At 36.4% G+C, this 72,089-nt stretch overlaps 3 protein-coding genes across 4 annotated transcripts; 1 reads left to right on the top strand and 2 right to left on the bottom strand.

Annotated features, from left to right (window-relative positions):
* The first annotated feature begins 8,657 nt into the window (after positions 1 to 8,657).
* LOC107763661 (transcription factor MYBS1-like) lies at positions 8,658 to 10,550 on the top strand. Its single transcript, XM_016582152.2, has 2 exons — positions 8,658 to 9,176; positions 9,585 to 10,550. The coding sequence occupies exons 1-2, from the start codon at positions 8,761 to 8,763 to the stop codon at positions 10,048 to 10,050; spliced, it is 882 nt and encodes a 293-aa protein (XP_016437638.2). The 5' UTR covers positions 8,658 to 8,760; the 3' UTR covers positions 10,051 to 10,550.
* A 25,273-nt stretch (positions 10,551 to 35,823) lies between these two features.
* On the bottom strand, positions 35,824 to 42,547 carry LOC107811969 (uncharacterized). The gene is made up of 9 exons (XM_016636967.2): positions 42,359 to 42,547; positions 40,316 to 40,489; positions 39,733 to 40,129; positions 39,118 to 39,401; positions 38,635 to 38,703; positions 38,475 to 38,531; positions 37,524 to 37,576; positions 37,345 to 37,420; positions 35,824 to 37,226 (listed from the first exon to the last, which is right to left on the bottom strand). Exons 1-9 carry the CDS (start codon positions 42,397 to 42,399, stop codon positions 36,284 to 36,286), a joined length of 2,094 nt encoding a protein of 697 aa, XP_016492453.1. The 5' UTR covers positions 42,400 to 42,547; the 3' UTR covers positions 35,824 to 36,283.
* A 1,872-nt stretch (positions 42,548 to 44,419) lies between these two features.
* Positions 44,420 to 59,854, bottom strand: LOC107811968 (actin-related protein 4). Of its 2 annotated transcripts, XM_075231236.1 has the most exons (21): positions 59,713 to 59,779; positions 59,491 to 59,582; positions 59,028 to 59,130; positions 56,503 to 56,649; positions 56,345 to 56,418; positions 54,368 to 54,448; positions 52,840 to 52,900; positions 52,589 to 52,638; positions 50,344 to 50,398; positions 49,329 to 49,406; positions 49,167 to 49,220; positions 48,937 to 48,990; positions 48,802 to 48,862; positions 47,795 to 47,846; positions 47,199 to 47,265; positions 46,345 to 46,407; positions 46,160 to 46,222; positions 45,647 to 45,709; positions 45,448 to 45,512; positions 44,849 to 44,917; positions 44,420 to 44,701 (listed from the first exon to the last, which is right to left on the bottom strand). In XM_075231236.1, exons 4-21 carry the CDS (start codon positions 56,626 to 56,628, stop codon positions 44,656 to 44,658), a joined length of 1,182 nt encoding a protein of 393 aa, XP_075087337.1. In that variant the 5' UTR covers positions 56,629 to 56,649; positions 59,028 to 59,130; positions 59,491 to 59,582; positions 59,713 to 59,779; the 3' UTR covers positions 44,420 to 44,655. The 2 variants fall into 2 exon arrangements, with proteins under 2 accessions (XP_075087337.1, XP_016492449.1); XM_016636963.2 differs by lacking the exon at positions 59,028 to 59,130 and having other exon boundaries at positions 59,713 to 59,854.
* Between the last annotated feature and the right edge of the window lie 12,235 nt (positions 59,855 to 72,089).

The raw sequence follows: 72,089 nt of genomic DNA, 5'->3' as shown, positions 1-72,089 counted from the left end.
TTTGGGTTCCAGATGTATAGCGTTACTTTCCTTAACACCAAGTCCCCAACTTGAAAATGTCGAAGGTTAGTTCTTCCGTTGTAGTACCATCCTACTCGCTGCTTTTGGGCGGCCAACCGGACCACGACGGCTTCCCACCTTCCATCCAATAAGTCCAGACTCATGGTCATGGCCTTGCCGTTTGACATTTCGGTAGCATATTGGAGCCTGGGGTTCAGTTCCCCCACCTCAACCGGGATCAAGGCTTCCGCGCTGTAGAATAGAGAGAATGGGGTCGCTCCGGTACTCGACTTCGAAGTCGTTCGGTATGCCCACAAGACTTCGGGCAAGATTTCCTTCCACTTTCCTTTCGAATCAGTCAGTGTCTTTTTCAAGTTTTGAAGTATAGTTTTGTTCGTCGATTCCGCTGGTCCGTTCCCACTAGGGTGGTAAGGTGTTGATAATATCTTTTTGATTTTGTGGTCTATGAAAAACTTACTTACCTTGCTGCCGACAAATATTTTTCTATTGTCGCAAACAATCTCGGCCTGGTATCCCAAATCGACATATTATGTGATCCCAGATGAAGTGGATGACCTCTTTCTCCCAGACCTCCTCGAACGCCTGAGCTTCGACCCACTTGGAAAAATAATCGGTCATGTGTAGTATGTATTGGGCTTTACCGGGCACCCATGGTAGGGGACCGACGATATCCATCCCCCATTTCATAAATGGTCATTGCGATAGGATCAGGTGAAGCTCCTCTCCCGGTTGATGAATCATTGGGGCGTGTGTTTGACACTCGTTGCATTTCCATACGAAGTCTTTCGCATTTTTCTCCATTTCATTCTAGTAATTAACCGGCTCTGATTAACTTTTGAACCAGGGATTCTGCCCCCGAGTGGTTCCCGCAAGTGCCCTCGTTGACCTCTCTCATAGCGTATTCAATCTCTCTCGTACCCAAGCGCTTAGGTAGTGGGCTGAAGAAAGATCTTCTGAATAATTTCCCCTAGACTAAGCTGAACCTGGCAGCTTTGGTGCGCAAGGCTTTTGATTCCTTGGGATCTGATGGCACTTTTCCTGTCTTCAAGTAGTCTATGTATTTGTTTCTCTAATCCCAAGTCAAACTTGTCGAGTTTACCTCTGTGTGACTTCTTCTACCATTAAGTTCATCAGTTGTACCACTGCCCCCAAGTTGAATTCATTAGAGTCGACAGACGATCCCAAGTTCCCCAATGCATCGGCCTTGCTATTCTGATACTGAGGTATGTGCTATAGAGTCCATTCCTTAAATTGGTGTAAGGTCACCTACAAGTTGTCCATGTATCTCCGCATCCGTTCCTCTTTTACTTCGAACATTCCGTTGACTTGAATTACGACAAGGAGGGAGTCAGATTTGGCTTCGATCACTTCGGCCCCCAAGCTCTTAGCCAGTTCTAGACCTGCAATCATAGCCTCATACTCGGCTTCATTGTTAGTTAATTTCATAGTTTTAATAGACTGCCTAATTACGTCACCCGTAGGCGGTTTCAATACGATACCGAGACCGGACCCTTTTGCGTTGGAGGCACCGCCCGTGAATAGGGTCCATATCCCCGAGATAATACTCAAAGTGAGTAGTAATTCCTTTTCAACCTCGGGTATCAAAGTCGGTGTGAAGTCAGCCACAAAGTCCACCAAAATCTGAGATTTTATGTCGGTCCCGGGTTTATACTCGATATCATACTCGCTAATTTCGACGGCCCATTTGGCCAATCATCCCGAGAGCTCAGGTATATGCATGACATTTCTTAGCGGATAGGAGGTCACGACACATATAGGGTGGCATTGGAAGTATAATTTTAATTTCCTAGAAGCGCTTAGCAAGGCGATCGCTAATTTTTCTAGGTGAGGATACCTTGTTTCAGCGTCGCCTACGGTTCTACTAACATAATAAATAGGAAATTGTGTACCTTCCTCTTCCCAGACTAGGACACCGCTTACCTCCACCTCGGAAACTGCCGAGTAGAGGTACAATTGTTCGTCCGCTTTCTGAATGTGCATCAAGGGAGGGCTCGATAGGTATCACTTGAGTTCTTCCTAAGCTTGTTGCCATTCCGGAGTCCAAGAGAAGTTGTACTTCTTTTTCAACAGTGAGAAGAACCAATGACTTTTATCCGACGATCTCGAGATGAACCGACCCAATGCGGCTATCCGCCGGTCAGTCTTTGTACTGCCTTGACGTTGTCGACTACGGTGATGTCCTTTATGGCCTTTATTTTGTCTGGTTTGATCTCTATTCCTTGATTAGATACCATGAATCCGAGAAACGTACCTGAGCTGACCCTAAATGCGCACTTCTCCGGGTTTAGCTTCAGGTTGTACTTTCTCAATATGTCAAAGGCTTCCTGCAAATGTTTCAAATAATACTCTGCTCACAGGGACTTAACTAATATATCATCAATATAAACTTTCATTGATTTTCCTATTTGTTCTTCGAACATCCGGCTGACTAGGCATTGGTATGTGGCACCAACATTCTTTAATCTGAACGACATTACGTTATAGTAGTAGGTACCAAATTTAGTTATGAAAGAAGTTTTTTCTTGATCGCCCGGGTCCATCCGAATTTGGTTGTACCCGGAATAGGCATCGAGAAAACTAAGTATCTCGTGTTCGGTAGTTGCATCGATTATTCGATCAATGTTAGGCAAAGGAAAAGAATCCTTTGGACAAGCCTTGTTTAGATCCTTATAATCTACACACATCCTCAGTTTATTTCCTTTTTTAGGCAATACCACTACATTAGCTAACCAATCCGGGTATTTAACTTCCCGTATGGAACCTATTTTCAGGAGTTTGGATACCTCGTCCTTGATGAATGCATGTTTAACCTCGCATTGTGGCCTTCTCTTCTACTTAACCGGATGGAACTTCGAATCCAAGCTCAACTTGTGAGTGGTTACGTACAGTGGAGACCCTGTCATGTCTAGATGGGACCAGGCAAAACAATCGGCATTAGCTTTAAGAAAATCAATAAGTTTTTCCTGATCTCGGGGGTTAAACTTGTGCCCATGTATACCTTTCGATCTGGTAGGTGCTCGATCAATATAACTTGCTCCAACTCCTCGATCGTCGATTTGGTGGCGTCAGTATTATCAGGTGCTATGAATGATCTCGGGACACTGTAATCATCCTCATCATTTGCTCCGTGCTCCTTCTATTTTTTTCGGCTCGGCTCGGCTGAGGCCGGTATCATTGATTGCCATTTAGTTTCTTCTCTTTTGGTCAGTTCCAAGCTTTTTGATGTCGCAATCGCGGGCACGGGGATTACTTCATCGATAGCGAACATTCACATGCGGCCGGCTATTCTCCGTAGACTGTTTTGACTCCTCTCGGAGTTGGAAATTTCAGCGCCTTGTGTAAGGTCAAAGGCACCGCTCTCATATTGTGAACCCGCGGCCTTCCGAATAAGGCGTTGTACCTTATAAACCCTTCGATCACATAGAACTTCGTTTCTTGGGTGGTCCCAACAATGTTTACTGGTAACGTTATCTCACCTTTCATGGTCCCGCATGCCATATTAAATCCGTTCAACACCCGAACTGCTGGCACTATTTGGTCCTGTAACCCCAATTGCTCTACGACTCTCGATCTGATGATGTTGGCCGAGCTACCTGGATCAATCAACACACATTTAGCTCAAGATTTATTTATAAGTACGGATATTACCAGCGCATCATTATGAGGTTACACGATGCCCTCGACATCTTTGTCACTCTACGAGATAGCTCCTTCCGGGATGTAGTCCCGGGTGCATTTCTCTTTGATGATAAAAACTTTGGTGTGTTTTATCATTGGCCCTTGGGGGACATCAACTCCCCCAATGATCATGTTGATTACGTGTTGAGGCTCCTCTTATTTGACCTGTTTGTTGACATCCCTGTTGCTGAAGTGGTTTTTGGCTCGCTCGCTTACGAATTCTCGAAGGTGCCCATTGTTGAACAGTCAAAAAACTTCTTCTCTTAACTGTCGGCAATCCTATGACCGTGAGTACCGTGGTACTTACACATCAAATTAGGATCTCTCTGGGCAGGGTTAGATTGCAATGGTCACTTAGTCCCTTTGATGTGCCCTATGGCTAACACTATGCTTGCAGCGTCCATATTGAAATTATACTCTGATAGTCTTGGTACCTCCCTACTCCCGAGCGACCTGTCAAACCCGTTCTTGCTCATCAACCCCCGGCCTCTTGGTCCTCGATAATTTCTCTTCTCGTTCCTTATCGGGTGGCGCCCAAATCCGTTTCCCCTTTGATCCGCGTTGTACGGCTGATATCGATCTCGGACCGACCTCGTCTCTTGATCAATAGTTCTCTTAGACTTGTCATCGGTTCTGATGGGGTAAACATATCCAGAAGGAGCCCCAAGTTGGTCGTCTTCGACCCTAATCTTCGATTGGTATATGTTGTAAACGTCAGCTCGGGTAACTGCTGGGTACTCCACCAAGTTTTGCTTTAGCTGTTGAGAGGCCACGGAACTTTGGGGGTTAAGCCTTTGAGTAAATGCCTGAACGGCCCAATCATCCGCAATCGGTGGCAGATCCATCCATTTCATCTAGAACCTCGACACACAGTCCCTAAGCATCTTGTTATCCTTCTTCTTGACCTTAAAAGGGTTTGACTTCCTGGTATCGACCTAGATGGCACCGGCATGGGCCTTTACGAAAGCATCTGCAAGTATAGCAAACGAGTTGATAGAATTCGGAGGCAAGTTGTGATACCATATCATTGCTCCCTTGGACAGGGTTTCCCCAAATCTTTTCAGCAATACCGATTCGATTTCATCGTCTTCCAAATCATTCCCTTTGATTTCGCATGTATAAGAGGTTACATGCTCATTTGGATCTGTGGTCCCATTATACTTGGGGATGTCGAGCATTCAAAACCTCTTTAGGATCGGCTTCAGTGTCGCGCTCGGGGGGAAAGGCTTCTGACTAAACTTTTTGGAGTCCGGTCCCTTCAATATCGGAGGTGCTCCCGGGATCTGATCGACCCTGGAGTTATACGTTTCCACCTTCTTATCGTTGACCTAAATCTTTTTCTCGCCAGACTCCACCTGTTTTGTCAATGTTTCGAGCATCTTCATTATCTCGGAAGGTTCCCCGGGCTTGAATTCGCTCGGTTCCATGGAAACTTATTCATCCCTCCGAGTATTTTCCCATTACTGCTCGGGTTCGACCCTGTTAGGGCGTGGCTCTGGTTCTGTAACTGTGCTATCGCCGCTTACTGAGCCTGCAACATTTCGAAAATCAACTGCAGGCTTACCTCATCACCTTCACCTTTGGGTGCCTCTCGAGCCGCTGGCCGGGGTCCCCCGCGAATGCTGTTTTCTGGATCAGTCGGTAGATTGATGTTGATGGCCACTTATGAGTTAGCATCGACCGAGTCGGCGGCTGGGACACCATTGGGATCGACAAGGGGAACATCATTACTAGGCATCACATTATTATTTTCACCATAATGGCCTGACTCGGCATCAATGTTCAAGTGAATAGACTGAAAATTTGACATCCTTGGGCTAACCTGGAATCAAAACTTCAAAGAACAAGTGTAAAATAGGGTATGTTATGGAGATTCGTATCATATCACCACTATTATCCTTTGTCCCACGATGGGCGCCAAACTGTTTACCCTCTAAAATGAGTAATAATTAATTGTTTACGCGGTTCAAAGGATATGTGATTTAATTCAATACGAATGGTTAATAACAACAAGTAATTAAGTTAAAGATAAAATAAATGATCAAACCAATCGCAATGTGATGATCAAGCTTGATCTTAGGTTGAACAGTGGGATTCGTCCTCGATCGGACCCTCGATACAAGCTCAATCGCGAATAAAGAAGAGATCAAATGAAGAACACTTTCAACAGTAGCTAGAAGACAAAAATAAATTTTTATTCCTTTGATTTGCGTGTCACAGTTTGTCAAAATAAAAGAAATCCTCTTTTTTATATAGTAGGAGAATTTCAGTCCTAGTGCAAGTCTAAATAAAGTAAAAATCTTCTTTTTCCGGTAAATGCCGATTCGTAGTTGATATTCCGGTAAAAATCTACTCGTCATGCATAACCGTTCTACGCATTTCTCGTGGTCCAGAAACCTTACTTGACCTGGGTTCGTTATGTCACCGTGTCCGATCCCAGATGCATCGTTCGCTCTTCCCGGGTTCCGATACAAGGGGTCCTTCGGCCTCGCTTGTAGTCGTGTCGAATCGTGCTTCCCTTTTGTTTCCTCATCTGAAAATCGAGGAAAACTCTGCTCCCGATTTTACCAGTACATAAATAGATTTTTAATGATTATTAATAAGGATAATTTAATCAAATAAACTCTTAATAAATAATGTTAACATGAGTGTCAAGGAAACACTGAACAAATGGGAAAAAGGTGAAGGACTACAATTTAAGATAGCCCTTAGCCCCCGTGACTAATGTTTTTGCACATTGTCACATTCAGGGGCGGCTCAACGAAGTTGGTGACCTAAAGCCAAATTGTATTAAGAGGCCTATTTCACAAAATTCATGTAACAGTGAGACACAAAAGATCTTATGTTCTAATCAATTGGTCAATTAAACATGAGAAAGTAGATAAATCAAAGAAACAGAGTTTGAAATTGAAATGAGAAATCTCAAAGTCATGTGAAAGAAAGGAGGAAAAATTAGAACGGAAAAGGAAAATAAATATACTACTAACAAGATAAAAATTTATCGCTCTTTACTCACTCATATGTGCATTCTTAACCAAATAAATAAATATTAAAAATTAGACTCTTAAAAGTATAATACATAATAATATAGTATAATATTTTTGGAGCCTCTAAAATTTAGGACTAAGGCAATGACTTGAGCAGCCTTACCCTCCGGTCGGGCCGGGTCACATTGGTGCTCCCCGCCTCACTACTTTGGCCCCGCCATTATGTGTGAAAGCATAGAAGAATAATCATTTCAAAGCAAGAAAGTAACTCACATGTACCCGATTAATTATTACTCCATCATACAAAAATGTGCACTAACAAGACAACGTCAGTCGATTAGTCAATCAACCAATTTTGTGTTAATTCCAAATTTGTTGAAATCGATTATGTGAATATTTAATGTTCATTTCATTCCTCTTAGATGACACATCACAGGACTTTTTAAATTATTTTTGTACCAAACTGTTGGCATACTATAATACTCTACTTTATTTTAGGTTCAAGACAACGAGAAACACAACTTAATAACTTCCAAAACAATAGAGAACCATTTTTTATCCAAGGAAGGAGAAACATGGGAAGGGATTACAAGAATCAAACCTCATCAACAAGGTAAAAATTTAAGTAACAACAATCAAACTACTAAGATTCCCCATAGAAAACATTGTGTTTTACCTTCCTTTACAAAGGAAAAAAACAAAGTAACTCTATCCATATTGTGAATATGCTTGATGTCAAAATTTCCTGTAGTATGCTTAAAACATGAAGTATGATTTAGTCTTATTTTCTCCACAAATTTTCGGAATATCTGTTAGGGGACTCCGACTTTTTGACAAGAGTAGGTTGTTCTAATGGTTTAGCACCCTTCACTTCCAACCAAGAGGTTGTGAGTTCGAATCACCCCAAGAGCAAGGTAGGAGTTCTTGGAGGGAGGGAGCCGAGGGTCTATCGAAAACAGCCTTCATATCCCAGGGTAGGGGTAAGGTCTGCGTACACACTACCCTCCACATACCTCACTAGTGAGATTATACTGGGTTGTTGTTGTTCTATCGAAAACAGCTTCTCTACCCCATGATAGGGATAAGGTCTGCGTACACACTACCCTCCACAGACCTCACTAGTGAGATTATACTGGGTTGTTGTTGTTGTTGGACTCTGACTTTTTAGTATATGGTAGTACAAGAGTTATTCGAGAGAAATATAGTTACAGAAGAATTTTACCATTGTAAATTTTAACCGACTTGAAAGAGTCCTTAAAATAGAATCTTTTATAACCCAGCCTAATTGCCTTCCCTAACGGTGCGTAATCCAAAAAATCATGTTAGACAATTTTAGATAAAGTCCTCTCAATCATTGCTATTACCATTTGACGGGTATGTTGGAAATAGCTCCTATCTTAACAAAATAAGGATAAAATTTGCGTACACATTACCTTTTTTATATTTTAGTTGTGGGATTACACGAATCCGTTGGTGTTTGTTGAAATTCGAACCAATTTAATCATTATTTATTGCAATTTTCTCATTTTTCATGATGAAACTCTTGGTGTACTTTCACTTTTGAGGTTTTGAAAATGGACCCAAATGAGATCTTTACCATTCGAAACTTTAGTCTATTCATACTGTAGTTCTTTTTTCTTCTTTACATTCTTTTTCTTAGGTGAGGAAATTGAAAAGGGAATTTCACTTTATATTCATCTTTTTGTTTTTATACCAAATTGTTGCATGACTTTATATTGAACATGTCAAATCAGCCCATCACTTCAACCTCACAAGTCACAAGTGGTCCTCTTCCATTAATACATTGAAACAGTATTCTTATCCTACACCCTTTATTTTTCCCCTACTACCTCTCCTCCTATCCTCTGCCCTCTACTCTTTTCCTTCTTTTTAGAGAAAAGAGGCATTATATTAGCAAAGAAATCTACCAAGAAAGTATCTCTTCCAACAACCCCCCCCCCCCACCCACCCCCTCCTCCCCAACACTGCTATCACACTACCAAGATTAGACTAAGAACTAAAAAGGAAGCAGAAGCAAATCAAGAAAAGAAACATGTCAGCATCAACATCATCTCTAGTGTGGAGTAGAGAAGAAGAGAAAGCCTTTGAAAATGCAATTGCTATTCATTGGATTGAGGACTCCAAATTACAGTGGCAAAAGATTGCTTCTATGGTTCCAAGTAAAACCATTGAAGAACTAAAACACCATTACCAACTGTTAGTGGATGATGTTACTGCCATTGAAGCTGGCAATGTTCCAATTCCCATTTACACAGGAGAGGAAACATCTTCATCAACCAAAGATAGCAACCATGGCTATTCTGGATTATCGACCGGGCGGTCCAATTGTAGTTATGTAAATGGATTTTCAGCTAGTGTACATGACCAAATTGGCCAAGGAGGAAAAGGAAGTTCCAAGTCTGAACAAGAAAGAAGAAAAGGAATACCTTGGACTGAAGAAGAGCATAGGTAATACTAAACTTTAATTCAAACATTTTGTTTTTCTAGTGGTTAAGTTGTCTCCTGTCCGAGCCATGGCATTAGCCACTAAGGTAGAATGCCTACATCACATGTTCTTAGGGTCCGATCTTTTCCTTAATCCTGTATGAACGCAGAATACTATGTGCATCTCCCCTTTCTTTTTTTAAAGTAGTTTTTCTAGTGCACTAACTTCTGATTTGAGTAGATAAAATTGATGGTTTATTTTATGAATAATTGCTTATAAGGTCTTACCATTAGTTGCAAATGTACAATGTATATTTGTGTAATATTGGTACCTATTATCACAAAATTGTGACAAAGAAGTAGTAGGTGCAGACTTAAAATCCTGAATTCCTCTATGTGCTTATCATACTTTTCCTACTCTTTTGTTTACAGGTTATTCTTGCTTGGTTTAGATAAGTTTGGAAAGGGAGACTGGAGAAGTATTTCAAGGAATTATGTGATTTCTAGAACACCAACTCAAGTGGCTAGTCATGCCCAAAAGTACTTTATCCGATTAAATTCCATGAATAGAGATAGGAGAAGATCCAGCATACATGACATTACAAGTGTCAACAATGGAGAGGTTGCTACAAATCAGACCCCTATAACAGGCCAACAAACCAATCCAAGCCCATCAAATGCAGTTGGACCCAGTGTCGGGCAAAGAAACCAGCCCAATATGCATGGTTTGGGTATGTATGGTGCTCCGATGGGTCATCCGGTGGCTGCTCCACCGAGCAGCCACGTGTCAGCAGTCGGAACACCGGTCATGCTTCCTCCCGGACATCATCCACATTATGTTCTTCCAGTTGGATATCACATGCCGCCACATCCTCCTCCGCCCATGCACCATCAATAAAAGGACAACCCGGTGCAGTAAGCTCCTGCTATGTGCGGGATCCGGGTAAGGGGCGGATCACAAGGGTCTTCGTACGCAGCCTTACCCTGTATGCAGCCTTACGTTGTTGTTTCCACGGCTTGAACCCGTGACCTCCTGGTCACATGACAGCAACTTTACCAGTTACGCCAAGGCTCCCCTTCACTCATGCACCATCAGTAAATGCCACACTTTCAGAGTCAAGATGATTTTGAGCTTTCACATGGAATGTGGATTTTGAAAGACTCATGATATGTTTCTAAATGTCAAAAATGATCTTAGTATTAAGTCTTTACTATGACCTAAATTGAGCAATTTGTAAATACTAGACGGTAGATGCTTGTTGACCATGTTCAGTCATTTTCCACTGAATAATCATTGGTTTTGCAGTTTCTAAGAAGTGATTGAAACTGAACCTCTGTTAACATGACATGGTTATATTATTATAGAGAGAAAAGCAATAGCAGAACTTTGTCCTTTTTTATTGTTTTGTTACAAATTAGTGGTCTCATGAATCATGCACTTTCTTGATTTTTCTCTCTTCTACTTTTTGATTTTTCGGCATTTCAAGTCTTAAATGTCTTGACTTCCAACATTATCGTCAACAGAATGTCACACGCACACACATACATAGAGACTCTTCTATATAGATGGACATGCAATGGGAGAAATTACCACTTTCAGCTTCTCATTTGTTGTTTGCAATCAATGAATTTGATTCATTTTCTTTTCTCTCACATGTATATGTAGATTTAAGAGATTAAGCAGCATCGAGTTATAGACCATTATCAACTGAAACTATCGTTGACAGAAACCAAAAATGAAAAAGGAGACATCAGGGATGCCGGTGGCTCTCATAAAAATAGCAGACCAGCAGAGTATTCTAATAGTATTATAGTTTGTAAACCAAACATGTTAAAATATGTGGACAATATAAGTTGAAAAAATCTCTTGTAGCACAGGTCCACAACCATTCCTCTGATTTTAGTCTGTTTTACTGCAGGAATGTAGGTCAAAAACAGCAGAAGCAGAATCCTCGACAACATTAACTGCAGAATTCAGAATGTCAACATGCTTTCTCTATTAAAAAAGGTCATCATTCCAGTAAATCACGGTTCTATACACAAAAAATTGATATACAACCAATCCAGCACTTCAAATCTCACAGAAAGTGCAGAGATAGTAGGGTGAAGTTGCTACAAACAACCTAACATTGCAAAATTATAATGTGACAAGTGTTTGACCAAAAAGTATAACTTTCGGCTAAACTATTAAATTTATACAATAACGGGTTAAATCTAGTTAGTGATAATAACTCTAGATGCGAATCTTAAAAACGTGTGAGAAGGGATAGATCCAGTGAAATGTTGACAATGATAGACACAAAACGTTAATAAAAATGAGTAATAATGGAAATATAACTAGCAATAAATGACATTTAAGTAAATAGGAGGAATGATTCACCCAATAAAGGATGGATTGGACGAATGTTCCTCCTGACAATGACGAATGACAGATAAATCCAAAATTTGTTCGAACTATTCTCGGATCTGGTGTAAAAGTGTGGAATAATATGGGTAAGAATCTTGATAAAAAGGTAGTTTTTGTATCTTTACAAGAGAGAGAATCTTCTTCTGAAAATTTTCTTATCAAGTGAATATTACATGCCTTTTTCCTTCTCTATTTCATTATTTATTTGAGACATATCTCTAGCAAAACCTAATAGTATAAGTGTAGAGAATATTCACTAGAATATTTCAAAAACTAACCGTTACTGCTCTATCTACGGTGCTCGACCTCAGTCATTATTGACATCTCGACCACGAATCTTGCTGCTCCCATTTCGGCTGACTCTTTCCTTGATGCTATATCACCCTAAATATTCTAGGGCGGATTTTGTCCTATACAACAAGTAAGGAGTATGAGATTGTTGGGACATATCTTACAAGGGTAGCACTGAACTCATAGAGGGCTGCTACCTATAACTATTTGTATTAGCTGAAATATACCAAGACTCAATATTGAGATGTTTGTAAGGAAATATGTAAACACGGACAATAGAATACATACAATTGACAGTAGTTTATGAATATCAAGATAGATGATATTCAAAAAATTTCTGTTGCCTGTGTTTACATTTTCCTCGCAAACTTTCAATTGGTGAGCCTTTCTAGTCGATCGTACAAATAGCTGACAATGGATTCAGTGCTACCCGTGTAACAGATGTAACCAACAATTTTTTGAGACCTCGTGTCTGCTAATGATTCCGAGTGAAAGCAAATAATATACTTATAATGGTATATGAACGACTTATATAAGTGAATAAAAGGGAACAGATTAGATGGAAGATTATGCTCTTCCAACTAAAATAGTGTGACCAGCCTACTACTTTCAGTTCATATATATCACGTTCTCAACCAAAACATCAGAATTAGTATGTGTGTACATAATAATATGAATTAGTTATGCCAGCACAGCTGTTTCAGTTCATGCGTTTTCTACCAACTACAGGAATTAATAAAGGGCATTGAAGTTCTGGCAACCGAACTACTCCATTTAATCTCAGGCTATTAGCGTTTGTTCTAGAGAATAATTCCACCATTATTATTCTTTTTTTTTGGGGGGGGGGGGGGGTGGGGTTGAAATTAGATAAAGTAATAGAGTTGTGACAGGTACGCCTAAAACTAGTCAATTTATGAGAGGATTCATATAACCGATCTCAATTTGTTTGAAACTGTGACCTAATTCTTATTGTATGTTAATTTAAAAAAAAGTAGAAGGTGGAACAAACTTTTAAAAGGGGAAAATTTAAATTCTTGTTTTGAACTCCAAACAGAGATTAGCTCAAGGGGGAGCTAGTGGGTAGGTAACGGGTTCGATCGAATCCAATAACTTTTGTCTAAACTTTATATTTGTCTTAAAAAGTTGGTTGAACATGTACGAATTATTAATTTAGAATCCAATAACGACTAAAATCCCAAATTAATAAGCTTCTTATCCTAACTCCGTTGGCGCTCCTACGCTGAAAGAGAGGGTAGACCAAGAGTTGAATCAGATGCATCAAATGTCCTTTCCCTGTTAGCAAACACAGGAGCTTCTATTATTTGATAGTTCAAACAATTTGCTCTTTCTTTGTATGTGAAAAGATAAATAAAAGAAAGGAGAAAAGGAGAAGCAAAGGCTTTACAAAATTATAAAGATGTAAAACTTAGGAAACGAGTAGTCTCTAACTTGTAGTCTTTGAGAAGTAGATAAAATTTTCCCAAATTGACTGTGAATATATACTAATAACAAATGGCCAATGCAGTGGTAAGCTCTTCTAATCATGCCAGCAAAGAAGCATAACAATACATCTTCGGATTATAAACAGCCTACCCTTTTGCTCTTTAATGTACTCTCTTACACTTTTACATGAAAACTTGTTATCATCACCTCCCACTGTTGAACTTTTCATCTCCATAGAATTCTATATCTTCAACAATTTCTTGTATTTCTCTGAAAAATATTGAAGACTAATCAAGTAACAGAGTTTTAGTGATAGAATGAGTACTTATCGTCAGATGTTTTCCCTTACTTTTCTTCTTATAGGAAAAAGAATCATACATTTAAAGTGTATGGTCCACATGTAGTACTCTCCAGGTTCATTTGCAAAGAGTCAAATAGAGAATTGACGAAGCCATCAAAGGATAACACATTGTCCCCTACCCTACTATGCCCGGCTTTGGGTTTGACGGCGAATCCAAGATTTTAAAGTCGTGGGTATTCGGACATAAGAAGAGGGAAAACAAATTTAGTTGTGGGTGCTTACTCAATATTTATCTAAGTTTTTTGTTATTTGCCTATGTAAATCTACTAGATCTAGTCAAAGACAATGGGTGCTCAAGCACCCATAATGCTCTATGCAGATCCACCACTGTTTGGGTCACTACCAATGGCGGATCCAACGCAAGGTAGGACAGATAATAGAATTTCACCGGCGAGATGAGTCTGGGAAAGCCGGTTTGTGGTTCGGCAAAATTTCACGTTTTTTTATGGGTTTGGTGGTAAATTTAGAATTCATAAACTTCAAATCTTTGGTCTATTTATATGTTCAAATATCATGCCAACTTAAATTTGACTACGGGGAAGTAATAAATTATAGACTCATCTTAATCTATGGGAATAATTATTACGCAGTATTTAGTGTTAAGTTTCGTGAATGGTGAATAGGAAATGTAAGAGGTACCTTTTCAATTGTACATTTTCGTCTCACATTTTCGTTGTCTATAAATTTAGAGCCTCAATTTTCATATAAGGAAAATCTGAAAACTTCTCCTCTATTTTCTACGTTGTTGCATTGTTTTTTCCAAATAAACGAAGGTTTGTAATTTCAATTGCCCGTATTACAGAATAGTCTTTCCGTATTATATCCTGGGAGGAAGTAATTCATAACCTTGGACAACGGTGAGGAGATTAAATTCCTTAAGGACACACAAACAACTCGTGGGCTCAAAAATTATTTTATATATTGAACTAATATTTCTTTACTTCTCTGATTTTTTGGTTTAGAGTACAGATTACTAACATTTAGTACTGGTAAGTACACAACCTTATACAACACCTTTTTCAACTCTGTTGTTTGTAAGAGTTTCTGGGGTTTGCGAGAGACTCAGAGTAAAATGAAAAATTAAAATTGAAATTTGCTTAAAACATGAATGTTTTGATCTCTGCCACCTCCTTTTTTTTTTTTTAGGGGATATGAGAGTTTTTCAACTAAAGTGACATTATTCGAAATGAGATTATTTATTTAATTAGAGTCGCCACTTGGAATAACTATTATGGTGTCCCAAGTCACCGATTTATTTTAAAATCTCAAATCGAGAAAATTGACTCTATTTATGGTCCGCGAACACAGAAGATCGGGTAAGGAATTCTGTTAACTCGGGAGAAGTTGTGAGGCACTCCCGAGTTCCGCGATTTTAACACGGTCGCTTAACAATTAATACTTGGCTTAATCATCTGAATTATTACATATTTTAAACATATTGTGCATTTTACCTTTGACCGCTTTTAATTATATATTTAAACGTTTTTTAGTATTCATGTAGTTATTTCTTGAACAGGTTATGATGTCGTACACTTGTCGTTTTAGTACACATTGCAAACCACGCCACGTGAAACGCACCCGCGATTTACAACATATTTATTATTATTATTTGAAGTTATGGTCAAGTCGCGTGAAATGTGCACTTGAGTTGGGATTTACGTATCGTGATCATGCCACGGAAACCGTACCCATGGCCACGATGATTTATTAATCGTGCCTAAAGCAACTAGCGCATGTTCATAAGTTATTTATTTTCCTAAAATTTGAGGTTATATGAAGGTCCAAAGTTGCGAAATTTATTGTGGAAAGTGTACAACAATTATAGAAGAGTACGTTCGCTACATGTATGTGAGAAAAATTGGGCCGGCATATGAATAGGTATGGACGTCTTTGTTTTTCTTTTGGGCTTCCGGCAGCACTTATCTTACTATCATTACACTCTATCATGAATCATGTCCCATTATTGTAACAAGCTATAATCTTGAAAGGGAATTCCTCTATCACAATATAATTTCAACAAATTAATCTATCTCTCATATTAACAAACTATATATTTAAACTTCTGTAATTGTTTTTTGCATTTCAACTAACAAATAAAAAATGTTACCTGTTGTATTGTATCTTACTGAGGTTACTTTTTTTATGTATAGTATTTAAATATAAGTGCATACAAACAAACAAACACACACAATTTTGTTTTACAACTTGTTTGGATGGTTGTTACATGTTGTATTGTATCTTACTGAGGTTACTTTAAATACAATATTTGTTTCGATTGTTACTTAAATTTTATTGTATCATATCGTTAAATCCTTCTTTACGTAACGACGAAAAGTGTCACTTTACGTAACGATGAATTTAGTTTGGTGGCATTGTTACCTTACTTTTTTCTTTTTTCTTGTCCTTTCTTATTATTAAAATAATTATTTTTATCCTTTACCCTACTTTTATATGATAATTCTATTATGTATCTTTTTTTTTTCTTAGTAATATTGCAAGTTTATTTTTCATATTGTTGGTGTGTGACATCATGAAACAACGACAAAAGATACAATTCATTTAAATATTGTATTCATCAAACAATACAATACAATACAATATATTATGAAACGACATATAACAACCATCCAAACAAGTTGTTATTGTATTTATGCAGTATAATTTTCAGACAAACTAAAGGAGATTCAATTGAGCCGCATCTCAATAATGTAACTCCTCCTAGATTGATAGCTAGAGACCGGGTATAATATTATTAATTATTAACCATATGCCCAATATTTCACGTCCACCAAATATATTTGAAGCTTTTTTAATCGTACTATATTACAAGTGTGAAGATTTTTAGGTGAAATTATTTTACTAAAATATCCTTCAAAACCTGAATGACCAAATTAGCTTTTAGCCAAATAAAATTCATTAAATGATTATTTACCACAATCAATCATTTCTAGAATACACTAACATATGTGAAGAGTTGTTCATCTTCTGCTAATTATTCTCGGGCCTGTGGTATGACAGCTCTTTTCAACCAATATGGTCGTTAATCATTTGGCCAACGGGAAAATTAAGTTGGTTGTTATATTGGAACCCTATTAAATGGTAAGTAATTACTACAATGATGTTTCGACCCAAAATCCGACTAGTCGTGATGGAACGTAACCTCACCCGCTAGGTAAGCTAAATAACAACAATACGATTCAATTAATATTTAACTAACTCTAATACACTTCCCAAGGACTGGTAGTACAAATCATGAGCTTCTAAGATTTGAATTTACAAATTTGGTGTGAAATAAAATACATCATCTGTTAGAAATATACATGAACAGATTAATAATTCTAAAGCTACCAAGAAAAAGAGGCAGCTGTGACTGGATCGCATGTACATCTTCAATGCTAGCTCCCGCCATGCACAACAACATCAGCATCCAAACTTTGCACGCAAGGTGCAGAAGTGTAGTATGAGTACAACCGACCCCATGTACTCAATAAGTAACAAACCTAACCTTAGGTTAAAAGTAGTGACGAACTTATACCAAGGTCAGAGTCCACACCAATTTCCAGTAACATCTCATAACAATCTAATTAAAGCAGCACAAAGAATAACTCAATAATAAAATGCTCAGCTCGTTCACAGTTCCGAAAAAATAAATATTTTCTTTTCAAGTATAATAGTAAAACTCAATTCTTTTCACTGAAATCACCAACATATGAGTAAGTTTGAAAAACTGTGATTTTTTCCAAAATCTTTCTTCCGCAACAGGAAATTTTATTTTTCAAATGGCATGAGAAAAGTACATATCTATGCCTACATGTCAATGTGCATGCCAATGCAATGCAACATAGTGATAAAACCATATGCATACTCTCAGAGTATCAATTCACTCAGTTCTCCTAGTCACTCAATCATCTCAGTCACTCGGTCCTCCCAATCACTCAATCATTTCAGTCACTCGGTCCTCCCAGACACTCAATCTTCACAATCACTCATGCCTCACAGTCACTCAATCCTCCCAAGTCACTCGGCACTCGCGTTCGGCACTCAGTAGGTACCTGCGCTCACTGGGGGTGTGTATAGACTCTGGAGGGGCTCTTTCAGCCCAAGCGTTATAACAAGCCAATCATGGCATAAATCAATAAAATATGTTGCGGTGTGCAGCCCAATCCCCGAAACATCCTCACCATCAGGCCCTCGGCCTCACTCAGTCATCAATCTCTCCAGTCTCTCGGGCTCAAAAATATCATGAAAATCAGCCCAAAAATGATGATATAATGTATCAATAAATAACAACCGAGACTGAGGTATGATATAAATAAATGAACATGACTGAGTTTGAAATTATAATTTAAACAAATTCAACAACAATATGACCTCTATGGTTCTCAATAATACTGGCATATAGCCTCAGCATGATTTTAACATGATTCTCAGCTCAATTTCTTTAACACATAAAAGTACATGGATGATGCCAAGATTATTTGACTACACAATTCCATGGGACCAATTACGTCACAATTTCTATGGTGCACGCCCACACGCCTGTTACTTAACATGTGTGTCACCTCCAAACAAATTATATAATACATATTTTCGGGGTTTATACCCTCAGCTCCAAGTTTAGAAATGTTACTTACCTCGAACAAGCTAAATCCAATACCGAGCAAGCTATACAATACTCCGTAAATTCCATTCTGCACGTATCAATCTCTGAACAGCTCAAATCCCGATGATTTCCTTGAAAATCCCTCGATAATAAGATCGCCACAAATCGAGCTTTCTTAATTCATCTATTTAGTGATATTAAAAACTCTCACTACTCCTACAACTTCAATCCACATCAACATAATTCAATTGGACCAATATTAGTAAAGAAATTTACATATTTGGTCATTTAGGCATTTTATCAAACACCTAGTATGCATGAATCTCTACATATCTTAACTATAAAATTAGTTCATCCAACTACTACCATTTACCAACAAGTTATAACTTCCAGCATCACATACATAACCATCCATCTACACCCAACTAACAAAATTCCATCAAATAATCACCTTTCAATCTCTACAGTGGTTATATATTTAAATTGGGAACATATGGCTTCCAATCATCATATCATAAGTTCTAATACTTAATTCATACTCATATTTCCTTATTATATCTATACATGTAAGTCTAAAGGTGTAGGATTACCTTTTGGAAGAAATCTTGCAAAACCGTCCTTTAAATTCTTGAAGATATATGTATTTTGTGTGTAGATATCATCAATACTAGTGTAGAAATAATGGAATTTCACACCAAGATAATGTAGATTGCTTACCTTGAAGATGGGAGGAGTTGGTGGTCTTGAGAGAGTGGAGAAGAGCTCCAAAATTCGTCCAAATGAAATGGGAAAAATGAGCCCCGAATTGATTTAAAGAGAGCTGGAGCTGGTCCGCGCCCGGTCTGGCGAAGTGACCCTCACTTTGGTGTCCACTGCATGCAAGAGAAGGCAGGATCCACGCCCGGTCTCGCGAAATGACCCTTACTTCGATGTCCGCCAAAATAGCTGGGTGATCTAACTTTGGTAATTTAATCATAACTTTTAGTAGGAATGTCCAAATAACGAACGGCTTGATGCGTTAGAAACTAGACTCAAAGGCTACACTCTAGGTGCAAAATTCATAGAAAGTATCTTCATATTATGAGAGTTATACCTGTCCAAATGTAGGTATTGTACAAATTAAGACACCTTTTCTGCTTAATATTTCCAACTTTTGCCAATTAGTGCCGAAACCTTTTAGACTTATCCAAATACAAATCCGGGCATATACCCAAGTCCAAAATTACCATCCGGACCTAACGGAATCATCAAAACTTCGATCCGAGGTCGAATACTAAAAAGTCAAATTTGGTCATCTCTTTCAACTCAAGGCTTCCAACATGGAATGTATTCTTTCGAACATGTTCTGAAACATCTGAAAACAAAACCGATGATTCATACATGTCATAATACATCATATGAAGCTATTAAAGACTTCAAATAGTTGGAAGGAGCATAAATGTTCAAAATGACAAGTCGGGTCATTACATTCTCCCCTACTTAAACATACGTTCGTCCTCTAACGTGCCAAGAGTTATTCCTAAACTTTCAAATCACTATTCCACCTTACCACGCACATTCTCGGGGGTGATCCCACGTCACCCTATTCCATATAGGCCTGACGACACCACATAACTGAAAATTACTAATTTAGCATAAGCCCATAAACCTTGGAATCCAATTTCCAACATCCAAAAATTTCTTTTCAAGACCCGAATCTTACATCTACACTCTGTATGAGTCTTAACAAGAGGCCTTGACCATACCCCAGATATAATCACATAACATACTACATAACTCGCATACTCACAGCACCATTTCCGATCACAGTAACTACTCAAATTAAACCTCACATCAAACAAAACCTCGTTCGCAAAACCTTCATACACTGTTGATAATTAAAGAAACACGTAGAATCTCATAACCACTTATCAGATCAATTAGTCATGGAGCTCTCTCGCCCCAACCAGAACCATAATCACTTTCTAAGCTGACTTTCGATATCATCCTCCCAAATATACCATTATCAAATCCGATAGTACACATTTTAGGTCCAATGACCTTATATTTTTAAACACAACTATCCCACAGACATGCCACACCAATATAACTCAAGCCACAACTGCACAATCTGTGTACCTAAAAATGAAAAATGTCTCAAAGAAGAGAACCGTATTGCGAGTTCAACAAGCACCACCACAACTGCAATGTTATAAGCTCATTATATATAGTAGAACCAAGACACACAAATTTAATAACAATAACCAGCTCTTCTAGAGCTCGCATTAACATCACTTGCACGGATAACTCACGTGCTATAGTATCAATATCTTGACCCGCACGGACAACTCACGTGCCAGTAATATCAATATCTGTACCCGCACAAACAACTCACGTGCCAATAATAACAGTATATGGATCCGTACGGACAACTCACGTGCCAATAACATAATCCGCCTGGCATGGTCACAGGGCTCCAGTCCAAGCATATCATACATGAGCAATCAAATAAGTACACATGTATATGATAAATGAAATAAGATTCACATGCTCCTCGACTGGTATAAATAACACACCATAGGATAGGCATATGCAAAGTGTGCTATCACAACTCAAATCAGTAAGTTAACGCAAAATTAGTAACTACCCAATTTATTCAGGGAATCGGCCTCTTTGTAACCTCAAGTATAGTCCAGGTAGTTCTCGATAAAGGTACGAATACGAGAAACGTTATAACTTTACGCTTAATAGTGAACTCTAGGAATATCTTTGCCTAAGCATTCTTCTGAGTATGAATACTTGCTCTAATGACCGCACATGGATTCAAACCTCACATATATTCGCACTCATAGCGCGTAGCTATCAAAAAAAATTAGCGCAACTAGCGCCTCCACCGAGTTTAATAAAATACTCACCTCAAATAGGTCGCAACCCTGAAACAATTATGCTTCCGAGAACTCCCAGTCTCCAGATTCATAGAATGCATAAATCACCGTAACCGATCCCTACTCCAGCACTCGAATGACTAACACATCTTTCATACATGATCATCCCACGAGGAATACTTCTATAATTCTCCCGTGCCACATAGAAAAAATCTTAATATCAGCAGTCGATCAACCAGGTGAATACTGCAATACCAACGAAACATCTGTAAGTCAAAACACAATGTGCCCTTTTGAATGTACACTCTTCTCGGGTAATACCACTAGTGCCAATATCATAAATCGTCTGTGCGCCATAAACTCATTACCTTCCTTTTGGAACTGAACTGTATACTTGAACATGTAAATACCAATCTCACTCCATGCACTGCCTCTATTAGGCCATCTTATGAAAACATGAGAACCTCATTAACACTTTGAGTCACAAGCAAAATACATACTTGGTTAGTTAGAAACCTTCCATTTGCTTCCTTCTAGAAGGAAATCACAATACACAACACGTTCCCCACACCGATAGAAAATATTTGGTTCAAACCATGGTAGAAACCATCAAGAACACTTTGAAATCCATTTGCACATAACCAAGCTATCAAAACTAAATTCCTCTAACTCGACCAAGCCACGTAGGTCACCAAACCCAAGAATACTTCAACCAAAAACATTTGTAGAGCCTCACACATCATAGGTAACCAAAGAACCAATCATACCATTACCATACTGGTCCATCCTACTACCCAGTCGTTCTATTTTCTCTGAGTTTCTTCTAAATTATCCTCAAGTTGACACTTCTCCTCGTCATAACTCCATAATCCTTACCCAAAGCTCACTACAAGACATCCTAACATAAAACCACACTGCCCTAAGGCCCATAAGATATTTTATTCTTCTTAAGCACCTCCATAAATACCACAACCGAGACATTCACTTTTAAGGACCTTATGTGAATTTAAAATTGTTCCTATTTCCTTTCTTATACTGAAATGTAGAATCCATAGTGAAACAGAATTACCGCACGTCCCGGCACCATTAAACGTAAATCTCAGATTCTATCCATACACAAATCCGAAAAAATTCTCGATTGCTATATATAAATCTCGAACCCATTAGAACCTTCTAGAGAGTCATCCACCCTGATCAAATCTAAATTGCACCGCCCAAACGGGCCCAAAGACACATTCTCCCTTAGCTTAAACAACACTCAAAGAGGTAACCCTGTCTTAACACCACCAATTAATTCATATTATATGTGCACTACATCCTTCACAAATAATAACTCATTCATCCCATGATTTTCATATACTCATAAAGCGCAATATAACACGTATTTAGGAATTTCAGTACTCGAGTCATCCTCGATCTCAACCTTTGCAAGTCATAACTAATCCACAAGTATGCCTCAGATCAAAAATAAAATTTAACATATAACCATGAAATTGAATTGTCAATAGCAGGCTCCCCCTCTTGGCTCAAAGCCATAAATTAAAACACTTGATAACTCACAATACCCATACTCTATTACTACCATAATATCGCAGTCAGTTCAACAAAAATTCTTCACAAGCTCATGCAATGCCGACCATAAAAATATTTCAATCATCCGCTAAACTCGCATTCATTCTCTTAACACTCAAGTTAACTTTCTCAACCAGATTCAAATTCAAGTCTCAACACCTACGCCCCGCTGGCATAAAAGAAATTCTCCACTCAACATTTTAAGGAACACATCAACGTAGATTACTCCTTATGGGATAACCCACCTGCTTAGCCTCAAATTAGCATCTTGTTATACCCTTTCGCAGTCACAATTACTATGCAATCACTTAATCTTTCTGAGTTTGAAATCATCAACACGACATGAAAATCTACTTTGCTCCACAATTAAACAGCATGACATATCCCTCAACGCACTCACAACTCAAGAATGTTTGTCACATCAAAACAAGAATCAAGTACCCAATAGCAGACTCTTGAGTGACAAGTAAACTTTATTCATCTCATTCAACCCACCTGAACGCATCTCGCATTCACATCATACTCATCATATAGTCATTCAACCGCTCATAGAGCCACAAATTTCACTCCAAGGGACACTACTGGACATATGAGTCCAAATGTACAACTTCACACAACTGAAGCTACCGAGCCTAAGCTGCGGTCTAAACCTGACCTCAAGTCCTCCAGATTGGCCCATCACCAAAATACAGAATACACATCTCGAACCTCATTCATGGAATCACAAGCCGATAATGCACAGCTGATACCGAGCGCTCACATGTGCACACGAATGTGTGAAAAGAATTCAAAGAGTTATATTTCAAGTTGAATCAACTCTGCACGATAAGGAGAGAAAGATGGGAAGTTTATCCTAAAATGCCATGTAGCCTCTCAAATATAAGTATGGACATCATCATACCTATCTGCAAGGCTCTACTAGACACTTGCTCATGACTTGTAGAACCTATGAACCTAAAGCTCTGATACCAACTTGTCACGACCCAAAATCCGACCAGTCGTGATGGCACCTAACCTCATCCACTAGGTAAGACAAATAACAACAATACGATTCAACTAATACTTAACTAACTCTAATACACTCCCCGAGGAGTGGTAGTACAAATCATGAGCTTCTAAGATTTGAATTTACAAAGTTGGTGTGAAATAAAATACATCATTTGTTTGAAATATACATGAACAGATTAATAATTCTAAAGCTACCAAGAACAAGAGTCAACTGTGACTGGATCGCATGTACATCTCCAATGCTAGCTCCCGCCATGCACAGCAACATCAGAATCCAAAATTTGCACGCAAGGTGCAGAAGTGTAGTATGAGTACAACCGACCCCATGTACTCAATAAGTAACAAACTTGACCTTAGGTTAAAAGTAGTGACGAGCTTATACCAAGATCAGAGTCCACACCAATATCCAGTAACATCTCATAACAATCTAATTAAAGCAGCACAAAAAAAAAACTCAATAATAAAATGCTCAGCTCGTTCACACTTCCTGAAAAATAAATATATTTTTTTCAAGTATAATAGTAAAACTCAATTCTTTTCACTGAAATCACCAACATATGAGTAAATCTGGAAAACTGTGATTTTTCCCAAAATCTTTCTTCCACAACATGAAATTTCATTTTTCAAATGGCATGAGGAAAGTACATCTCTATGCATACATGTCAATGTGCATGCCAATGCAATGCAACATAGTGGTAAAACCATATGCATACTCTCTGAGAATCAATTCACTCAATCCTCCCAGTCACTCAATCCTCTCAGTCACTCGGTCCTCCCAGTTACTCAATCCTCATAGTCACTCATGCCTCACAGTCACTCATTCCTCCCAAGTCACTCGGCACTTGCGCTCGGCACTCAGTAGGTACCTGCGCTCAATGGGGTGTATACAGATTCTGGAGGGGCTCCCTCATCCCAAGCTCTATAACAAGCCAATCATGGCATAAATCAATAAAAATATGTTGCGGCATGTAGCCCGATCCCATAAACATCCTCACCATCAAGCCCTCAGCCTCACTCAGTCATCAATCTCTCCAATCTCTCGGACTCAAAAATGTCATGAAAATCATCCCTAAAATAATGATATGATGTATCAATAAACAACAATAGAGACTGAGATATGATATAAATAAATGAACATGACTGAGTTTGAAATTACAACTTAAACAAATTCAACAATAATATAACCTCTATGGGTCTCAATAATACTGGCATATAGCCTCAGCATGATTTTAACATGCTTCGCAGCTCAATTTCTTTAACACATAAAAGTACATGGATGATGCCAAGATTATTTGACTACACAATTCCATAGGACCAATTACGTCACAATTTCTATGGTGCACGCCCACACGCCCGTCACCTAGCCTGTGCGCCACCTCCAAACAAATCATATAACACATAATTTCGGGGTTTATACCCTCATCTCCAAGTTTAAAAATATTATTTACCCCGAACAAGCCAAATCCAATACTGAGCAAGCTGTATAATACTCCAAAAATTCCATTCCGCGCGTATCAACCTCTGAACGGCTCAAATCCCGATGATTTCCTTAAAAATCCCTTGATAATAAGATCGCCACAAATCGAACTTTCTTAATTCAGCTCTTTAGTAATATTAAAAACTCTCACTACTCTTACAACTTCAATCTACATCAACATAATTCAATAGGACCAATATTAGTAAACAAATTTCCAGATTTGGTCATTTAGGCACTTTATCAAACACCTAGTACGCATGAATCTCTACATATCTTAACCATAGAATTAGTTTATCCAAGTACTACCATTTACCAACAAGTTATAACTTCCAGCATCACATACATGACCATCCATCCACACCCAACCAACAAAATCCCATCAAATAATCACCTTTCAATCTCTACAATGGTTATGTATTTAAATTGGGAACATATGGCTTCCAATCACTATATCATAAGTTCTAGTACTTTATTCATACTCATATTCTATTAATATATCCATACATTTAAGTTTAAGGGTGTAGGATTATCTTTTGGAAGAAATCTTGCAAAATCCTCCTTTGAGTTCTTGAAGAAATTTCTTGAAGATCTATGTATTTTGTGTGTAGATCTCATCAATACTAGTGTAGAAATGATTGAATTTCACATCAAGATAATAGAGATTGCTTACCTTGAAGATGGGAGGAGTTGGTAGTCTTGAGAAAGTGGAGAAGAGCTCCAAAATTCGTCCAAATAAAATGGGGAAAATGAGCCCCGAATTGGTTTAAAAAGAGCTGGAGCTGGTCCGCGCCCGGTCTGGCGAAGTGACCCTTACTTTGCTATCCACTGCATGCAAGAGAAGGCAGGATCCACGCCCGGTCTGGCGAAGTGACCCTCACTTCGAAGTCCGCCAAAATAGCTAGGTGATCTATCTTTGGTAATGTGCTCACCCAAAATATCATCTTTAAATTTAATAATTAATTTTATGTTCTAAGACCTCAAAAAGTACTATTTATCATTACTCGACTTGCGTGCACAATCCGTAAAAAAATTTCGAAAAGTTTTTATGCGAAAAATAAATTAAAATGTGAATTAGAGTTTTAAAACACAACTGAGTTGACCTTGGTCAATATTTTTAGCAAACAGACTTGGATCAGTGTTTTGACAGCTTTGGTAGGTATGTATCATAATTTGGGACTTGGGCGTATATCCGGAATCAAATTCCGAGGTCCCTAACCCGAGATATGGAATTTTGAAGAAAAATTATAAGTTTAAATTCAAATAGTGACCGGATGTTGAATTATGTCCAAACGACCCCGGAATAGAATTTTGATGATTCCAACAGCTCCGTATGGTGATTTTGGAGTTAGGAGCGTGATCGAAATTTTATTTGGAAGTCCGTAATGAAATTAGGCTTGAAATGGCTAAAATAGGAATTTAAGTTTGGAAGTTTGACCGGGAGTTGACTTTTTGATGTCAGGGTCAGAATCCAGTTCTGAAAATTTTAACAACTCCGTTATATTATTTATGACTTGTGTACAAAATTTGAGGTCAATCGGACTTGATTTGTTATGTTTCGGCGTCGTTTGTAGAAATTGAAAGTTTTAAAGTTTATTAGGCTTGAATCTATGTGTGATTCGTGTTTTTAGTGTTGTTGGATGTGATTTGAAGACTCGACTAAGTTCGTATGATATATTAGGACTTGTTGGTATATTTGGTTGAGGTCCCGAAGGGCTCGGGCATGTTCCGGATGGTTAACGGATCATTTTTGGCCTTGGTGAGATAGCTGATATATGATGCTACAATTTTTCTGGTTTCCTCTTTCGCGTTCGCGAGAGGAGCCTCGTGTTCGCGAAGAGTATTCTGAGCTGCTGAGATTTTTGTTCTACGCGTTCGCGGAGGAGAGGACGCAAACGCGAAGGATAGGGCAGTGTGTGCATCGCGAACGCGTGAGTGGCGTCGCGTTTGCGAAGGAGAGTGAGGCAACTGGAACCCCAGTCTTTTGTTCTACGCGCTCGCGAGGTAAGGGACGCATTCGCAAAGGTCTGAGTTTGCAAAGCTTCGCGTTCGCGAATCGTAGTTCGCGTTCGCGAAGAGGAAAGTTAGGCAGCACATTTTTGTGCTTCGCGAAGAAGAAACCACTGGACAGAATGTTTAAGTTCAGAAAATGGGACTTCATCCCATTTTCCATTTTTAACGATTTGAAGCTCGGATTGAGGCGATTTTTGGGAGATTTTCAGAGAAAACATTGGAGTAAGTGTTCTTAACTCAATCTTGGTTAGATTACCCGAATCCATCACTGTTTTAACATTTAATTGGTGATTTAAGTTGGAAAATTTTGAAAAACCCTCATGGATAAATTTGAGGATTTGAGGGTCGAATTGTTATTGGAATTTAGTCATTTTGGTATGGTTAAACTCGTGATTGAATGGGCATTCATATTTCGTAACTTTTGCCGGATTCTGAGACATGGGCCCCACTGGCCATTATTTTGAGTTAATTTTGGATTTTTATTGAAAATGTGGTATTTTCTTATAGAATTAATTCTATAATTTTTGTTGACTGTATTAAATTAATTATGACTAGATACGAGTCGACCGAAATCGAAAAATCGAGGAAAAAGCATACTACTTGGTTAAATTGGAGCAAGTCAAGGTAAGTGACTTGTCTAACCTTGTGTGTGGAAAATTTTCCCTCGGATTGATATTAATTGTAATGTGATGAAAGTCATGTACACGAGGAGACGAGTGTGTACACGGACTAAATGTGAAGGATTATGTTTTTAAATTGTGAAGATCACTGTTGCACATTAATTAAATTATTAAATCTTGTTATATTCTCCATCATTGATTTGATTTGTATACTTAAAATTTGCTTGATCGTTTCCTGCTAATTGTTTTACCTGTTTAGTTGAAACTTGACTTCTTTTATTCTGTGCATTATTAGAAATTAATTTTCTTTAAATTAAATATTATTAATATGAAGTATTTGAATTTTAAATTTGGTATTGAAGCAACGTATTAAAGATTTGAAATATTATTTTGCTAAATTATTTATTTCTGAATATTTTTGTAAGATTTTTGTACTCATTGTGATGGAGCCGTGAGTTCTTTATTGTGAAAAAATATTATTGATGATTTATGTTGGCATAAGTCGTGAGCTCTTTATTGTGAAAAAATATTGTTGTTGATTTACTTTGGCAAATTGAAATATTTGGGCACTTGAGGTGCAAATTGTGATATGTGGTGATATTGATACGCATGCGGTGGTATAAGGTCTGGGTATTAAAACGCATGCGGTGAGATAAGGGTGGCTTGATACGCTTGGCTAGTAGGGGGAACTACTAGAAGTCATGCGGTGTGATAAGGATGGCTTAAACGCGGGATGCTATTTCGGAAAAAATATTTTCTTTAAAATAAATTGTGAAGGCTCCCGCGGTGAGATAAGAAAATGAGATATTGTGAATTTATTTATGATTTGGGACTACGAGGCGGTACCTCGGGAGTGCCCTTGTTGATCTTGATTTATGGTCGTAGTTGTCGTTGATTATTTGTTGTGATTTTCTTAAGTTGAAAGGAAATTTTGTTAGTTTCTACGAGATATTATTTGCCATTATTTTGTATAATTAAATGGTGACCTGCTACTTGATTCATTTCCATTGTCATTTTATCTTATTATATTGTTAAACATTTTACCATGTTATTATTTATTTTCCAGTAGGGCCTGACCTGACCTCGTCACTACTCTACCGAGGTTAGGCTTGGCACTTACTGGGTACCGGTGTGGTGTACTCATACTACGCTTCTGCACATCTTTTTGTGCAGATCCAAGTACATCTTATCAGACTAGGCATCAGTAAACTAGCTATACGAGGAGACTTCGAGATATACCTGCCAGCGTCCGCAGACTCTGGAGTCCCCTTCTATCTTACTATGTTGCTTCCTTATTTGTTTTAGACTCTGATGTATAGAGACATAGAGAATAAATTCTTAGAAGCTTGTAACTTATTTCTACCGGGTTTTGGGAGTTGAAATTGTTTGAATTGTAGTTTATTTATTTCAGATATTTATTATTATTCTGCATTGACAGGCTTACCTAGTCTTAGAGACTAGGTACCATCACAACATCCTACGGAGGGAATTTGGGGTCGTGAGAGGTAATTTGATCATAACTTCTAGTAGGAATGTCCAAATGACGAACGACTTGATACGTTAGAAACTAGACTCAAAGGGCTACACTTTAAGTACAAAATTCATGGAAATTATCTTCACATTATGAGAGTTATACCCGTCCAAAGGCAGGTGTTGTACAAATTAAGACACCTTTTCTGCTTAATATTTCCAACTTTCGCCAATTAGTGCCAAAACCTTTTAGACTTATCCAAATGCAAATCCAGACATACGCCCAAATCCAAAATCACCATCCAGACCTAACGGAATCATCAAAACTCCGATCCGAGGTCGAATAATAAAAGTCAAATTTGGTCAACTCTTTCAACTTAAGGGTTCCAACATGGAATGTATTCTTCCGAACATGTTCTGAAACATCTGAAAACAAAACCGATGATTCATACACATCATAATATATCATATGAAATTATTCAAGACTTCAAATAGTTCGAAGGAGCATAAATATTCAAAACGACAAGTCGAGTCGTTACAAATGAGCTGTTAATTGGAAAGAATATTTATCACAATATATGCCTCTTCACCGGTTTACCTCATAGCTTTAATAGTTTAACGTTAGCTGAAGAACTTTTGGTTTCTTTTCAGATCAATGTTCACTTTTATAAATGGAAATGTATAACCCTCACCATTAAAGAAACAATAGATCAAGAAAGCAGCAGATTTACTAGGTATGTTCATTTTTTATTTTTTTTTTTCCTATGAGTATTCATGACACTATATATTTTTATTTATGCTAATTTTTATTGTCACTTTGTAATATTATTAATTATTTCACCGGATAATAAATTGCACAAGTATCAACTTTCGTAATAAAGCAAATTGACTAGCTTGTGAGTTTTTGAGAAATGATTTCTTATAATCAAGCTAATCGACTAGCTAATAAATTTTTGAGAAATTTGGTCTTTGTAAAATAATGAGCTTTATTAGAAGTTTCATGACATTTCTTTTCTTCTTCTTTTTTTCCTTTTGCTAAATAAATTTCAAATTCTTGGAAAGAGCATGTTCCATGGATAGGGTGTGCAACTTACCGTCACTATTTTTTAATCATTATCTTTCTTATTGATCTTTTTCTCGCTCGTTGACCCATTTTATTGATTGATTGATTCTACGTAGATGTTTATGTTTTCCCAATACTCCTCTCTTGGCATAAAAAAGAAAATAAAAAATAAGAAAGAAAAAAAAACAAAGATTTTGCTTTGTTAATGGTTAATAAGGAATGAGCTAATTTATGGCATTTTGAAAAATATAGCACTTACTATATACACATAAAAATCGGAACTATTACATTACACTTTATGCAAGCATATATAACACCGGACTTTACATCATATCACTTTGCTCTTGTGTTTACTCTCTTTGTCAGTACATAGTTGCTCTTTCAAAAACGAAAATGAATATTTCATATTTGTTATGTAAATTAGGCAATTGATTTTACTAGAGCAGGTACTTCAAGAATATTGTCTATAAGAAAATATTAAATACGATTCGAATATATTTTATGTTTGCCCCTAATAATTTGAAAATGTAACTCTTTATATATTTTACATACATAACTAAATTTAGTTGTTTAATTTTGCAGGTTCACACAATATCTAATCATATGTCGTTCAATAAAGATGTCAAGAATAAGGTGACCACTCATCAATTTAAGTTTGTTTTTTTTTTCCTTAAATTTTCTATTACTCATCACACTTACAGTTTTAATGTGATGCATATGTCATTTCATTCGGTACTACTTTCATAGGACACACATGTGCAAGTTTGTAACGCACGCCTTTAAGAACTAGTATATTTTCAAAAAAGTACTCTTTAGTCTTTTACGGTTCAAAATAATTGTATGTTAGTCAAATCAATTTTGCACAAATAGTGCTGCGTTAGGAAATTAAGAAAGCATTAATTATTATTTTTTAATTCTACTCTTAATCCAATAAAATAATCTAAAAAATACTGAAATGAGATAAATAGTAACTAGAGGAGATATAAAGGGTGATTTACAGATTTAATCTAATAACCCTTATAATTAAGTCTATTAAATAATTTTCTGAATGGGTGTGCCACATTCATAAACGAGCTTAGAGTGTGTTTTTTTTATAATAGAAGTTATTTTCCAACGAGAATAACTTTTATGAGAAAGTCATTTTCAGCGGAGGCGGAGCTAAAATTTGAAATGTATGGGTTCTAAATTATAATTTATAAATACAGGGTCTCGAAAAAAGTCATCGATTTTTCTTCTACTGTAGCTCTATTGTAGCTCTGCCGCGACTACATATGAAAGTTTTCTTCTTAATAAGGGCATAAGGCCACTCCATGTGAATGCAAGTTGGTCTCACTAAGAAATTAAAAACAAGAAAGTAGGACAACAACCACATACCTTGTCTATCGGCTTGTCGGAGACTCCAAATTTGAACTTTTGGAAAGAATCAAAGCACAAATTGATAAAGAGAATGAAGTTCAAAATGTGGGACAACCCTAAAATCAAAAATTAAAAATCAGATTTTGTATAAATTGTCAAATATAAAATATAAGAGGAAAACATGAAAGAAAAAAATCAGGAAAGAAGAATTAAAGAAGGGAAAAGGGTCTAACTGCTAAGGGAAAAAGAGCATACTATACAGTGAGAGTTGAAAGGCGTCTAGATCCGGCAGATTGTGGTAGCAGCGCCAGCAATCAACAGAGGTAGAACCCTAGCTTTTTTATTTGGGATTGAGAAGATGAGAAGACGTGTTTTTGTTTAGAGAAGAATATGTTTATTAGAAAGAAAAAAGGTTTTATGTTTTATTTATTAAAAAGTAAAAATATTAGTTTAAAGGAAGGCAAAGTATCCTTTGGACTTTGGAGTTGTTTCGGAATTACGACGTCGTTTAATTTGTGCTTTCTTAAAAGGAAATATTATAAAAAACAACAAAATAGCTCACTACTTTCAACGTGATTCGAACTCGCGCCTTCTCCAAGCGAACCCAGAACTATTACCATTGAACCCAGAGCCCTTTTGTTACTGGGTTCGGCATGATATATTTATATAGAATCAGTAAATTTTCAATACAAATACAGGATCTCAAAAAAAGTCATTGGGTTCGCCCGAGCCCACACCCTCTACCGTCCGTCCCTGATTTTCAGGTGTTTCATCAAAAAGGGTAAAGACTCTCCTCACTTATGGGCAAAAAAAGCATTTTTTGTGCAACCATCTTAACTTTTAATTTTATATTACTTACTACAATTAACACTTAGACATTATTACTAATATTTATCACTCAAGAATTTCACCAAAACACTCTTCAACTTGATAATATTAAATTAATCTATAATTTATACTATCTTTTTTGAAAATAGTTTTCACTAACAACAAATACAACCATATTTTGCACAGAAGGAATCATTGAGAAGATATTCAAATGTATAGAAACTATTTGCACCATAAAAATATCTAGTATCCAATTGCACATATTAAAAATGTTAAAAGATAAGCGTATCCAAGATTGACAGGAAATAACATTAGCTGGCTGAGCCTCAGCATCCTCATATATATTTGTAAAGAGATACAAACAATAAAATCCAACATAAAAATAAGAAGCAATCAATAATCGACTTGACTTAAGCCTCACAATCCAAGCTTTGTTTTGTTTTTATTGGGACATGATTTATTGTCCAATCTTAAAACTTTCTGGTCAAGACTCAAAGACTATTTTAGCGCACTGTGGCGTACTAAAAATTTTGCGCTCTATAATTACAATTTATTAATTTGTAAGTGAGTTTAGGTATAAATTGTAACATAGTTTTAAAGCTTTACTTTCTCTAACAACTAAACATATATTAACAAGTAGTCAGGGGCGGAGGGAGAGTATAACTTACGGGTTCGGCTGAACCCAGTAGCTTTCGTTCAAATTATGTATTTGTCTTAAAAAATTCATTGAACATGGATAAATTATTAATTTAGAACCCAGTAACTTAAAAGATTTAGAATCCTGAACCCATAAGTTTCAAACCATGACTCCGCCTCTGCAAGTAGTAAGAGGCAGAGTTAGAGTGTTAGTTACGGATTCGTCGAACCTAGGAACTTTGATTCAAATTTTGGATTTATCTTAAAAAAATCTATTGAATGTGTATAAATTATTGATTAAGAATCCAATAACTTAAAAATGTTAATCTCAAAACTATAAACTTTAAATCATAGCTTCACATCTGCAAGTAGTTTCAACTTATTAAATAGATAGTACATGTTATTCTTTTAGAACAATGTCATTTACACTGACATATATAAGAAAAATCTTTTTGCGGAAGTCCGATACCACTTGCTAAAGGGTATTTTTGCTACTGAGTGCAAAAGCACTACAAACACTAATTTCAGCTCAATCTTGAATAGAAAATGACTATGTACGGCCACTCAAAGATTTTATTAACCCATATTTTTATTACTAAACCAAAATAATTTTTCGGCCCAATTTATTTGTAACTAGTAGCCATTATCTATTTCCAATACATTTATTTTCCCAAGACAACATTTATTCCTAACATTTTTATCTTTCTTTTATTCTATCCAACCCACAAATTTTTCTTCCCATTACCATTTTCATTCTTATCATCTTTCTTTCTCACCCTCTTTCTCACCTCTTTCTTTCTCTGTGTCTTTTTCGTCTTCCTTTTATTTTTCTTTGGTTATTTTTTTTTTCATTTTCCTTCCCTTCTCTATCTCCCATTTCAGATCTATATATTTTCTCTTTATTTTTTACTTCACACTGAAAAAACTTGTTTGAGTACCTAGAAAAATCACATAATTTTTAATTCAATTCTTAAAAAGATTTACTCAATTACGATACATGATACAAGAGTGGCAGCAAAAGTCGTGGGGTTTTCTAGTCAAGCTTCTTCTACCTTTTCTTCTTCTTTGGTCATAATAGTATTTTGTGAGTGAAGATCTTTTACAGTGAGTATCGAAGGTGGGTCTGAATTTAATGGGGTAGTTGGGTGTGTGTATTTGTATATATATAATGTATTAAATATTTTATATACACATTGTATAAATTTTGTATATAAGTGTATCCTGTATTTTTCAGTGTATATTATAAAAATTATATATAAAATGTATATAAAAATTATATATATACTATTACATTGTATAAATTTTGTATATAAAGTGTATCCTCTATATTTTAGTATATCCCTAATGTATCATTAGTGTATATTCATGGCTCTAATTTCTTTGCAGCGTCCTTACAAATGTATATATGGTATATAGTAAGTGTATATGTACAATTATACAATTTATATACATTGTTTATACAATGTAAATGTTGTTGGTGGGTTGTCGGTGTTTTGCGAGATGTTTTGGAGGTTGGGGCTTCATGATTCTTTTGGGATGAATTTATGTGCATTTCCTAGGAAGAAGTAAAAGGTGAAGTGTATTTGTGCAGGTGGTTGTTGCTGCTATCTTCTTCTTCTTCTTCCATGAATTCTAAAGGTCTTTGTATAGAGATGTATAATTAGTGTATTTCATGTACAATAAATGTATATTTAGTGTATCTTTATGTATAATCCATGTATCTATATACACTTTGAGTTTTTATACAATATATACTGATTATACAATATATATATATATATATATATATATATATATATATATATATATATATATATATATATATATATATATATATATATATATATATATATACTTTATACAATTTCAACTATGAGAAGTTTTTCAGTCTTTGGGTTATTTTTGGTGAGCAAACAAAAGGAGATGAAATTGTATATACACTAATACATTATATAAATTTTGTATAAAGTGTCCTATATTTTTTGGTGTACCCCTAAAATATCTTTAGTGTATTCTAAGCGTTTTAGAGTATCCAAAGTATATATATTGTTCTACGATATATAAAAAGTATATATATTATTCTACAATGCATAAAAAGTATATATATTATTCTGCAATGCATAAGAAGCGTATATATTATTTTATGATGTATAAAAAGTGTATACACTTTATACTAGTGTAAAATGTGTATATTGTGTGTACAAGGTATACATCACCTTCTTCTTTTTCTTCTTATATCATGAGTATTTTTGCTTATGCAATATCATATATTTTTTAGATTAGATCAATAAAAAATTTAGGCTCTTAGTAAAAGATAAAAAAAATATAATTTAAGTGTAATAGGAAGAGTTTGAAAGTTGAAGAGGTGAAAGTGCTCAAATTTTATCCAAAAAAAAATAAAAAAAAATCCGAAACATAAAAGGAGATGAAAGCGTTCGAAACTTAAAAAGTCAATAATTTTCCGTGTGTCATAACAAACAAATAAAAAATCCTAAAACCTAAAAGGAAATTTTTTATAAACGTAAAAGGAATTGAAGATTAGGCGGCGCTGATTATTTAGTTGCAATTGCTAGCCCTTGTAATTGGTTTTGAGCTATGAATTGTATGGCTATTGATTGTCATTAGTTTTTCCTAGATTAGATTGCTCAATCTTGAATATATACCTTCTCAACTCATTTCCGTACATTTTTTACAAGTTTTAGGGCATACACATGTATAAAATGCACGAGTCCTCAGCTTTACAAGGGAGATGGCCAACTGGAATCAAATTTAAAGAACCTCAGACTAATCCATAATGACTCCCTACAACAATTATTGCAAAAACTCTGATCCTACAACACAAAAAATAACATGCATAGGACAAACATCTACTTCTCAGGACTACAAATCTTCACCTGAGATAATTCTATTACAACATATAAGAGAATATACATAGGAGAAGACATCCACTTCATTGGACTAAAAACATCCCCTGCCCGTTGGAAAAACACAGAGGGATTAACATAGAGATACTATGTTTCCTAGATTTCACATATCTATCCTAGAATGTTTGCACAGCTATATAAAACAGCCTGAACCACCCCCAAAAAAACTAGTGTCTCAGGCTTTTGCAGCATTACACCTTAATGGCTGCCCGGTTGTCCCTCATTTCTCCGATGCCTTAATGATTTTTTCCCATCAGTTGGTTGTTTTGTCGAATGTCCTAATGTTAAGCGGGACATAACGTATGCCAGTAGTTCTTCGCGATGAGAAAATGTAAAATCCAAATGTGCGTACTCAAACTCATTATATGATACCTCTACACCTGCATCAGTCATCAGCTCATAATGTTTCCTAACCATGGATGGCCTAATGACCTTGTCCTTCTGCCCAGCAACAAGATCTACAGGAATATCAATAAGAAAATAGTACTCTCCCAAATCCAAAGGCTGAGGGAAACCGTAGACTTCCATGTTTGCAGCTGCACTCCCATAGTCAAACATGATGAACTTACGACCATGTTTGATCTGTGCCATGTGGAGTGCCACACGAAATGAAACAGCTGGCATATCATTCATATTGTAGTGTGGTAACCCTAAAGCTCCAATCCAGTTTGAACTGTCGCCACCAACCCCATAGCTTATCAGGGTTTGAACAAGACCTCCAACTGCAGGTAAGTTATGGAAGTCCCGCGCCAACTTGTTGACCAACATGCGGAAAAACCAAGTGGGTATATAGAAAGCTGGCACAAAGGGCATCAGTAAAGGAGATAATATTAGGAATAAGTACTCCATCACCGTGAATACAGGATTCGAATCGTGATGGAAGCCAGCAGGTGATAACAAAATCAATCTTGAAAGCCTATGAGGTTTTTCCCAAATCCGCTGTGTTATGACATACATCAGAATAGCAGCTCCACCCAAACTATGGGAAATCGCACAGAGTTCATAAGGTTGATCACTGTCACACTCTTTTTCAAGACCTGCTTGGCTAGTTTTCAATTCAGAAACTTTTATTTCATGGATCTTTGCTATCATTGCAGGTATATCCTGTGACCCGTGCTCGTTTATGGAATACTGCCAGTACCTAAATGCACATGCCACATACGGAAATTAAAAGTATCCTCAAAGACAATGGCAAATAATTTCGAAATCAATACCATTTCGACAAAGAGATTGGGAGCTGCATGAAGTTGTACACTTACTGTCTTGAGGATATATTGCTGTCAACATGTTCTCTTGAAACCAGTCCACGAAAATTTCCAAGGAAAACATCGTACCCTGAAAACAATAGAGAAGAGTATATACAGCTGAATATCTCGGTACAGCAATAACCGCAGTATTTTACACCTTAAACGTTGGCTCACAAGATTGAAGGACAAACCTTGATCATAGGCTGCAAATGCAGGAGAACCAACAACTCCATTTGATACCCAACTGTAAAGTCAGGCAAACGTTTAAGATGCAAGATGTACTAAATTATCTACATAGGCTACAATTATAACCAATCAAACAACTCTTTTAGCAACAAAAGGAGGAAAAACAACTAAGAACGGAAAGATTGTTATGCCTCAAAGAAATCTAGAACATATACATTGACAAAGAGATGCACTGGTCAGTTTTCTAGCGAATTGGATGGGATACTTCCGCAAGGTACAAGGTTCATGATCCACAAGATCAAAGTAAAAGATAATTGTTGATATCATGCTCAGACAATTTAATCAACTTTCCCCACAAATAACAGAGCTCAGAATTTTCCACGGGCTACTGCAGAATATACACCATCTTCAAAAGTAAAATTTGCAATACCGCGCTTATGCAGAAGCAAGTTCAAGCAAAAGTATCTTGCTTTCAAGATCAGTCAAACTTTGTCAGTAACAAAATTTAATTAAGAAGTGGAGTACTGAATTTCCAACGTTCATAATCCTAGTCCACTATTCCAGCAGAACCAATAAGCACATAATGCAACGCAATGTTTGACCTACTCACAGATGCTCTTGCTAGCCAAATTATTAAATATAATATTAGAAGCAACAAAGGGAAAAAAAAAAGGAAAAGAGAAGACATGGCTCTTCAAACTGTTGCTTATCATATACACGTCCCAGATCCAACAACATATCGCTTCGAAAATTCTTGCAGCGAATTGATTAGTATGCCTTCCAGAACTTCATCTAGTTATACTAGTTACAGACCTGAAGGACCTGAAAGGACAACTTAACAATCTGTCGACGCGATATACATCACTGGTCATTGCAATCCCCAATTTAGACAAGTATAACAATATACACACAAAAGCAAATGTGACACGAAGAGTTCAGGTAGATGTATGGCTCACCCCATGGATGAATCAAAAACCCCATGTTGCAGATAAACAACTTTCCGAGCATCACGTCTGCAACATCAGATTAAAATCAACACGTCAAACATTCATAAACATGCATCCACCTAAAAGCTCTGGATACAAAGAGACAGCGATGGTAAACAGGAATCTAAACCTTGGAATTCTCTCCAAAAGAAGAATATATCCATCGTTAGTTACCACACGAAGAGCTTCATATGGGTACCTACAACAGAAAGGAGTCGTGCTGAGAATAAATGTGTAATGCCATATTTTTTGTGAAAATATCAACTGCTTAGTTAGGAATCCAAGAGTTCCTGTTGAAAACCCATGCTTCAACTCTGTAAAGAACAATGCAGTACCCTGAACAACAAAGACAACCCTATTTCCTAAAGCAGAGGAGAAACGAAAGAGGACTGTATAAAAGAATATCTTGTCTTCACTGAACAACAACGACTTACTTAAAAGGGAAAACAAATTAAAAGACGGCAATAGGAAGATCCATTTATCACTGACGACGCCTTCACTAAGCATAAAATTAAAATTTATTTGAGCTTGTTATCTGTTTGGAAACATCTCTATCCAAGGAAACACGCATGTCAGATTTGTGAAGCGGCGGAATCAAACCAAAATGCCATACCCAAGCTCTGTTATGACATCTTGACACGTCCTAGCATCTGTATTAAGGGAATGATAAAAGCTTGTCTGTCGTTCCTTAGGCATAGGATCATTCTCTGAAAGAGTATCCACAGGTACAGATACACCTGAACCATCAGCAGAAACATCCTCACGACCACTCATATAAGAAAAGAACCATTTCACCACTTTCATAAATGTGACTATTGGTGAAAGAAAACAATGTGCTGCCTTGTGAACAAATCCAAAGACAGCCTCGATGATGATCTCAATTGCTAGATGGAGATCCTACATAAAACAAAATCAGACCAGTCATTTTCATAAAAGTTGTAATGGCCTAATGGAAGTGCAAAAGAGCAATAAGATGATTACTTAAATGACCAACAAGCTGTCAAACCGAAAAAGCCCGTATATTGCCCCTTACTCCAGCCCCAAACCGAAAAGATGAGCACAATATGTAATGTGAACGAAAACCCCAACATGTTCATCCAAAAAGCGAAATGGATCTAAATACATACATCATACGTATGATTCATGAGAGCTAAGCCCACTTCAACTAGTTCTGGATTCAGGCTTAGTAGATTGATACTATATGAGGAGAAAAGTAAACATGCCAAACCTCAACTATGCCTCGCCTTCTGTCAGTGGTACGTTGGACAAAGTGGTCCCTCAGTGACTGTAATCTCTTGGTAGCTTGTACATTGGAAGGCTGAAGGCTCACAGACGTACTAGAGGCTCCACTGCTTCTACTTGGACCACACAGATACAAAGGTATGCCCAACATAAATTTAACAGGAAAAAAGAACCATGAGAAGATGTATCCGAGCAAATGTACCCAGTGGCTGCTCTGCCTGGTAAAACTGCTCACTCTAGATGCTCGAGAACTTCGTAACAGAGGAGATGTAGGACAAATGTTTTCATCGCCATCTTCTTCCGGTGATGAGCACTCGACACTTGAGGAGGCATTGGAATCAATAGAAAGCTCATGGATGAATTGGTTAAAGGATGAGACGCCACTGTGATCACCAAGGAATATGTTAACACAATTCACAGTTATTAAACATACGAAAAGGGTAGTAAGATTTTATTACATTTTTGACATACTGGAAAATAGAGGAGATGAAAATAACACATCTGTCAATGCATAGCCTGAGAAAAAGCAAGTTTTCTGAATTTAAAAACATGGGAAAGAGGAAACATACTTTTCCATCCATCGTGGAAGCCTAGGTCCACGAAATGTTGGGCGAAGCTCCCAACCATGAATACCTTCAAGAATAGAAGAGTTCCCTGGCAATATTGTCAATAATAGTGCTGCCATCCCATTAATCAACCTCACAACATTGTTCAGTGACTCATAAGTGAATGTCTTAACTGACCTGAGAGAATGAAGAAAGATATATAAAAATCAAATAATTCATCCATCCCAGCAAATTTCTGAAGGAGGTTAAGAGACAAAACTACACACATAAAACAGCATGACGGTAACCGCAAGGATCTCGAGTTAAACATTCTAAACAGTTAAACGTCCTTTAGATAAGATAGGCAGTTACTATGTCTTAGTGGCGTAACTAAATGGCTATCCTCAGAAGAAATACTTTCATTTACAACACAAAAATTTTGGCACTATCTCTCATTTATCCTGCTAAAAAGGAATGTTAACATAGGTGATGATAGCCAAGCCTATCCACTTCGAATGCATGTCCATATTGGCCAAGATTGCGTCTTACGGACTTTCACCATTAGTTCGGTTACTTGAATTGTGTCAAGAACTAAATAAAACCAGCTAAAGGCTTGTTTCGTGCAGACATCGGTCACTTTTAGTTGGAGCTAGTTATTTGCTGAGCAGTAACAGCCAATAGAGAGATTACAGAGATTAACATACAAAGACATTACTCGTATACAACTTCTTTCCCACCAGGTGAGTGAGCAAGAGTATATCCGAAGCTCATGGTTTCATATCTTAAATAATAAATACACATCCTACAATGTCAATAGCAAAGCTTCAGCTGCCAACTTATAACAGGATATAATGTTGTGACAACCTTGAATACGCCGAAAATGTCTTCTTTTGATATAGTTAATAATGATATCTTCCCTAGTTCCGCCTTTTCTCTATGGTAAGTGTATCCTTCTTATTGTAAGTGATTAACCTAGTTCATTCATTTATGCTACCAGGTAAAGCAATAAAAACAATACACATCCTCCAGGTTTACTAAAAAGACCATCATGGTCCAGTGATATAAACTATAAAGGGCTCTTTTTTCAACATATAGGGACCAATGTCAATTTTCTCTTACATCTGCCTGGTACTCTCTATAACTCCTAGTCTTCAACACTCTGTAACTGCAAACTCCTCTCTCATTGGTCAGACGGTCAAACTCAGAAACTTCACACAATTCAATCTTATCCTGAAACCACTCCTTTGTTAATTGAGTTTTATGAACTTTACCGTAATTATGCGTTTACCTCATGTTGCATGATTCAATTAGCAACAAATGAATTGACGCTTGTATAGTCGTATACCATTAGCAGTGATAAACAAGACATCACTTTGGCATTCTTCTATAATAACATATCACCAAATTGGTGTCATCATAATTCTATTCCTTGTGCAAGTAACAGGTCTAATTTTTCTCTTCCCCCCTCCCCCCCCCCCCAAAACCTTTTTTTTCTTTTTTTTGGGGGGGGGGGGGGCATACACTCTCTAGAACACCAATCACTTGATCAATAGTTGTTCTGTCAGTTCTGATAGTTTGCTGCGTACCAATGCTTATCAATATCAACTTTTTTACATGATGTTAAAAGACATCAAAACAGAGGGAAAAAAAAGAGAGGAATTCTCCCACACACATTGATCCAGATGCCTGAATGGAGATGCATTTGTCATTATGCATACACACAATTGATCCAGCAATTGACCTAGCTAATACTGCCAAAAAACCTCAGAAAGAAAGTAGTTAAAATTGCTACATTGTTCTTCCCTAAATTTTCCAAAATTCGGCAACTAACTCCTCACCCCCTAACCCCCAACCTAAAAAACAATTAACTCCAAAATGACCATTTTACTTGTCACCTGAACTAGCACCTTCAAAATTCACAAAAATAAAGGAGCTAAATTACAGGTGCAGAAAGATTGAGAAAGAAAATAGACATCCATGTTTTATGCACATTAATTCGAATATTTATAATCTGTATTAGGCATGGCATATACTTATTATATATACAAATATAAAGAAGGAACATACTCTTTGGTAACAGCAAGGACGTGGTCAACGAGCCGTTGCATTTAGTTGCGATAACTAATTTGGTAATGGCAACAATATGAGAGCAGAATGTACCCAAACAAATTTACTATTTCTCTCAAATGCAAATATGCAAATGGAGAGAGAGAGAGAGAGAGAGAGAGAGAGAGAGAGGAGAAAAGGGTCGGAGTCAGATGAAGTCCGTTTATTTTCTCTTAAATGCAACGTGGCAGTTCCTTGTCGGATACAGTAAATGACTATCGCTTTCAAAGTCCTATGCCTACTGACTACGCGTGTACCTTTTTATTTATTTATTCCTAAAAAAAGATACGCAAATGTGTGTAAATATGTTTTAAATTGCGAAAGCACTCCCTAGATTAACCTGGAATGACCAAAAGGTCACCTCCTTTCCTTTAATTACAGAGGGGAAGTGCACAAATAATCCGTTTTAGGCCCCTATTTAAAGAATAGTCAATATTTACGAAAAAATTAAAGTTTAACCGCCTCAAAATCAATTGTAAACTATCAATAAGTTCTAAACTTTAAACCCGATAACTTAAGTTGATATAAAGGTTTTAAGGAGAAAAAAAAGTGTAGTGATCTAACGTTTGCCAAAATTGGATAAACCTTAATAGTGTAACTTCATATTGCCAAAAAAGTGTAGTGATCTAACGTTTGACAAACTTCAAACCTCTTTGTCAAAATTGGGTTAATTTTACTAAATATGTTCTAAATAGAGGTGTTCAAAACAACTACATGGTGTTATTTCTCCTAAATTACGCTATCACGATCCGGAAAATAATCGGCTCATTTGAGCATCTAAGCTCCTCTAGATTATAAGTCGAATCATAGTGTATAATTTTGAAAAAATATGACACTATATAATCACTCTCAAGATAATAGCCGAAAAAATATACATTATACATACGCTCTCTCTCTTCTGTATATTATTAATAAAAAATAAATTCTATACACTTTTACGGCTACTAAATGTAAATAATTTTGGCTGGGCTAAAAGTAATTGTTGCCCTACAATCTTTGAGACCATTAGGCATATAACTTTTTCTAGCTATAGCTTAATTGCATGGAAAAAGAATTATATGTCGAGAAGATGAGAATATGTTGAAATTGATAGGAAGTACATGAGCATGAGAAAGGCTACAAATGACGAATATGTTTAATATATGAGATTCTTGTTTGTAATTTTCCCCAAGTAATGACGAATGACCACAAACGACGATAAAGGTTGGAAATATAAGAAAGTTATCCTTTTTCTAATTTGTTGAATATTAGCTAAACATTTTCATATCAATGGAGATGCTGTAAGCGTCAATTGGATTGTGACCAACCCAACACAGTAAAATGAGAATTTACGAAATTCTTTTTAACCAATTTTTTTTTATTGTCTGTAAGCAAGATCTTGATCATATTGGCTGTGGATCTCTCATGCCGAAACCACCTAACGTTTTCTGTTTCTTCCTCTAGAGAAAGTTCGACCCAACAAGTGATCACAATACACATTGCATCCTAAAAAAAGTGAACGAGACTAATAGCCTATTTGGCCGAGCTCCTTTTTTTTATTTTTTGTCAAGCACTTTTTTCTAAAAGTTAAATGTTTGGACAAACTTTTAAAAAGAAAAAAGCGTTTTTGAGTAGAAGCAATTTTGAGAAGCACAAAAAATAACTTCTCTACAAAAGTTACTTCTTTGAAAAATATATTTAAAAGCACTTTTTAAAAGTTTGGCCAAACACACTCACAAAAAGTACTTTTTTGAAAAACAATATCGAAAAAATCACTTTTCGAAATAAGCTGATTTTAAAAGTTTAGCCAAACAGGCTTTAACTTTTGTCTGAGATATCATATAATCATTTTACCTTTTGATTGGACTTGCTAGAACTTCTTGCTTCATCACTTGAAGTAGCCAGTTTTCAACCTATAGACATAAGAATCAGCATGATTGACCCATCGTCCGTGTTCACTCGGTGAACTTCCAAGTGTTACAAAGGGGTCTTTACTCTTTACCCACTTAGTTGTCAAACAAGGTCTTAGCAATTAGCACAAGGTGTTTAATCTAGCATTTCCATTGAACAGCTGCAGTAGTGGTACAGCTAACAGCCTAATACAAATAGAAAGTCACTCTGATTCCTACAACGTTAGTCAACGGTGCAAGTCCGATATGGATGTACATTGGTACAAGACTTGAGCAGAGCAAGTCCACTTGGAAAAACATCTTTGCTTGATGCTAATCAAATAAATACAGTGCTTTCCGCAAAATATAACAGAACGGTAAGAAATCATCTTAAGGACATTTTCTTTGAACGTAAGATGCCCCGTGCTCTTCGTACCTGTCATTAGCATAATGAAGAGGTGTGCTCATTAAAAACCACTGTAGTTATGTGGCGTAGGAAGAGCTGTTTTAAAGGAAACAGAAACAAGGAGTGCTCTTGCTTGTCAAAAGTAGCATTGGTTTCAAAGAAACATGCAGAACTTACTCAGACTTCGAAAACCACATTTGTTGAAAGGAACCAAGAGATGCCAATATGCTGCCCCCTATCCAAACACTGCACAACGCCTTTGTTAGATCAGAATTGTGTAAAGAAACCCTCTCCTAATTGCTAAATGCAAACCATTATTTATGGATGAACAGATATATCTTCTTCAAACTAGCATTTCAAGATTTTATTAAAAGCAGTCAACAAAAAAAGTATGTTTACTGTTTTCTCAAATCTGCATTTATATAGGGAAAGGGGAAATCTGCATTTATATGTTTACCCTCCCCATACCCCACTTGTGGGATTACACTGGATTTTTTGTTGTTGAAAAGGAGAAAAAAGGATATGCCAATAGTACTTGAAATTTTACTGAGCAAAATGCTTCAGTTATATGCTGTCAGCTTTAAACTTAGAAGTAGCAAATATCAGAGGAAACCCAAATCGAAATGCTGCATGTAGATGAGAAAAGTAAGTTCAGTACACACCGTAGACAGTTGAAAGCTTCTAACTTTACTTTAAACACTCAACATCTAAAGGAACTATCACCGTGAAGAGAGGCTGAGAAAGATGAAATGAGAACTACAGAGTAATAGTTTAACCTGAATCTCCTTTCTGTAGCATTTCCACTAGCCAGCACTTTGACTCTCGCTGCTTGGGGAGACTCCTGGAAAAAAGCGCAAACGAGATATGGAATTAGGTATTCAAGCTAAGGAGAAAAGATAAGACTGCTGTCCTTGAATTCGAACAAGTGCATGAAAGGGGAGACGGGCATAGTTAGAGTCAAATGGGAAACGGCACCTCTAGCAAGTCCTTTTCCAGCCGTTCTTTGAGTTGCTGCATCGATGCTGTTCCCCCAGCAAGCTGTATTAAGCAGTGAATCAAACTAAAATCTCATCCAAAGTTTCATATTCAAACAGGCAAAATATAAGTAGTCTTCGGAAATCCATATGCTCGTGGTAGGTAGATGTGGGACTTAATCCAATGATAAATTTGAAAAGCACTGGCTCTAATCTGCCATTGAATTTTCATATTGTTCTTTATATAATTTTTATCTACAAAGTCATAAGGAGCATCATCCGGTTAGAAAAATTAAAATCACTTTGTCATGCAATTTCCATTTTTTTTCTCCTGAAGGAAAGCGTCCTCTCAGTTTCAGTGCTTACAATGTGAAAATGGGAATTTAAAAGAATTGACTTTTATAAAATGATCTTCACAAGTATTTAAATGTTAAAAGCAACTACAAGGAAGTGCGCAAAAAGGAAACTTCAGCCTCATATTTAAAGAGATTACAAGAAGCATTGATGGCTTTACCAATATACTACTAAAAAGTTCTCTTCGGATATCCACATCGCACTTGTTAATGCTCTCGATAACCTGAAAATTTTGAGTAAATCAAATGACAAAGGAAATGCGAAAGAGGAACAGGAACAAAATTTGAAGGACGAATGTCAACTGATATTATCTATTTGAGCAAAGTAAAGGGAGAAAGGACCAACCATTTGTGGTAGACCACGAAGAGAAGCAGCAGTCTCAGCAAAACTTTCCATACCGGGGATAGTCTGTGACACGCCAGAAAGAAAAACACCAAAGTAAAATACTAGATAAACCAGAAAATCTGAAGCGGCTAGCCTGAGAAGGCAAGATGACAGATTCTCCAGATAATAGGTATGCTTAAGCAGACAGAATGTTCTGTCTTACATCTGACAACTTATGATAGTATACAGAAAAGAACACAAAAAAAATACTTTATTAAAAATCATTAGAGACTGATATCTCAAATAATACATATCTTTGACAATTCAACAACTAAATCTGAATCTCAAAGGTAGAGATCATGGCATAATAAACTGTCACCCCAGAAACATCCCACTAATTTATGACCTGAAATTCTATAAACTTTGTTGAACCTTGAAATGCAAGGAAATGAGATGCAAAGTTAAAAAGGTAATATCGAACCAAATTGTGTGAGCAGTACTGGAGGTGTGTAAATTAGCACAGCCAGGTCCATTATCCTCATTTACCATCAATATAATTCTTGAAATATAGTTCTAACCATTGCAATGCAAAGATAGGACCTTGCAGATCATACCAAGGACTGCTTCAGCTATAAGTATACCCAACTTCTGAAGGATCAATACATAAAAAGTGAAAAATACGACAGCGGGGAGGCAGGGCAAGAAGCATTACAGATTCAACATCTTAAGATAATTAAAAATACAGAATCATGCACAGAAGAAGATGAAAGTCGCGCACAAAACAACTGCTCACATACATCCATGAGACCATGACTCCCACTAGATAAGAGAACAGAACAAGAAACCCGAAAATTAGGACGCTAAGAAATACCAACCTGAACTAATGATGGATTGAAAATAATATCAGGAATCTTGAATCTATCCGCTCCGACTTCTATCGTTCTGTTTCATCATGCAAAACAAAAAAATAGAAGGCATATGAAACTTAATTTTAACCATACAAAGGAATATCCCCCAATTCCAATCTAATTGACTTAATTGATTTTTTTGCAGAGAGTAAGAGAATTGAATTGAGTTACTATATTTGACATTGCTAGATATTTGAGTCATATGAAAAAGTATAAAGATGTCACATCAAATTCAATTAATACAAACTTATACAGAATGTTATCTTCGGCTTGACATTGTTTAAATGATGGACTCAGCCAATTAAGGAAAGAGATTCACATGTTTTTGAGAAGGCATAGGTTAATCAAAATAGGTAACAGGCAGCAACTCTGAACGGCTGAGGTCTAATCATCTAGGACCGAAAACCACTACCATGGGGCTTCTAGTTATACCAAGAAAGAGTAAAACTACAAACCAAGAAATAAAAGGGGTTCCGATTTTTGCATTTAGATCTTCAACCAAAGATCTAAGGAAACTCAATCACTCATTCTCCAATGAAACAGAGGAAGACTACAACACTTACTGCCCGTCAGGTAGCTCATAAGACGTCGTTGGAATGTTTGAATATGAACTGTCTGCAAGAAATAGAGTAGCAGCATATTACTTTCAAACTTCAAAAAAAGAAAATACTACATATAGAACAACACCAAAGAAAAAAAGCATATGAAAACAACAAGAATATAGTATCACTGGAACTTGAAGCAATCTCAACTGCCATGATGAGCATAGTATATATAATAAAAGGTCTAAGACTATTGCCAAAGATATCAGTGACATTTTGTTAGATGAGGAAGATTACTTTTTTCCTTTTTCCTTCTTCTGTCAACTGCCAACGTAAGCAACAATATATACTAAAAGGTCTAAGACTATGGCCAAAATATATCAGTGACATTTTGTTGGATGAGGATAGTTACTTTTGTTCCCTTTCCCTTCTTCTGTTTCCTTTTAGATAAGGGTACATTATAGCTGAGGGATTACAAAAGAAACAACTGTTATTTCTGTCAAGACATAATAGAATGTTGGCAATATCTTCAAAGTTAATATCCTTTCACTACACTTAGGTCAAGATTCAATTCCCTGTAAATTTCTCCTGCCTTGGATGTTAGATGATTCATAGTTTTTCAGGGCAGAGTTGGATGAGGGAAGAGGAAACAACATAGTATTTAATACCTATGCTAGATAAGGATCTATGGCAGAAGCTGCTTTTGTTCATTATAGTATCTTGACCCAACTAAAGTAACTCATTTTCCTGTTTGAGAGTCAAAACAGTTTTTTTTTATACCAATTGCATTTTAAAAGTTTATGATAAGTTTTTATAGTATCTCAATTAAATTTCGCAGGACGAAGTAACTGTTTCCAAAATTGAACCTCAAAAAATAAAAGTGGGCATTCAATTGGGAGTGGAAGCAAGTTATTTGGAGAACTGCCTTCTCATATTTAGATACATTTGTATCTTCTAGGGATAATAAACAACAGAGTCCATGAGTCAAAAGGAGTATAAGAATATAATAGTTAAGAGGAGAAACAAACCATCATATGGAGTATCTGGGGCTCGTGAGACGCATTCTTTTATGTCACTTGCAATCGCTCTCTGCACAAACAGAACAAGACTGAGCAGCTAAGAGAAATAACAACTGAAGAAAGGAAATGCTAATAATGACTAACCTGGCAATACAGTTTGTAACTCTCTGTTGTATCAGGGAAGTCAAGGTCTACTGTCTGTGAAACAAAGCATAAATGTGATCAAGAAATTCGACAAAACATCAGAAGATTAATGGTGAACAAAGCTTAAAAAGATAGTAATGAAGAAATATAAACCAAGATACTTAAAAATTACATTTAGGTGAGGATTAACCAATCAGATTGGTTATGGCACTAAAACAAAGGTGTGTTACCTGAAATTCTCCTGGACGGATCTCCTTCCGCTTGAATGAGTACCGAGGTTTTATCTAGAAGAATAATGAGAAAAAGGAAAAGAAAAGTTTGTTTCAAGATAAGGCAGATCATTGTGTATGAAATCATGTCTTAAGGGGGGAAACTGACAATAAATAACTAACCGTAATGCCTTTCTGTTCCAAACTTTTTATCAAGCAATCGGTAAGAATTTCTCCCCCAATAGGAGATGTAGCAACCGCCTGTTATCAAAATAAAGAAACATAGAATATATGTTCAACGAAACCAAAAACATAACTTTGAGAAGTTGGACAACAATGCACAGACCATGTGTTGAAGATTTAACATCCATAGCCACTAATATTTTCCCATCCTTCAAAATATAAAAGAAAGATTGTACAAGTGCGCCAGCAACTTAGACCCTGTCTCCCCAAGCAACGAGGAGGGATGATGCAACTAAACATGAAATCCTTTTCCTCCTTCCACCTCCCATAGACAAAATAAACATCTAAAATTTTCATCTTGAGTGCCTGCCATCTTCAACATCTAAAGTACATGATCAATCCTGCATTGATTAATTAGCTTTTCCACCTTAAAATCCATATCCTGGACTTGATTTATTCTTTACTCTGGCTTACAATTTAGAAAACAGCAAGGAATATTCTATGAATGAATAGTCAGTTAACACATCTACTCGACGGAAACATGCCAGCCAAACCATTATATGATTTTTCTTAAAGAAATTCTAGCGAGATAAATTTGAGGCCCTCAGTTATTACCATGAGGGAAGTACAACAAGATAACAGATATTTCTTCTTTTTTATTTTAATTTTATTTTTGAGAGTGAGAAGGGGAGGTTAGCAGATTCGGGAACAAATTCATTTGCTTCAGTGCCATTAAACAATTCCCAGACGCATGTCAGAAGTACAAACATTAATGGAGATCTCTGTTTGTTAAGTAGGAGCTCTGCTAATGCTAGGAATTGAATAAAAGAATTCCATAAGAAAGAAAAGGAAAAGAGGTCATATTTCAAACTGGAAGTAGTATATTTTACAATAGATAGCTCAAGTAAATAGGTAAAAGTGATCATATGTTAAACTCTTAATTAAGTGAAGACACTACAGTCATCAGGAAAGAAAAGGGAAAACACTAAGGCAGTTGCTCTTTGTTGAGGGATACCTTTTGAAGAACATATCCATCATGAACAGGAGCAACAGTAGTCGATCCTCCACCACTGTATTAGTTCAAGAACAGCTCTTTTAGCAATATCCAATGAGCAACAGAGAAAAGATGCAAGCAGAAACTGCTAGATTCATAGCAGTTAACAAGGTAGAGTAACAAAAAGAGTACACATGCATTCAGTCTCCTAAATAGAAACAGCTATAACTTGAAAAGAAAATAGTCAGCAGATCCGAGGACATAGAAAAATGCAAACCACTCCTTCACCAGCTTCAAAATATAAAGCAAAATATTCCAGAACTGGTAACTTGAGCTTCAATTTTGTATAAATGATTGGATGACTTTTGATGTATAGTTGATTGCATGGATGAGCATTCCAGAGAACAACATCTTTGTATAGCTCTCTTTGCTAGGGAAAATACTTGTAGAGCTAAACAAATAGAGTGTGCCTTCTTTAACACCATAAACTCTTAGATAAGGTAGTGCACACATTTCAACAATAATAGCAAATTTAGCTTCTTAATTATTGAAGAATTTCATTTGTGGTCCTGGTGTGAGGTGTCTAACCAATAGCCAATTTAACTTAAACACTATTTTGGTATCTTTCTACTCCTTAATACAACATTGAACAATTTGATAATGATACATCATACTAAACCAAACCTCTACAACCCTTACAAGGCAGTTCCAAACCTCTATTGAGATCTGTCTAACCTTCATATCTTTCCTGTTATACTCCTGCGTATCTAACTTTGTGAGTGTAGCAAAAGTTACTATTAAGAAAAGATGCAATAAGCAAAAGTGGAAGTGAAGATTGATACTCAAGTCATTCCCAAAAGAGATAGTCTGTATCTTGGGTCTATAATCCAAGGCAACGGGGAGATTGACAAGGATGTTACCAATCGCATTGGAGCGGGGTGGATGAGATGGAGGCTAGCTTTGGGGGTTTTATGCGATAAGAATGTGCCGCCTAGAATTAAGGGCAAGTTCTACCGGGTGGTGGTTAGACTGACTATGTTGTACGGAACTAAGTGTTGGCCCGTCAAGAAGTTCCATGTCCAGAAGATGAACGTAGCTGAAATGAGGATGTTGAGATGGATGTGCGGACATACCAGGAAAGACAAGATTAGGAATGAAGTTATTAGGGACAAGGTGGGGAGTGGCCTCTGTGGAGGACAAGGTGCCGGAATCGAGGTTGCGATGGTTTGGGCATGTGAAGAGGAGAGACATAGATGCTCCGGTCAGGAGGTGTGAGAGATTGACCATGGTGGACTTGAAAAAAGGCAGGGGTAGGCCAAAGAAGTATTGGGGAGAGGTGATTAAGCAGGACATGTCATTGCTTCACCTTACCGAGGACATGACTCACGATAGGAAGGTGTGTGGACGTCGAGGATTAAGGTGGTAGGTTGACAGGTAGTTATGAGTTTCTCCTAGGTTTATCAGTAGTACTAGTACTATTCTTGTATTCTTTTATTCCTGGTTCTTTATTACTTGTGATGTCACTCGCTTCCATTACCTTATTAAATTACTGCTGCTATTGCTTGTTGCTTTATTTATATTGTTCCTTAAGCCGAGGGTCTATCGGAAACAGCCTCTCTGCCTTTATAGGGTAGGGGTAAGGCTGCACACTACCCTCCCCAGACCCCACATATGGGATTAAGCTGGGTTTTTTGTTGTTGTTGGGATATCACATAGCATTAAATAAAGATGATTGAAATGGAAGAGTATTACGGGTGTACTATGCAATAGTAGAGATTGAAAAAGAATAAAAAATACAAAATACCATCCACCTAATCTAAGCGAAAGTTTTATATCATTACTACAACTCTTACATATCCTTAATATAATTATAAAGTTTGATATCATATCTCCATATTCTCAAACATAATTCTTACAAGATTCTTAAAAGTTAAGATGCTAACCTACTTGAAGAGCTCTAATTTTTCATCATTCGCTCATCATACAGTTATGAATCAAACCAGACTGCTACTGATGTAAATGTGTAGAAACTTAACAATTCGAGATGAAGAGAAACTGAAACTAATATGCCATCATGCATCAGAAATCATGAAATCTTTCCAATAATTTATATTCACTAAAAGGGAAGGTACAGAAGCGCGCAATGCAGATAAAATGAATGCTATTATCGCTGGGAGGTGAAATATCTCCGCAAAAGAACTTTATTGACAAGACAAGTCAAAGAAGCAATTCAAGGATGATAGCCAGTACGTAAATAAGCTCCTACCTGTCAACAACCAAAGAAGTCGCACGTCCTGATGCAAAAGATGTGAGAACCTAGCAGTAACAGTATCCTGAGATAATTAGCAACCGGAGTGGAATGATCTTGTAACATTATGAAGATACAGTATTTTTCTTTTTTCTTTTTTTTCTTTTTCGTAATCAGGTAAAAGTGAAAGTTTCACTACTGAACAGCACAATGAAGGTTCTGTTAAGATGCCACAAATTAAAAATTCAAGAATTGAGAAAGGCACTTACAGCATTTTTGGCCAAAAACAATGCAGGAACTTGGTACTTTTCAAACATTATCTCTGCAGCCCTGTCAATTATATGATCAGTCCACTGTAATTTTCAGTTTGCATTCAGATGACATGATAATGCAGGCACCAGATTGCCTTAAGAGAAAACATTTAAATGATAATGTTCCCTCAATAGTTAAACTTCATTTATAGCTTTGAACAATAACTTCTTTCCTTTATTCCAGTTCACGATGGACAAAGTTTTTCACAGTAGACTCTTCTCGTTAAGGGGAAGAAACATTTCAAATAGAGTAATTTCACAAGGTATTACACATTAAACAAGGGGTATTACACATTAAACAAGGTAAGGTTTCTATCTTGGGACTTGGGATCCATTCAGCGGCAAATGAGCAGTTCATCAGTAAACCAGCCACTACTTGACAATCCTCACTTAAGAGACAACCATGATAGGAATTTCAGGCAAAGCTATGAGGGCTACAATGACCTCACAGAAAAGGTCAAAGTGGAAGGACCTAGCTTTGACCAAAAACTTGACCCAAATCTGTTCTTTAACTGTGCAGAAAGCTCAGAGGACTATATTGAGAGATCAAAATGCTCAATCAAGGCTACAAGAATCACTCTAAAGAGATTTACAGATGAACTACTTGTAAAATCTCTCTTTTGCGGATTCTTCAATTCTTCTTTCTCTCTTTCAGTTTTTCTCTCCTCTCTTTATTCTTCTCTCGCCGAGGGTCTATCGGAAACAGCCTATATGCCCTTCCAGGGGTAGGGGTAAGGCTGCGTACATTGGGAAACTACTGGGTTTGTTGTTGTTGTTGTTGTTGTCTTTATTCTTCTCTCCTTCTCCCCTTTCTCATATTTTCCCCTTCTCTTTCACCCTACTCCCTTTCTGGTGCTACATCACTGGTATCAGCCGCTCAGGTTCTTATTCATCCATTGAATATCCACGACCTTCTAATAACTAATCCTCTTACTGTGTTTCGCTGTTCTTCCTCCTTTCACTCACTGCTAGATGTGCCTTCTGGTAGAAATGCAGTATAGTCACAGACTGCTAAATTATTCTCTTTGTTTTTAGCTGAGGACAAGATTAGTTTGATTCATGGGATATATATTGTTTACTCATTAAATTATAATAAGCTTTTGGTGCTTATGACTTTAATATGACAGGAAGCTGCTGCAGTGCTCATTGTTTGCCCTTTGAAGTAGCAAAGACGTAGGGCCTACAGGATTAATAAATACGTAATTCTTACTTAAGAGCATGCTTCGTCCTTGTACTTTCCTAGTCTTCCTAATGAAACTTTATCTCTGTAAAACAGAATTAACGTAAGACGCAAAAATAGATATGCCAGCAAAAAAAAATTAGAAAGGTTAAGAGTTTCATTAAATAAAATGACTAGCATATTCAGGAAAAATAAAGGCTTGAAATCTTGTACCTAATAATTATACAAGGCCCAAAAGACAAAAGGCATGATTCTTAGAATAATGTAAGGTAATGAGACTGCTAAAAGACAGATTGGATTGCTCACTTTTCCCTCTGCTGCTGAGTGTTCGAACAGGGCTCTGCAAGTAACATTGGATGCTCCTTCGGATCGATCAGTAAGCATTCCCTGTAAGTGAATGTAAGTAGGCAGGGGAAAAAGGTTCTTTCAACAGTCTAAGAGCCGCATCAACTTAACCAAATGACAAAGGACAGGAAAAAGCAAAAAAGATGTCGCAGGAAAAGCATATAAAGAAGACAGTTTTTACCTTTCTTCAAAATGAATAAGTAATATAACATCATCTTTATTTTTATTTTATTTTTTTTTATAAGTAAATACAACATCATCTTTATATAAAGCAGATATTTTTCAGTGATCAAAGAAAGTGAAAAACAATGCAGCCCCATCTACAAAAATACAGTGCCAGTGTCTGTAGAATAAGCATGTTCCTTTTTGGGGATGAATCACTAATACAGCATTATTTACATTAATACAAAAGCTATGTTGCCCGGATACGGGTGCAAATGTCTGACACAGGTATGGATTTAGAGGTCGGATCATCATCTCATAAATTCTAATATTCCGGATATGGATAACAGTAGGGGTGCATATACTGGGATACAGCTAATAAATGTTTAAATATAATATGCATAACAATTACTAGTTATTTAGAACATAGAAAAATAACTCAACTTTTAGATAAATTGTCGCCAAAATCCATTTTTGTATAATTAAATTTAAGTTATGTTGAATAATAATTTGTAAGTAGTGTTAAATGATCAAAGTTAGCCCAATTAATGTTGTTCTTATGGATCTTGTCTATTAATATACAATGAACTGAGTTTGTGACCCAGTTAAATCACAGTATTTTTGTAGAATACATTTTTCCAGGTGTTTTTGTAAAGGCCCAGTCCACCAGTAATTGGCAAAGATACCCTCCTAGGGCATTTCCTCCTTTGAGTTCAGTGGCGGCTTCAGCAGACAGTAACCCTAGCATGCACTCCTCTGTTTGAGTTGAATGGTGGCTTCAAATGATGTCTCCAACTGTTCTTTTATGTTTTTTTCCTCTTCTCCTTGGTGCTTCATCTCTGTCTTCTTGGTTCTCAGTTTCACCTTTCCTTTGTAAAAGTATCCACCGAATGTTGACAGAACCCAGTACGAACCCTGTAACTGTACCGGTCTGTCCTGTCGTGTTGACTCCAGTGCCGTCGGAAATTGAAGGTTCCGAGCAACATAGTATAAAAGAGGACAGTGCCAGTAATCCAAGTAGTAAAACTAAAAGAAGGGGAAAAAAGTAATGCAGTCCAATCTTGAAAGCTAATGGTGGTCTGGAGGGCCATTAGGAATAATTGCTTAAAACAACCCTGCAACAAACTCTACAATGTCACCTTATCAAAAAAAAAAAAAACTCTACAATGTCCTAGATATTGTTAATTGCCTAAAACTATCCTTTCAACTATTAGGAAAATTGTGAAATAGGCCAATATCAACTAAACTAAATGAGATTAAAAGGAAATTATTTAGATTTTGTCTGTCTCGCATAATAATTCTACAATATGTTTCATAGCACTCGGTAATCAAAAGCAAACGTGCCAGAGCAACAAGATCAGCAGTATATCACCTTAAGGTGGTAAGATCCCTCGGTGAGGGTCTCCAGGGTACTCCCAGACTAGGAGGGGAGGATGTGACATACACAGAACGACCATGCAACAATAAGCAAAGCGTATGCCACTACATACTATCCGCTGTATATAAACAGTCACTTTGCAGTCTGAAAGAAAATCCACGAACTATATTGTGCTGCAAATATCCCTGGCAACTGGGTAGTAGACTTCTTCTTTCTTTTTTTTGGGATAAGATTTGGAGACAGAGAAATATAATACTGCATACTCATGCAATTGTGCCATATTGCTTCAAGTTGAAAATCCCCACTTAGCTAAGTTGAAAATATTTAGAGTAATATTCTTGCCCTAATGTTACATGGGAAATTGTTTCAACATATCAATGAAAGGAAGGGCCAATTACCTGAAAGCATGGTCCCATATGTTCTCTACAATATCCCAGTCCACAACCATCCCATCTTTGATGGGCGATAGCACCTGCCCAAGATAATGCAATATCTTAGATGGCAGAGATAAGGAAATGGCATCACAAGGCAATTCTATATAAACTTGCAAACTGACCTCCATGAGATCACGGCGAAATCCCAAGGCTTGAGATCCAACATACAATCTCCGCTTACCCTTTGATTTAGAGTCAGGAGCAGATCCAGAATTATCCTCCGGATTATCAGGATAATCAACTTCCATTTGATCAACTGATCCAACAATCTTTAAAAGATGATAAAATCAAGACAACTTTACACAGAAATAATACAATGTAGGTGACTAGTTGAAAGAGAAACTGAATATGAGCATATATGAAGGAAAATAAATAATGATATAGACATCACAACCCAGGCGGGTTAGTTTGTGAGTGGCTAACCTGCTAAGGATATTCAAGAATTCAAAAGGACACCAACTATAATGAGGAAAGGATTTGAACTAATCTTGAAAAAACAAGAGTTATAGATAATTGATTATATAAAAAGAAAATAACAGAAGAGATCTTGCTGATTATCTCAGCAGCTATCTTATGTATAAAGTTTCCTGGAAATTTTGAGCTGCTTCCACTAGAAATCTTATTGTTCAAGACTAAGTAGGAAATCTATTTTTTTGTAATGGCAGTGTCGGAACCATCTTGCATGTAACTCGACTAATCTATCGGTTACTTGCTACCTCCCACCAACAAAGGTGTAGGGTAACACTATCCACCGAAGCGTAAACAGATGGAAAGAAATCAGCTACCTTTTTTGCCTCTACTGTGATTTTAACCCCAGTCCATCATGGTTCATCCTAACTTTCATTAACCTCCATGCTACATCCTTGAGTGCAATCAGGGACTTCTATCATACTACTGTGATTTGAACCCCATTCTCTCATGGTTCATTCTAACTTCATTAACAGCCAGGCTACACCCTTGAGTGCAATTAGGGACTTCTCTCATTGAACCAACATTCTCCAAAAGTGGGTATGAGCAATATAATAAGATAAGCCATTTATATTTTGTCTTTTTTTAATGACCGAGAAATCCATCTGGGGCCAACTCACATGACCAATCGCTGCCTTCGAAACTCCGGGATAATGGGCCCGCCCCTCTAATCTTCTCCACTTAAATACCTGGCTTTAGTTCCCATGGCGCAGAGCTTGAACCTGCGACTTAAGCCACAAGTCCCACAACATTTGCCACTTGAACTTAGCCTTGGGGGCATCTATGTTTTCTCGTTTTTCTTAAGGTTAAAAGAGGAAATGGTAGCACATATATGTGGGTCAGCTTCATTTATACTTTCCAGTTCTGAGATGCGTAAGAGAAGTATTTCTTCTTCTTTTTTCAATAAGTACGTAAGAGAAGTATTTCTCAGTATTCATCTACTGCACCATTAGTTTTCTTGACCAATTTTACCTCCATTAACTGTGTGATGAACTGAATCATTTCTTTATAATTAGACTGATAGAGAATGGACAATCTGTTCTTGGTTCCTTTGATATCTGTTCGTGCATGAGTTGCATAGAAGAAAGCCATTAGCAGGCTTTGGAATAAAGAAAGAAACCTTGACATGGGATGCATACAGCAAAACATAGAACACTGAGATCCATTTTTAGTAAAAGAATAATAAGTCATTTATTGTAAATAGAACACATTGCAATATTACTAGTAGCCGCTTAGCTGGAAAAATATTACAATAGCAGCACAAGTGGCCATAACATTCATATCAACCACATGCCGCAATTAAATAGCTAAAGATGGCAAATGGATTCCTCTCTTTCAGTGGATAGCCAAATATTTCAAGTCAAGGAACCCAAACCTTCTGGTAGTAGCTTGACTTTTAGCCCAAGGAAACACTTGACATAGATTAAGGGCAAGCATTTACAAATTACAAGATTGCTTCCCCATGACCCCAAAAAAAAAAAAACATAACGGATTGAGATGTGTAAGTCTTGTATTAAATCCCCAAGCACAGAAGCTACTTATATGTTAGAGCTACAAGACCTTGCAGGATAATCTATAACAGTGGTCTCATGGTAATAACATAGAGTTGGCATTTAAATGTGGTAAAAGCTCCCACGTAAATCCATTACAAGTATCCCATTCCCAAATCATATTCAACAGCTATTCAACCTAAAAGAAGGTATAAATTTGTTTGAAAGGATTGTTCTTGAGGACCTGACAAAGAGCATACAGCTACCGTAAGCATTTATTGGATAATAAATAATCCACACGTTGATGCACTCCAGGAAAAAAAAAAACATCACATGGGGTATGGGATTCTCTAGCCCTTGAGTCTAATAGTCCTCAAGTTTCTCCACCATGTAAATGAGAAAACAATGTAAAGTTTCCAATTTTCTCAAATTATACCTGATAATTTTTATAAATGCTGATGGGAAAGTTGGTTGAATCTCTCAATTTCAGTCTTTTGGTGTTCTAGTTAATGAGTTTAATTTCTAAATATTCTAATTTCTTCAAGAAAAATCAAAAAATAATTAAGAAGAGTTCATGATCTATATTAAAATCATTAATCCCCAAAATAATAATAAAAATTGAATGCCGGGCAAATAGTAGCGTGCTAAAGCCATGTCAATCCATATTTACTACTACCCTATACTTTTACCTCAATTGCATCTTAAATGCCATGAAAGCTCAAAGTTGCTGCCTATGACCAAAGTTCTAAACTTTAGAAGCTTCATCTTTAGCAGTCAAATCTGGTGTTCAGGCTGCATTTCCCAAAAATTCCATGGATTTAAATTATATATACTATCACTCTATCAGTGTAAAATTATTTTACATTATTTCCACAATTTCACCAGTTGTAACAAGCTATTTACTTTTCTTTTCGAGGTTACCACCTCAAACTTGTTATAGACAGGTGAAAGTTGCCTGTAATTATCTATTAAATAACCTGATAATGCATATAACCTTTAAAATGCTGGTACACGTAACTATAAAAGGCTACTATTTTGTAATTATGCTTTTGAAAAATTTGAACTTTGGACCGAAAGAACGATTTGGAACATCTTACTGAAAGCTGCATTATTAATCTGCAACCTAAAAAGGACAAAAACTTTATAACTTACAGAAGGGAAAACGGCTTTGGGAGCATCTTCACCAGCGTAACCAGCTTTGCAAGTATGGCTACCCAAATCTATCACAATTGCTGATACTTCATCTGTAGACCCAAAAAATAAAAATGCAAACAAAAAAACGCGCTGAATTCTTGTGCTTATAATAAGAAAAATGTTAAAGCCGTAAATAGAAGTATTTTTTTACACTCGAGAAAGGAAGTAACTGGTACTCACCACCGCCGTACATGATTCAGTGATTCGAATTCGGAGACTGATTGTTTGCTGCTTCAGTGAAATTGTCTTTACAAGTCGCGAGGGCTTTAGCTGGGTTTTTGACGGGAAACCGGGTTGTGGGTCGGGTCAAATTGTTATTTTTGGCCCTTTACAAATGAAATTTACAAGGAAAAAGGGTCAAATATACCACCTCTACTTTGGTATATTGTTAACATTTAGCTTCTTTTATACTATTGGACCACATCTACCCTTATCATTAGCCAAACTTTTTTAAAATATCCTCCGCCTAACGGGAAGCAAACAATTTTTTTTTAAAAAGACTTTTTTTAACCCATTAATTACCCGTTAAACCCTTTTTATTTATTGCACTTTTTTTTAAATATTAGTCATCTCCTTCGTAGTGTCTTGTTGAACTAAAAAGCGAAAGATATAAAAATACCATCAACCATATATTCATTTATATATTTAGTCACAATTATTTTAATATCCTTATTGTATGTTTAGTATATTCTAACTTTTCCAAATTTTTTTTTCTTCTTCTAGCTTATCTTTTTTTTTTGTCATGTCGAACTGTAGCGAGTATTCACCATAATTTTCTTTCCACCATGACTTGAATATTTATAGTCTCTTATTAGGTTGATAGTTCTGAAGTCTTAAGGCAACTACCGATGTATTTCTTCCTCCAATTGTGAGTCTTTGTTGATGAGTATTTACGCACTATGATTTTCTTATTCTACTTAAAGCATTTGAGCTACGAGTATTATCACCAAATCACGTCTTAAGAACCAAAATTAGAGTCCAAGGTATGAGGTGTGATACTCATAATTCTTAGTAACAACTGAACTTATAATGAACAAAAATCATAAAATAATTAGAGGAGATTCAATTTAATACCAAGCTACAGTTTAAGGAATTCATCAAGAATAAAAGAAAGTACACCACCAAGTTGGAAAGTAACTTAACAACATAAGCACACTAACTTAATGTATTAACCAAACACAAGTATTGTTAAAGTATATATCAGTTGTTACCAACATACAAACCAACTATCAAATGTGCATTACATTAGACAAAGGGATGCCATGTTATAACCACACCAAAATACAATCGAAAGTGATAACATGACATTCTAACGCCATCGTGAACAACTAAGAACCAAAATATAAGCATTTACTAATCCTACCGCCACCATCATTCTCACACTCTCTCTAAATGAATAAAATATATTAAGACGTCTCAGAAATCTAGGTTCCGTATTTTTATATGATGGGTTTAATGGTATGTGGGTTAGTGTATTTTTTTTTTAAAAATGATTTTTTTTAATTTGATAGTTTTTCGTTAGGTGGAGAGTATTTTTAAAAAGGTTTGACTAACGATAAGGGTATATGTGGTCTAATAGTATAACGGAGGGTAGATGTGAACAATATACTAAAGTAAATGAGTATATTTGACCATTTTCCCAATTTACAATTGTAATTTGAGTTTACGACCCTTGTGTGGAGGGTAAATGTGAATAATATACCAAAGTAGAGGGGTATATTTGACCTTTTTCCTGATTTACAATTGTAATTTGAGTTTATGACCCTTGCGTGGGACCCACCGTCAATATAGATGGCCGGGTGACGGCGTACAAATAGCACAAAAAATAAGGGTGTTAATGCAATTATTAAATAGTTAAAAAAAATTGGTAAAACAAATTGTTGATTTTGTTCAAAAGAGCTTTTTCCCTTCATCTAGGGTTGGGCCTATATTGGATATATCGATAGTCCGAACTAAAAAAATGCTACTGAATTATCGGTATCAGATTATTGAGTTAATGGTTCGATAATGGTGTAATGTTATTTGACTATTGGGTTATCACTTCAGGTCTCGTTTTATCCAATTTTATTAACGGTTTTGACGAATAACCCAATAAGGTTTATTAAAAGTATAATTTTATCCTTAGATATATAAAGTCACCTTATGGCTTTATTTTCTCACTCTCTTAATTCTCTTGGACGTCACTGATCTTTAAACCTTACTCCTTAGGGAAAGTTTTAAAATTTTATGAATATTTCATATTCATTCTTCAGTTCATACTTTTAGTTTTAAACTTTAAATAATGAATTGTTCAATTTTTTAGTTTTTCTCATTTATTATTTTTTATTGCACTAATTTTATTAGCATTTGTGAAATTAGGTTTTACCATTTTCCTATGAACTATGATCATCCGCTATTAAGATAGTTAGTAAAACTATATTGTTGAATATCTTATTAATTACTCCTACTAACTTTTTTTTTGTTGACTTTAAGTGAGGTACTTAGTAAGTGCATTTTTTACTAGTTGATAATTGGTTAAGGATTACCAACTATTTTATTTTAAATTTCTCATTATCATGCAGCATTACACATTACGTTTCTTCCCTCTAGATTGATACCAATTTGATACCACCACACAAACAAAAACCAATTTGGACATAAGAATTGTAAAATTCAAAAAAAAAAGAATTTTTTTTCAAGTGAAAATGATATTTGAAAATTAGAGTTGTGTTTGAACATGAATATAATTTTTATTATTTTTGATTTTTTGTGGGTGATATGAGTGAGAATTTTAAAAAATAGTTTTTTGGAATTTCAAATTTTAGAAAAATTTCAAATTTTATCTTCAAGTGAAAAATAAAATTTTTATGGCCAAACATTGATTTCTAAAAAAAGTAAAAAAAAATCGAAAAAAGAAAAAAAAATCATGGACAAACGAGCTCTTAATTTTGGTATTTATATATATCGAGAGAGAGAAAAATTAGATATAGATATTTTTCTATTATATAGAAAAGAAAAGATGGTCAACCAAGGGCATATATATCATTTCAGAAAAACTCCTACATTGTTTGCAATTCTTAAATGCAAATTGTCATTGATACACGTGGACCTCACATTCCCATAACCACAACACTCCTTTAAATGTTCTGTTGATTAGACTTTGTAGAGAGTACTTCATGCAAATACTCATTTGGAACGTTCCTTTTCTCATTTGGCAAAATTACTTATTGATTTTGGTTTAGTCAACTAGAAGTTTCCACAGAGAAAAACTTAAGATTTAAATAATAGAGCAACAAAAAGAAATATCGGTAAATATTTACAAGATTTTCATATTTACCATACTATTTTAAAGCAATTTAAAAATTAAAATTAAAAGGTTTTCATCTATCCACACTATTTGAAAGCGATTTCAAACTAGAAAATTTCATATTCAAAAGTAATTTTAAAAACTATAGTTTATTAAATCTCAAAAGTTAATTTAAGTGATGGGATTAGTTCATACTGTATTAGGGGGGGACTATCTCATATATGCTTAATTGATGTGAAAATTTAATCTACTTTGTTTGAACTCATTCTTCCCTGGTAAGTTTTCAACTATCAATAAATTATCCTAAACATTATTTGTTATAATTTTTATATTGTTTCATTATGAAAATTAACATATGATAAATCTATAGAAAAATAAAAATATTTCTCTTATCTCCTTAATTAAGAAAAAAATTAAAATCCCTATAATAATTTATATAGACTTCTATCAAATGTTTAATATTTTATCACCAGTTAACATCGTTTTAAACGAGTTGTAATAAAATATAATTTGAACTACTATATTGAATTACTACAATTTATATCATGTTAATATTTGTTTAGTGCCTTTGGTTCTCTTTGTTTGAAGTAGTAAATTGCCTCTTTAGGGATGCAAGTCTCCTTGAAAAGTTCTCTTTATTTAATGTACTAAAAATTTCTCTTGATTTTGTTGTATACAAGACATGAAATAAAATCATAGTAAGTTTTTTTCATCTTTTATCGTATTGTAAAGAATGATGTTGTTCGTGTTAACTTTCATCAAGTAGTTGATTGTTCCCACTGTTGAAACTCTTGCGAAACCAATTTGGATGTATTCAAGAATAGTTTACAGATAGATTGGTAAGCTTCTTATTCTAGAAAATTTGTTAATATAGATGACACTTGTAGTTTTAATGTATTCTCTTGTAAAATATTCAAATACATTGGAAAAATAATACCATTGAAATTAAATTTTCAATTTGATATTTTTGTTTGATATGAATGTTAAAAATGAGTATTATAGCACATATATTTTTTTATGTTAATGGGAGCAACTTAATCAGATTATAATTTATAGTTTAATTTTAAGTAAATTATTAAAATAAACTAATTATAAATTATGATCCCCAATATCATTCTCTATCCGTGATTAAATGGATATAACAAGGATCGATTTATTTATCAAAAAATTAATTGAGCCCTGACAAACAATAATTTTAAGACTATAATGTTAGGCCCGTACGGGCCTTTCCTCATCTAGTAGATATATATACATTAACATAATTAATCAACATGCCTAATTATATATTTTCACATTAAGCTCATTTGAAAATTATTTATTTGCGAGAGGGGTTCTTATATCCCATTAAAGATAAATTAAATCGTCATTTTTTTAGGAGGATGCAAGATGCTTTGTACGCATCCCTTTTTATTTTTTATTTTTTATTTTTTAAGGAGGATAGTGATACTAGTCCAACATATTACAACTGTTAGTTAAATTATGTGCATTTCCATGAATCTTTGATGTAAAAGAGTAGTATTGATCTTCTCGAATATCATCATTTTGCAGAAAAAAAAGGTAGATACTTGAAATACTTAATTTGCATTGAAATGGTGTGATATTTGATAAAATAGTTTGGCTTTTTATTTCTGTTAGGGGGGATCAATGTTTTGTCATCATAAAAAATGGGATAGTATGTACTTTCTTTTGATGATAATGTTGTTTAAATAGCTAATGTGAGATTGTTTTTATTTTTACGAAACTCAAGTTAGCTTCAAGTGGAAGAAATCAAGTCTAGCATAAGATAAGGAATAAATTAGTTCAATTGAATACAAGTTAAAAATTGAGATGATAATGGAATTTAAGATTATAAAGATAAAGTCAGACATTGAAGAAACGTGAAAACCACATAATTAACAGTGATGGCGACATATGTGGTTTGACAATTTAATTCTATGTTATTTTGGCAAAGCTTCAATGAATGTGAGACTTCTTATTAGTACTTAGTCCGGTTCACTTTAATTAATCTTTAATTGTTTTCATACATATTAAGGAATTCATATTTTAATATTAATTAATAACGAAATCGACCATATTAACCTTATTTTATTTATTAGAAATATAACTAATACTCCTAGGCTCTTTACTCTAGTGACAACTTTAGAAAAAAAAGAAGTTACGTAATTCTTTTTGGATATCTGAAAAAATTAAATATTATGGACTACAAAACAAAAAGGTTAAAAGATCAACTAAAGTGGACATAAGGGAATATTAGTTAATGATTAAAAAAAACTAGTGTTTGTGAAGAGAGTGCAATTTTTGTTAAACCATTGATAGAATACAAGAAACCCAGTCCCTAACCCTGTGGTAGAGAAGACTGTTTCCGATAGATCTTCGGCATCCTTCCCTCTAGGAACTCCCCACCTTATTCTTGGAATGATTCGAACTCACAACCTCTTGGTTGAAAATGGAGGGTGCTTACCATCAAAGTAACCCACCTTGTCAAAATACAGATTGAAATAAAATACTTAATTGAAAACACTGAAGCATGATACGCACTACGGACACTTGTCAAAAAAAAAAAAATCAGCTTTCTTATTTTATCCATTTATCATTTTATTAAACATTCAAATTCAAATTTTAAAGCTGATTTTCTAAATGTGCCTGTTAAAGATTGAGCTTGTTTAAGACAGAAAGTTATGTCTTAACAGGCACTTAACATTAGAAGTAAGATCTTTAACTCCAAAAATGAAACACTAAACTTATCTAAGTCGTTGTCACAATTCACAACCTAAAATACCCCAAAGTTGTGATATTTTTAAGTAGCATACAATTTCAAGCAAAAATAATTACGTTTTACACTTCATCAACAACTACAACTTCAAGCTAAGACTAGCACGTAACTTTAATTCAACAGTAGCTAGCCGTTTCCAGATTACCTGCAGAATCAACTACACAAAGAACATCTTCTTCCATTTTTTTGTTTGCGCTCGCTTTCTTCAAAATCTTTAACTCCATTGTGCGACTTTTGTGTGTTTTCACTGAAATGAACATTAAGATGGAAGAACACAAAAGTCGTCATCTTGCGAGTTGGAACAACATTTAAAGATGTCGAAACTTAGTTCAGAAGAGGAAGAAAGAAGCGAAGACATCAACTGCATTTTTTCACCACTACAGGACATTTAACTTTTAACGATCATTTCTTAACCGAAGGGATGTGGATCCGGTCGTTATAAATATATTTATAGCGACCAAATTATTTTTCGGTCGGTAAAATCAATTTTCTGCTCATCAATAGCGAGGGGATAATACCCGGTCTTAAGCAAGTATATTTCCGGTCGCTAAAACTAGAATAGGAAAAAATTAAAAAAATTAAAAAGAAGCGTCAACTATGTTTACCTTTAAAATTAGATAATAATTAAACTTATAATGTGGATTTAAGGATACGTGATTTCACTTAATACCAATTAAAATATATGAAGATAAATGATAGAATTATACAATAAAGTAAATTAAACCAGTATCTGAGTAAAACTCAACCCTTGAGTTAGAGTATCCTCAAATTGATTAATGCAAGGACAATAAAAACATAATAAGCTAAAGAACAAGAGTGTGCGTCTCAAGGTGACGTAACGAATATGAGACTTATTAATCATGATTTAAATGATTTTAAAGTCATAATATGGCTATATATGATGTTTGGATAGAAAATATGAAGTTTGAGAAAAATCGGATTAAAGTTGCGGAAAAAACGACTAATTATTTGCCTTGTAACAGAGCTTTTTGAAAAATAAATTTTATATTCTATATGAGGTCTTTTTGGAATATATTATATACCAAATTGAAGGCCTTGAAATGTAGTTTCCAACGCTCTTAACCGTTCATTCATACGACACACGTATAAAGAGTTATAAGTGTTGAAGAATGGCCAATCATAGGGTGCCAAGTAGCACATTTTTTACTTTAAAAAAAGGGATATTTACATCCCATCTCATCTCTTTCTTCATTTTTCCAGAGAACACACCCAAATAACACCCCTAACTTTACTCTTAAGCTCTTTGCAAGAGCTTCAAACAAGATTATCATCTCGGGCACGGAATCAAGAAGCGTTAACATTAAAACGATCCATATGACGTAAGTATCGCTATATCACCTCTCTTTTCCTTTGTAGTTTGAGTTTTGGAAGGTACGTCATAGTTAAGAAAATGTGTACTTTCTATATTTAAGTGTTTATATATCAAGGAATGTTGATAAATTCGTTTCCTAATAGTTAGAACTCACGGGACGGTGATCGGAAGTCGTGAGTTCGAGTTATTTGACTTGTAGTGGACTGTTTTGTGGGATGTTTCGTGTTGCCTTTGGGATCTATATTTTTCTACTGTTTAATGGAGTTTTATAGGATAAATGGTGTGGAGAAACACCACATAATGACAGAATGGTGGGCTGGTCGTTCGTCGTTACATTTATTTTTGTTGTTTGACACTACTTTGGTTGTCGTTTTATGTATGGAGTGATTAGGGTATGCAAGCTGTTTTTTGGTATATTGTGATGGAGATAAGGTTTGAAAATGATGCTTACATGTTGTTATTCTAGTTTTCTTATTGTTGTTGGTATATGGTATTGGAGGAGGGCCTAGTTACAGGGGAGATGCTGCCCAAATTTACGTAAACGAGCTACTAGTTTAAGTTGCAAACTTAGCCTTTACTTAGCGCTGATTTTGAATCTCCTTATGATGTGGTAGATTGGGTTGAGTTGTTTGAATAATTTCTTGGAAGGTATTAAGGACTCAACGGAGTTAAGGTATGTTAAGGCTATCCCTCATTTCCTTTTGGCATGATCCGTACGATACAAACGAAACGAGCAAATACGTAACTTTTATAAATGACTCTATTCATAGAAATACTAGGAATGTCTATATTCTTGATTCCCCGTGTGTCTTATTATTCTATCATCTGTTCATGATTTTCAGAAAAATACGCAAGTTGAAAAAGTTTATTTCATGATATTAATCAAATGCATAGTGAACTTATGACATAGTCGAGAAATATTATTAACGTATTTCTTATGCATTTCATGCATTTATACATGTACATTGACCCATGACCAGAAGGCGTTATATACGCGTATATTATATGCATATGGGATATGGGAAAAAGTTACGGCGTTATATACGCACCATCACCTGATCAGCTGGTATATGCTGATGATTTTGCCCACAGTGGCCGAGATGATATGATGGGATGCCCTCAGAGGCTTGATGATGTTATGTACACCTATACCTATGCATGATACTATATTTACATACACGTGCATGGCATTATAAATGTTTCAGGATTCACAAAGTTATTTAGACTTACTGATGGAATTCTTTACTCCATGTTTCATCTATGTCTTTTATGTACTGATTTTCATGCCTTACATACTCAGTACATTATTTGTACTGACGTCTCTTTCACCTGGGGATGCTGTGTTTTATGCCCGCAGGTCTCGATAGACAGGTTGAGAGTTCTCCAAGTAGGCTATCAGCTCAGCGGAAGATGTTAGTGCGCTCTATTTGATCCGGAGTTACTTATTTAGCCAGTATGATTCAGACGTGTATTGTTTAGTATGGCAGGGCCCTATCCTGACCTTTATGGTATTTATCTACTCTTAGAATCTTGTAGACATATTCCATGTATGCAAAAGATTGTATGGCCTTGTCGGCCTACGTTTAGTGTACGAGTGATCATTTGGTCTTATATGCCCAAGTTGGTATTACATGTTTTATTCTAGTTATCCTACGACAGCCTTTCCGTCTCATTTACCCATGACAGTATGATACAAAAAGATACGTTATGTTGGTATTCGGTTGATTAAGGTACCGGGTGCCCGTCACGGCCCATCGGTTTGGGTCGTGACACTATATATGGTACAATTCTAATTACAGAAGGAAATCCCATGATTAACAAAACAACCGTTCTTGATTCGATCTGTTCCGAGATTTCCGTCATGATATTCGACCAGTCGCGGATATCTTGCTTTTCCGTTATTACGCTATCTTTGGTATTGCTCGATGCCTGTCTCGTTTGGTCTCGATTGATGTCGGCCTCGATCTTGGCAGGGAATCTCGATCTCGGTACCTTGTCTTCGTGCCTCGATCCGATCCACTTCGGAATCGTCCTTCGATGCAAACTCTCGGTCTCGGTCAAATAGTAAAATCGGGTGGGCCCGGTTTTAACCGTATACAGATAGTCCCCTCGTTTGTTTGGAGTGTAATGACAAGAAACGAATTGAGCCTTCGATTTTCTACCTCGACCTGTCATGACGTCATCTTTGTGACGTAAGCGACGGAAGTGACTGAAACGTCCTGTCTGTACAGTTTCCTAGGCATTAAATGCACGTCAGTCAATGGTCGGCCACTGCCAATATTGAACTGTCGTTGTGAAATTTATAAATAGCCCCTCACTCCACCATTTCGAACTTTTACTTCTAGATTCTTAATCTCCAAAGCTTTTTATATATTCTAACTTCTTCATCTGCAAATCCATAATTTTCACTGCTACCATCTTCTCAAAACACCAAATATTATCATCTTCATCTATTTTTAACTTCAAATTCATACAAAAATGGCAAAAACATCAAAGATTATTCCTCAAAGGAAAATACTTCTTCATCGCGGCCGGTCGGCGACAAAACATCGGTGGATCCACGACTTGAAGAGTGTATTCCCGGGGTGTGTGTTATCACTTCTGACTTCAAAATCGATAAAGACTCATCGATTCCTGGTCGATGCGAGCCAGTGTCGAGGTACATATGCTCGATAACTGAAGGGTACCTTAAGTAGGTAAGAAAAGATTGCAACTGGAAAGGCAAAGAAGCGGTGATCCTGACCCCAGAAGAAGACATTACCACCCATGTGGAGGGGTTTTTAAGTGTTTACACTTACCCTTTCATGCTGGGCCCCCTCGGCTCCGTCGTCGTTGATTGTTTTCATCAGTACCAAATAACCCTAGGCCAAATCCATCATTCTTTTGGCAAATTGTTATTCTGCTCCGATTCTTCGTGAGCAAAGTCGAGGGGATGTCTTTCACCCTCGACCACCTCATTAGGTTATACAGCCCCCGCCTCTATCTAGGCGGGTTAATAAAACTCCAATGCCGGGCCACCAAAGTGTTATTCTCGAGCATAGACGAGGACAAGGAACGAGGCTGGATGGGCCGGTTCGTTCGAGTAAGGACTTCTGACCTAATCCCGACCGAGAAGATGCCATTTCTTGAGAAATGGAATATGAAGCGTAAGTATAATCCCACTATTATTTCTTATTTATTGTTTTCCCCTTTGCTTCTTCTTTATCGATATCCTTTTCTGTGATGTAGCGGTCACTTGGATGCCTGATGCAATTCCTAACCTTAAGAGCTGGGTTCGGGACCTGGCCTCGACCTCTACGTACGCTGAGCGCTCATGGCGCGATTTATCAAAGGGCCGATGGGAGGCCAAAACTCATGGTAAGCCCCTTTCCCATGTCTTTGATGATTCGATCAAAATGTCTTTCTTATATTTAACCAATTTTCTTGTGTGTAGGCCTGGGCAAAGATGAGGTCATGAGGCCCCCGTCTGCTGAGGAAGAGACTTTGGCCCCGGTTTCGAAACCGGTGAAGGACAACAAGAGAAAAAGGGCCTCGGTTTCCGAGGACCTAGAACTTAAGACAAGGACGGCTTGTAAGCCGAGGAAGAACACCATCCCTCTGACCGAAGAATCTGTTCGGCGTCTAAGGGATGAAGACGAAGAAGAAGAAAATAACGGCTCCATACTGGTGGACCGAGTAAAGAAAACCATTGATGCCCCAAAGACAGCTGGATCGATGGTGGTTGATGAGGCTCCGCCTCGAACTGAGGGGGTATCGGAGAAGGACTCAGGCAAAGTTCCCGACTTGTTGGAGATCGAGGATGCCTCCCACCGAAGTGAACAAACGGTGGGTATATCTGAAGGGACTGGCCCTGAAGCTCTTCGAACTGAGGAGAACGCCCCAAGTGACTCACTTAGGGCAATAGTAATCGGAGACTCGCCCACTCTCCCTGCTTTTTCCGAAGGGGCGATTCAGGAAAACCCGATATTTGGGGACCCTCGAGGTATACGGAGCTCATGAGGGAGAGGACCCCTTCCGTGATTTGTTTATAGGTATCGAGAATATTGTCGGCCCGAGTGACGCATCGGGTCTTTTCTTCGAGGCTCAACGAGTCCTGAATCGGGTAAGTCTCTATTCCTTTTGTTGATGTCATGTTCTTCCATTTTCTGCCTAACCTTTTCACTTTTTCATATAGGCTTTAGATCTTCATCAGAAGGCGTTTTCTAAGTTTTGGGCAGAGTTGAGCCGATGTGAGGCTAATTTATTAGGGATTTCGGAGGAAAGAAATGCCCTCAAACTTCTTAGTGGGCAGAAAGAGGAAGAGATCAAATATCTTCGAGCCGAGTTGGCCAAGGCTCACCAAGATCAGACAGACATGATCGAGCAGGTAATGAAAATCTTAAAAGCTCACGGGCTCGATTCGGGAACGGTGGCTAACATTTCAATCTCACAGCTGCAACAGAAGATCGAGAGGATCGATCAGTTTCGTGAGGAGGTCGACATGATAAAGGCGAGTCTTTGGGGGTGGAAAGAAGGTATGAACCACTTTGCTGCAGAAAAAGAGATTGCTCGAGCCCAATTATCATCGGTCGAAAGTCAACTTCAAGGTATGAAGGAGAAGAGCTCGGCTCAAGCAAGGAAAATAGAGGAGCTCGAGGCTCGGTTAGCTTCCGAACTTGCCAAGGCCAAATCTAAAGCCGAAAATGCAAAGGCCAAGGCGAATGCGATCGTGGCCGTCTATCGGGCCGATGCTGAAGCCGCTCAAGTCCAAGCGAGATAGGCATTCGAGACCGCTCAAAATCGAGCATATTGGATTGCTGAACTCGCCAAATGCCAATCTCAGAGGGAAACCCTCGGGGAGATTCACGCTCGAGGTTTCGATCTTACCAATGAGATAGCAAAGGCTAGAGAGCATGAAGCCGAAGCTGGAGTGTTGTCCACTTCCGATGATGATGATGATGATGATGATGATGGTAGCAAGAGCGGGTCCGAGAATGGGGAGGACCCCGATATAGAAGAAGCTGCCCCGGAGGAGATCAAGAACCTCAGGATTTTTCACTTTTGATCTTTTGTATAGGATCCTGATCGAACCTTGTAAATATTCATATATATAAAGATCTCTTTCCTTTCCGACTTGTCTTTATTTCTTTTATGCCTTGTGAAAGTTTTGTTCATAAGTTCGAGGC

This window comes from Nicotiana tabacum, chromosome 15, assembly GCF_000715075.1.
Source record: "Nicotiana tabacum cultivar K326 chromosome 15, ASM71507v2, whole genome shotgun sequence".
Classification (NCBI taxonomy): domain Eukaryota; kingdom Viridiplantae; phylum Streptophyta; class Magnoliopsida; order Solanales; family Solanaceae; genus Nicotiana; species Nicotiana tabacum.
This window is presented reverse-complemented; position numbering and strand designations above follow the sequence as displayed.

Bases quoted from the DNA above. Each gene is read 5' to 3' on its own strand.
- LOC107763661 (XM_016582152.2), top strand. From the start codon at position 8,761: ATGTCAGCATCAACATCATCTCTAGTGTGGAGTAGAGAAGAAGAGAAA. The intron at 9,177-9,584 runs GTAATACTAAAC...TTTTGTTTACAG, and splicing joins TGGACTGAAGAAGAGCATAG to GTTATTCTTGCTTGGTTTAG.
- LOC107811969 (XM_016636967.2), bottom strand. From the start codon at position 42,399: ATGCAACGGCTCGTTGACCACGTCCTTGCTGTTACCAAAGA. The intron at 39,402-39,732 runs GTTTGGCATGTT...TGTTTTATGTAG, and splicing joins GAAGGCGAGGCATAGTTGAG to GATCTCCATCTAGCAATTGA. The intron at 38,704-39,117 runs GTATGGCATTTT...TTTCTGTTGTAG, and splicing joins GATGTCATAACAGAGCTTGG to GTACCCATATGAAGCTCTTC.
- LOC107811968 (XM_016636963.2), bottom strand. The intron at 52,901-54,367 runs GTGAGCAATCCA...TATAATTGACAG, and splicing joins ACTCAGCAGCAGAGGGAAAA to GGCTGCAGAGATAATGTTTG. The intron at 44,702-44,848 runs GTAAGTTCTGCA...TGCTAATGACAG, and splicing joins ATGTGGTTTTCGAAGTCTGA to GTACGAAGAGCACGGGGCAT.